Raw genomic sequence first — 72,089 nt, forward strand, 5'->3', positions numbered from 1 at the left:
TGTTTTGCAGTTGAAAGTGTGTTTTTGTTCTTTGTTTGTGTGGGAGAGAAAGAGAACAACAACTTGTGAATGAGAGAGGGAGGAGGAAGCGGCAGCACATGCAGGGTGAGAAGAAGAAGAAGAAGAAGAAGATGAAGAAGAAAACTCAGTGTGGGGGGAGGGAGATTATGCTCCCTGGAGACCCGGGCTCCTGTCCTACCCATAATGCATTACGTCTCGCTGTGATCTCTCACCTCAATTTTCAACCTCTAGAAACGGATCTGTTCCATTTGAATAATTCACTATCAATTTCTCTTCCCGTCGTCTTCCTCTCTTCACTCCTGTCTTCATCCTTTTCCTTCCTTGTGTCTGACTTTTTTTTTTTCTTTTTTTATGTGGCCTAAAATTATCTTAAAAAGATCACTGAAATGTCAGCCATAATTACGCATCATGCCACTCTCGCTCTCGCTCTCCTTGCAGAGGTCTGCACATAACTCATTCATGCAAGTGTAATTTTAGCTTTGTATGGATTTTCAGTATTTCCAGTATTTCTTGCCTCAGATAAGATACTGTCTTACTGACTTCTAGTGTCACATTTGTTAAGTTATTGCTTTTTTTTTACAATGACATGACTGGGAAAAAAAAGATATATAAATATTGGGATTTTTCTAACAAACCCAATCAACTATAATAATAATAATAATAATGTTTCTCATTTAAAACCAGCGAAGTTTTTATGTTATGGCTGGCAGAAAACTTCTTGCAGCTCAATGCTGAGAAGACAAAGGTTCTGCTTGTTGCTCCAGAGAAGGTTGATGCACTAACTTTGCTCTTAATTGTCTTTTTCTTTTCTTATTTTATGTTTTTTATTGTTCTGCTTCTCTCCTGATGACGGCTCACCTTGTTAGTGACCTGTCAATCAAAGGTAGCCACGCCCCAAATCATACGATTCTTTATCTTATATTTCTTCTAAAAGGGGCCATTATTTACACTATTAACATCAAAATGTCCTGAATATTTTTTACTAGCAATTGAAACCATAGTATTGTCCTAAAAGTTTTCTCATTTTGTATTGAAATGAATGGACCCAAATGCTCCTGCAGCTGCCATCAGCGCCCACTGTTTTTTGGGCGAATGCAGCTTAAGGCACTTCCTGGTTTGCCTCACTGCTCAGACCCGGAGGTTGCCGCCTGGGACGAACAGACGATCTCACATCACCCCTGTACTGAAATCTCTCCTCTGGCGCCCCATTGCATACAGGATCCAGGATTCTAAGACCTACAGAGCACTGCACAATCTGGCCCCGGCATATGTGACTGATCACCTTTACCCTTATCCCTCTGATTAAACACCTTACATTTATTGTCTGTCCCACGCACCCGCCTTAAGGCTCGGGGTGATCGAGCCTTTGAATCCATAGCTCCCAAACTTTGGAACGCTCTGTCTGCACCCTTACGGTCTCCGATGTCTGTGGATTCTTCCAAACGTCAGATTAAGAGATATCTGTTTAGACAGGCGTTTAGTTGACTTATGTACCTGGTCAACTAGACGTCTAGGTTTTAATTGTGTTTTTCTGTGTTTGTTGTTTTATGCCCTTGTAAAGCACTTTGTGACTTTTTGCCTGTGAAAAGCGCTTTATACATAAAATTTACTTCCTTACTTCTCATCAAAAAAATGCACGTATCCACTGTCAACAGAAGAAAGGACTTCAAACGCAGCTGTCGTTTCAGTGTCATTTCTCAAATGTGGCTCATAAAAAAGACAGGTCTGCGAGAGAAATTAGATTTCACCCTTATTAGGTAGTTTCACACAGCTATTAGATCTTCAAAAGCAAAGGGGCCTGGGAACAACGCACAGCTTTAATGCCATATCAGAGCCGTGTAATGAGACAGAGAGGGATGGTGGGAAAAAGTGAAGCAGACACTGATTTAACAGATTTTCTGGACACGCAGCGACGTGAACTCAGATAATACTCGAGCAGACGAAATCCATTATGTTTTAAATTGTAACCTGTGCGGTGTGTAATGCTTACAACGAAACACGGTCCCGCTGAGGTCTTTAGACATTCCTCCAGGAGCTTCATCCTGAGTCTCTGCAGCTCTGGACTGTCCCACTCCTCCGGGTCCGCGCCCCAGTACAGGTCCACCACCTGGAAGCATGAAAAAAAAAAGATAAATATTTGACTTCAACTACCCAGCAGAGGCTTGTGTTCCAGCTTTGTACAGTATTTATACCAACCTGGTCTCACAGGAATCCGTGGAATAGCCACGGAATCACTCAAATTTCCGTGAAACTGACACGGATTTGGCTACAATGCAAGTTAATGACAGTCATATCCCGTGGCTATTCCAACATACAAAGTGATTATGAACATTCACTGAGTGAATATTTAGAAAATAAAACATATATTTCTCGCTAGAAATGTGCTCAAAATCCATTTTTATGCAGAAACTAAGTCAAAATATTGATTTTTTTCACTAAAAATGAGAGAACTGTCCGCCATGTTTTTTGTTCTGACCGCCGGGACCTTGAAAGTCACGTGACTTGGAACAAACCAATAGGAACAAATATCCATGGAATAGCCACGGGATATGACATGACATGACATATGATATTGTAGCGAAATCCGTGTCAGTTTCACAGAAATTTGAGTGATTCCGTGGCTATTCCACGGATTTTGAGTTAAGTGAATCCGTGGCTATTTCACGGATTCCTGTGAGACCATGTTCATTTAAACCTGGATATTATACGCTATAAAGAATTTCTGTGACATTAAAATGTATTAAATAAATATGTGTTACTGTGTGTTCTAATAAGAGCAAAAAGACACATTTAATGTATTCAGCATGGCACATATTTAATAGAATCTTTCCAACACCTTTTAAATAAAGTCTTTTTGTTCACTCCATGTTATCTATTTGAACTATGGACTAGAATGAATAGCCCAAACACCTTCCTCTACTCATAAAAAAGCATGGAAATGAGAGATTTTCCTTTTAGAAAACAAGGTTATACGCTTTCTTTGACCATATAGATCATCATAATGCTGATATATTGGCTGATATAATTGCTTACTGGCACAGAAATATCAGTTCTATTAGCATCAGCTTATATGTTGCTTCTACAGGTACATCTCAATAAATTAGAATATCATAGAAAAGTGTATTTATGTCTGGAATTCAATTCAAAAAGTGGAAACATTTCCATATTAAACAAACATAAGCATGTTTAATATGTAAATGTTGGCCTCTGAAAAGTATGCCCATCTATATGACTCAATACTTGGTTGGGGCTATTTGACTTGAACTACTGGAAATGGACTTTTACATGATACACAATATATATATATATATATATATATATATATATATTTAATTTTCAGCAATTTGCTGAAAGTAACCATACCATATTGATGTTTATCTATTTATTTATTTATTTTATATTTATTCTTTTTTTTTTAGTTTATATTTCTACAATTGGTTGATATAATGCATTACGGTTCACAATTTTTTAAAATATTCTTTAATTAAAAAACAAAATAAAATAAAAAATTATATATATATATATATATATATATATATATATATATATATATATATATAAACTAACAATACACATAGTATAAATTCATTCCAGCTCAAAAGTTAACTATATCTGCCACAATATTTGTAATCTGTTAATTTTTCCCTTTTAAAATTGGTATTTATTCCAAAAAATCTCATATCAATCTGCCTTTAATTTTATGAACACATGTGCCAACAACAAAGAAAGTCCATTTTCCATTTTTTTTTAATAGACGAAATATAGTTTGTAGACCAGACACGCTCTCTCTATTGCAAGACAGTATGTTGTGTAGTGTGAACAGTGCATCGTTCTGCTGACTTTGAAATCTGTGTCGTGTGGACCAAGCATGAGAGAATTTGAGGAAAACCTAATGCCAAGTTCTGTATTTCATAAAGCACCAATGTCAGGGTTGGTAAACTTTAGCAGTGGTCAAATTCAAGCATTTTTCAAGGACTTTTTCAAGCTTTTCCAGTATCTTACACCGGTTGTAAATTGCATGTTTTAGATGAGTACTTACATACTAAAAGGGGGAGATTTGGTATTACAACAGCGATGGTGTTACACTTTTAGGAGGAACGGTCTTCATTTCAGATAGGCTACTCATTATTTTTCACATAGAACATGATTATCTATAGTCTATAGATGGATATAGTCAGATTGCAAGAAAAATACAGTCAGAATTTCAAGCATTTACAAGCACTTTATCCAAAATCGAACCTTGAAAATACAACATTTAAATTCAAGCATTTCAAACTACCGCACGAACCCTGCAATGTATAATTAACTAAAAGCTCAAATGGGGATCAGCAGACTTATACTCTAAAGTCTCAGCTGAACTAATGCCATTGCTGTTTTCAACACTTACTTACACACACACACACACACACACACACACACGCTTTGTGTCACTGAAAACCTCTACACAGCTGAGTATTGGAGGCCAGCAGGGAGTGGTGAAACACACACACACACCAGCCATAGAGGGGGGGGGTCTCCCCCTCAACACTTTTTGTCACACGATTTGGCAGTTCTGACTGTGAACACACCACAGGGAGAGGTGAGGAGATGCACCGTGCTGCTGCAGGTTTGGGCTTGTCACAAAAAAACCACCAACCTGGCAGTTTCCCTGGTCTCAGATGGCTTTGTGGCTCACAATAAGATCCATTATTCCTAATGGCCATTGCTGCTCTGGTTTCCAAAATAAACAATGTACATGGTGGGATATTTCTCCTTCTTCTTCTTCTTCTACTTCTCTCTTGTCGCTGCTGCTCTGTGTTTCTGATGGCGCTGGAGTAAAAAGTAGAGCAGGGGGATGAGGTGAAGCCAAAGTGATTCAGCAGCGAGGTCTGCTGACTCCCTTCATGCTCTGCTGCTCTCCAGACTAGCTAGCTCAAATGAGTTTAGCCCGGCACAATGACTGACACATCCGCAGTGTGGCAGGGAACAGCAGTGACTGGCAGCCCCGTATAAACCGGATGCCACTGAAATTGAGAGTGTGGGGCTTTTACTTTGACAGAGCGGGAGATATGTGCCTCTCTGGTTATTGGTGGGAGCAGCGGGAGGTGCTGGAGCTGCACCTCAGCTCATCTGCCTGATTGTTGTTGCTGCACCTGTGAGCAGCTGTGTTACTGTGGAAGCACACAGCTTTCAGATAGCTGCAGGTTTCTGCCACAGTCGGGGGGCTGCAACGAACAGATATCCTCGTTATCAATTATTTTAGTGGCTGCCTACCTTTTTGCTTTGCGAAGCCTTAAAACACAGGATTTCACAGGTTTGTTTCACACTTTGATTGGAGATTGAAGAAACGAGAAAAAGTCAGTTTGGTGTAGCAGAAAATACACTTTCTGTCACGTCCTATCCTGTAAACCATGTTAAAACCATTCAGACTTTCGCTGCAATCCCTTAACCCTCCTGTTATGTTGCGGGGCAAATTGACCCATTTCAAAGTTTAAAAATCTAAAAAAAAAAAATATATATATACATATTTTTACATATAGACTTTTGTGGAATCAAAGATAAAAACTGAGCGGACTTTGTGGACTTCTTCTGTGGAAAACTTTTATATATATATATGTATGTATATATATATTTATATATTGTTATTATATATATTTTGTTTTTATTGTTATTATTATTTTTTTTTATTTTTTTTTGGGGGGGGGTGAAACTTCTTCTGCTTGACTCAATATGTGTAATCAACATATAACATGAAATTGGTTCATTTCAGATATCAGTGTCAAATAAAACCATTGTATTTTAAATGTAGGTCTTTCCAATGTACATTAAAAAAAAGAAACATGCCTTTTTTTAATAAAAAACGAGTGAATTATCCTCTTTGAGCCATGACCTGTGAGAGATAAAGAACACCATTGCACTAATAATTGATTGAAATGGTTAGTGATAGAGTTATTAATGAAAACAAAAACAAACAGAAGGAGAAATCACCTAATCAACTGATTATCAGAAGTCATTTCCTGTCGATTGACTGAATAATTAATAGAATAATTGTTTTAGCACCAAATTGTATAAAAAGGAGAAAGGAAAAAAAAAGAAGAGAATTCTCACATTTGAGAAGTTAAAAGCCTCAATAAGCCATATATTGTTTAAAAAGTGGCTAAAATGATTGTCAGAATTGCTACTTATGTATTTTCTGTAGACGGACTAATTGTTTCAGCAGTAGAGAGATAAAAGACAGAAGACTGGATGAGGGATTTAAAAAAATGACAGCTAGGCTGATTAGGTGTAGTTATAAGCCTCCTTCCATTCTTCTGAACCACCAAAGGCTTTTACTTTGTAAAAAAAAAGCTCTCCCACTCACACACACACACACACACACACACACGTGATAAGCATCCCTCCCTGTTGTGGAAAACTCATTGCTTAGCACATCAGTCACTGTGTATCAGTGTCACTAATCTACTTCCAACTTCCAACGCACATGTGTGGGAGACTGCAATCGGCCCTGTGTTGACAAGGAGCGGAGGGAGGAGGGAGGGAGGGATGAAGTGAGATGAGCGCCCCCGATAACGATGGGTTTCTACCGGGTTCCAGCAGGTGATTGGGAGGATGCTTGGTAATTAAAAGCTAAATTAAGACATTAGTCATATCTACTCGCTGTGTGCATGCAGACGGGGCGGATACACTGATTAAATTTGCCCCATCACCCGCTGCGCTTCACTGGAGGGATGGATGAAGGAGAAAAAGGGGAGAATCAGTCAAGGAATGTTTATACAAAATGGGCAAGGACACATAAATGAAGTTAAGAGGAAAAGTGTTTGGATTGAACAGTGTTTCCCACAGGATTTTATCAGAGTCTGGGGTGTCCGGGGGGAGAACATTTTGTACATTTAGAAGTAAAATGCTTCAATCTCATGTACTTTGAGAGCTAAATGAGAGCAAAAACCTCACATAACATTATTCACAGTCGGGAGATACAGTACTATGTATACAGTACTATCTTTATTGTTATGCTCCTGTGACATTTTTAATTGTTTTCCACGAGGATATGCAGCAGCCAGCCAGTGTGGAGAAATAGCTGGCTGGGTTTTTTTTTTTATGATTTCCTTCATTCATTTTTTGATAAAATCCCTTTTTGTGTCGCTACTCTTCTAATGCACAACATGGGTGAAAAATGACCCATATCCATTTTTTAGTTATGTAGCTTGCGAAGCTAACTACTTAGCTAACTTCTTGTCTAAGTAGTTAGCTAAGTAGCATGCTAAGCTAACTACTTAGCTGACTTATTGGCTAAGTATCTTGCTAACCTAACTACTTATCTAGAAAGTAGTTAGCCATGTAATAATACAAAAACCTTTTTTTCTTCATAAAGTATGAGAGGCAAAATGGAAATAATGATCTGTTGTTGTCAAAAACAAGATATTTAAAGAATACTTGGAATATTCAATCATAAAATAAGTTGATATCAAAAGATAGAGCACAGAAACACACAGCAAGCATTAATACCATGGGAAATGAATGTTAATGCTAATGCTAATGTTGTGCATTAGAAGGGGTGTCAATATGTTGTGCATCAAAGGGTTAATTAATTATTGTAAAGGAGAATAAGAGTTCTTGTATGTTTTATTTAAGGCATCTTATTTTGACAGTCTTCTTGTGAATTATGTGGTGGATTCTGTGCTCTTATTTTGAAAGCTACATTTGTTTAGCGACAGGAAGTAATAGTAGCTTTTTGTGATTAAAACAACTTTAATTATTAGCTAATGTTAGCTCGTGGCTAACGACAACATTTTTTCCCCCATATATATCTTTATTGGGTTGTCGGGACATAATACATATTCAATCAGTAAGGGTACAATTCACCCATTTTCCCCCTTTTAGAACCCCCCACCCCGAACTAGAGAGTCACATTCACATAAAATAAGCAAAAAACAATAAATAGAAATGATAATGAGCAAATGTAATTCTCTCCCCCTCAAAGAAAAACAGGAGGGGCTAACAGTACGAACGGCATTTTTATTAGTATTTAGTTCGACTAGATGATGTGGGGACGGGACTGATACATTACAGACAGGTAGGTAGGTGTTGAGCTGGGCAGCTCGGTATATTCAGTGCGTGTGTGAATGAATGAGCGTCTGGGGCTCAGTTGGTAGAACGGTCGCCTACTGATCGGAAGGTTGGTGGTATGAATCAATGAATGAATGAATGAGCGTAATATGTAGTGTAAAGCACTTTGGATAAAATCGCTATATAAGTGCACTCCATTTACCAATGTGCGAGCATGTCTCAGAGGAGGACAGAGAGGTGGGTCGGGGTTTTGACTGACTGACGGGTGACAGACACTTTGGCAACACAACACAAAAAACATTATGTTATGAATAGTGTAGATATACTTTCAGTAGAAGGCTGATTGAAGGATTTTTAAGGAAGGATTCACAGTTATACGACTGGCTTTGGCTGGAACTGTTCCACAGTTTCCTTCACTCTCCTTCTCTTTTTCTCTTATGCCAGCTTCTCCTTCATCGTCGCTGCTCCTCTCTCTGATTGCTCCCCCACTCCCCCACTCCTCCTTTCTCTCTCTCTCTCTACCACTAAACTACGGTAGTGGGGGCGCCGTTTGCTTACGTAAGAGCCGAAGCAGCTTCTGCTAAGCAGCTTTCTAATGCATAAAGGCATTTGCCCATGGCGGGTCAAGTGCAGGAGAAGTCTTTTTTTTAATTTATTGAATGTTAGACTATTAGACTTTGGGATTATGCCAAAGATGCCCAGGAAGAAAGGGCATGAAATCAGGCGGGAAAAGGCGGAAAAACCCCACTGAGGGAAAGACTCTCAGGCAGAAAAACAACAGTAAAAATAGATACGGTGCCAACATAAATATATCTTAAGCTCTCTACTGCGGGCAATTTTATCAAGAAACATGTAGTAAATCTCTAAGAATGTTTGATGAATATAGCTTTCTTAGTGCTTGAGGAAAGTGCAGGTTTAAGCAGAAAATCCTTGGCCAAATATGACATTTCTGTAGTGATATAAAATACATTTAAACAGCACAGACAGATCTCAGGAAGGGAGGTTAAGCAGGTATCTAGACTTTAATGTTGATCTCTTACTGCCATGTTTCACTTTACTTATTTCAATAGCTTTGATAAGTGGTCAAATTTCATTTAGGGATTCTAATAGTTGATTCAGGTTGTCAATAATGAGTGCAGAGCAGAGAGGAAATTTCACATGCATGCCTTCGAGGAAATCTGACAAGCTCTGACACACAGGGGTAATTACGGCGCCGTGTTTCAGACGTTGCATCTCAACCGGAGCGAGTTAAGGTTAAAAGGCGGTCAAAGACATGAAGGTAATGAGATCACGTGACTTGTAGTGGCTATAACGAGGCACCAGCAGAGGAGCGAGCGGGCCCAGGGAGATACATTTTTTATGGCAGGAGGTGATTTGAGTGGGAGGGTGCCATTAGGGCTGGGCAATATATCGATGTAAAAAATATGTCGATATATTTTTAAATGTGATATGGCATTAGACTATTCTGCCCTCCCTGAACGTGTTGTCTCTAGTTTGGCAGATAGCAAACGTTCTCCAATGGGAGGCAAAGTTTCCTGTCTTTAAGGGTTTATTATCACTCCCAGTTGAAGTTGACTGTAAAACTGAAATACATACAACAAAGAAAATTAAAATATTACCCTCTCACATTATATGTAAACTTATCCTTATACATCTCTAAATATCAAAGGATGTTCAACACAGTTTTGCAACGGCACACACCGTTATAATAACAAGTGATAAAGTCTGCTAGCTTAATGCTAACGTATAATGCAAAACCCCATATAAAGGCTAACAAATTAGCATCGTCATAGCGGCGAAAACATAAAGAACCATCACCTTACACAAACAGAAGTGACAGCAACAAACCCTATTTTGTACATATATAATACTCACAGGCATATGTTCTCTTTACTCTTAAAACGATTGCCACTGATTTAAGGCTACAGATGACTACTTCTTCTGACTTTTTATCAACTTGCTCTACTCTTGTAGCAATACTGCCACCCTCAGGCGAAGACGTGCAAATCCATGGGGACAGCACATAGACCAGGGGTCTCAAACTCGCGGGCTGCGGGCCAATTGCGGCCCTTGTGGCCCTTGTGGCCCTTGTGGCGATATTTTGTGGCCCTCACCTTGATATGAAAGTTTAATGTGAGTTTCATATGAATGGCACTTTACCATGTTGTGTGGAAGGTCCCTTTAATTACTTTTTAATTCTGTGTATTTTTTGGGCATTTTGTATATTTTTTAAGTAATTTAGTTTTTTTCTGTCATTTTGTGTCTTTTTTTTTTAGTAATTTTGTATCTTTTTTTGGTCATTTCAATACTGCCTCCAGCGGCCCTCAGGTAATTTGAGTTTGATATGGAAATATTAAAATTTTGCACTGTGATTCTTGCTCGAGGCAAGCTGCGGCTTTTATTTAAGATATTTTGTTTAAATGTGCACTTTATGGAGCTTTGATTTAAAAAGAAAAAAAAGGTACTCCTGTTATACCGTATTTATGTTCACTTAAATAAACGGTTTCAATAAAACTACTTGTGACATGTCATATTTGACTTTGACTGAACATTTGCTCTCACTTTGTGATAAAAATATTGGTATATATATCGAAAATCAATATTCGGCCTAAATATATCGGGATATGACTTTTGGTCCATATCGCCCAGCCCTAGATGCCCCCCCCCCCACCCCCCCCGTCTCTATATCCACAGAATCAGAGGCAGATGTTTTTTTTCTAGTTGAATATCTTGGTCTCGTCTGCGTTATCCTTGATCCTTTAGGTTTGTGCAAGTTAGAATCGATGGTTCTGGAGAATCAGTAGCCTACCTGAGCTGTGTATTGATAAATCCATGGCGCTGTCCGTGGTGCTGAAGCAGCAGATGGATTTATAATGGAGTCCCTCCCTTCTGGCTGTTTCCTCTTTGATCTGTAATATTCTCTAAACTATACAGCTCATTGGGAGTTGATGTAGAGTGGTGGGGGCTCGTTCCTGCCACGCTTTGTTAGTTACAGGTGAATGAAACGTACCAGTCGCACAGTCATGGAAAAAATATTTAGACCATTGTTTTCTTCAATTTCTTGTTCATTTTAATGCCTGGTACAACTAAAGGTACATTTGTTTGGACAAATATAACGATAACAACAAAAATAGCTCATAAGAGTTTAATTTAAGAGCTGATATCTAGACATTTTCCATGGTTTTCTTCATAATTATTTTGGTTATCAGGAAAACCATGGAAATGTCTAGATATCAGCTCTTAAATTAAACTCTTATGAGCTATTTTTGTTGTTATTATTATATTTGTCCAATGAATGAACAAGAAATTGAAGAAAATGGGTGGTTTAATCATTTTTTTCCATGACTGTATATATAATATTAATATTAGGCATATTTGTGTCTTATTCACCCATCCAGACAATTGGGAGCTTCTCTCTGATTCCAGGCTTGTCTGAACAATTTATCTAGCCCCAAATGATGCTGTAGTGTGAGAGGTTTACAGAGCTAATCTAAATGTTATGGACAGGGTCTTCCGTATCGACTTAAACCTCCGTAGTGTGAAGAGGCAGCGGTGGAATATTGAGCAGAGAGCTTTAATAGTCAATGAAAATGAGCCGACTAGGAAGCGTCACTCACAAATGGATGCAAAATGTGTAAGCCATGCTCATTCAGTCTCCTCAGCCGTGACTTCATCCACAATTTATTTATCTTTTTTTTATTTATTGCAACCCAGACAACCCAGTTTGTGCATCTAACTGAATAACTATCTGCTTTTGTTTGGCCTTGAGACGGCTGTTGCCTTAGGGCCGGGACCTCACATGAAAACTGGACACTGACCCCATGGGTCGTTTGTACAGGCAAATATTAAGGGTGGTTTTTAACTCACTTTTTGTCTTCCCCACAACGTTATTCCTCTCTCCTACAGCGTCCATTACAAGTACATGCACATGGCTCCAAAACCAGGTCTACATAAATCGAGGGAGAAATGGGAGTCTGACTTGGGTGTGACAATGGGTACAGAGCTCTGGGCTGAATTGTGTCAAAAATGTCTAACTGCCACTCTTAATTCAAGATACAGGTTGACTTATTATAACTTTCTTCATCAAACCTATCTTACGCCGCAGAAATTACATAAATATAAACCTGAGATATCCAACCTGTGTTTTAGATGTAGTATGGAGGAGGGTTCATTCCTACACTGCACTTGGTTATGCACAAAACTTAACACATTCTGGCATGATTTCTCTGACATCATGACAAAACTCCTAGGACTACATTTCCCATTAGATCCTCAAACCTGCTTATTAGGAGATACTACAAATATTGATGCACGATTAAAAAAAGCTCAAAAGAGGTTTCTCTCACTGGCCTTGTGCGTTGCCAGGAAGTGCATCGCCATCACGTGGAAATCTGATTCCCAACTTTCTATAGGAAGATGGGTTTCAGAAATGAATAGCTGTGTTCCACTTGAAAAAATTACATATACACTCAGGAATGATTATAATACTTTTACAGAGATGTGGCAGCCCTATTTAGCATCTATGGACACATTGCCAGCTTCTATGGTGGACGGGTTGTAGTTTTTGCATTCTCTTTGTTGTCAGAGCTCACTCTTGTCTTCCTTGCCTCTCGACCGTTTTTTTTTATTTTTATTTTTTAATTTTTTAATTTTATTTATTTTTAAAATAATTTTATATCATTAATATTTAAATTTTTTAATTTTATTTATCTATTTTTTCTCTCTCCCTTTCCAGTTTGTGGGTGGGTTGGGGAAGGGGTTTGGAGTTGTGTGTTTGTGTTTTCATGTATATCTTGTTGAATTGAAAACTGAAAAATAAAATATTCTAAAAAAAAAAAGTCCATGCACACGGTAAATTATGCAAATTAGCTGATGACTTCATTTAGCAACTTCTAGCGACTTTTAGGACAGCTGATAGCTACTTTCCTTACTGAGGAGTAAGCAAAACTGGTTTAAACAATCATTTATAACCCCTTACCAGGACCTTTTTTCTCCCTAGACCTAGATCAGTGTTTGTAGTCTATAATTCAATGAAAGTGCAGCCTATTTCTTCACACCCGTATGTGTATGTATTAGTGGTCGACTGATACAGGTTTTTTAAGCCCGATGCAGATATCGATTATTTTGACATCAGTCTTAACTGATCCCCGATATGTGCTGCCGGGGCCAAATCTTGAAGCCGACATTGCCTTTTCTCCCTCCATTTACATGATAAAAATGACACAATGATAACAAATGTTACACAAGTCTCAATTTGACCCATTTAGGCCTATAACGCCTGGGAAAAATGCCTGTAAGTTTTTCTGGAAATTCAACGCCTACTAAATAATAGATTTTTCAGCCTCTGTAGCAGATAGAAATGAAATTCAAAAAGTATTTGAGAGCTTATAGCTGTTATATCTGAGCTCCCTTCGCTATAGTATTGACTAACAACCTATTGGAGATCTCTAAACGGCGAGTATGAGGTTCATGGTCTTGAATTGTCTGGTGTGTGTGTTCCTAAAATTAAAATATGAAACATCTGTCATTTCATCTGTGGTCTCCCATATTTTTTAAAGCAATTAAGATTTGAGAAAAATAACTCCTGCGAGTTAACGTCTCCACACCAGATGGAGTTTCTTGAGAGTTAAATGGGAGCAGACACAACCTGGAAGCTCCTCAAACCAATAAGTAAACCCACAAGGAAAAACTAATCACAACACTGTTGACCAATGCAGGTGTGTTGTGAAGAAGTAATCAAAGCCTCTACCGGCTGGTGCACACTGAGAATAAATCCACTTTTTTCTTGGCTGAAAATCCTTAAACATCCCTAAAGCATCTTTAAGAGTGCACACTCCTCTTCTGGTTTAGAGATCAGACCTTAAGCATTATAATGTACAAAAAGTTCAAGAAAAGACTTAAAATCCAATTGTTCCCATTTTCTCTGCGGCTAATACAACCTGTGGGACAATCAGTCTTTTTATAATTTGATTGTGCTGTCAGGATACCTGCCAGGCTTGATTAAAACTTTCTCTTCAAAATTCATGGGAACCAGTGTATATTAAGAGAAGAGTCAAAGTGTCAAGACAGCTTTTTCTTCTTCACACACTCATCTCTCAGCTGCCCTGTAGCCCGGACCCAAAAACTGTTATGTAATTTATACAGTTTTCAATCAATGAAGAAATTGAATATCCTGGGACATTCAGGCGTTTTTGCATTCATTTCAAGTACCAACACATTGAGATGATAAAGTGGAGTCAATGTGGAAGTGCCTGAGACCTGCATTCTTCAAGTGCAAAAATGACAAATATGGCTGAAAATGTCCATAGTGGTCCCAGAGGGTTAAATTTCCTGTTCACCTTCAATTTTGTAGATTCCCGGTTTATTCTCAAATACTGTTAATCACCATGGAGAGCCTCCAGCTTTGAAAATTCACAGAATTTTGCAGCCCTACATATGGTTCGCAAACTGGTGGGGGTATAGGATAAGATAAAATATTTATTTATTTATTTGTACCACGGTCTGGAAATTCAACATCATATGCTAGCTCCCACCGAAGGTATGCAGACCCTCCTCATGCTACTTTTGCTGGTCAGGCTAATGGCCGGAGTCACGTTCGCTACGTCCACTTCTTTAGTATAATCTGTTCTAATCATAGACTGTATATAAATAATGGACGTAGTCACCGTGACGTCACCCAGTGGTTTGTGGCCCGTTGGAAGCATCGAGTTCATCGTTATACTCGTCGCCATCTTGTGTTGCCATCTTGTTTCCGATACGGAGAGCAGACCATAATTGGACTATGGAGGAGCGAGAGGGATCTGATCACTGACTACAGCCTCTCTACACCTCAACCTGACTGAGAGAAGCCGCTGCTAATTCATATTAGCATTAATTGGAGCATTACCTGGGATGTTAGTTTTGGCTGTTAGTCCAACCAAACGCTCAACAAGACGTTTTAATGAACAAAATGTTCAAATAAACTGTCATTAAGTGAAAATACAGTGAAAGGGTCAAAGTTATGAGACCAAATCGGTAAACGTACTTTTCTTATATCTATATAACGTTTTATAACTTTACTGACACGTTGCCGTGGATACGCATTGATCTGCTTCTCTCCTGATGACAGCTCGCCTTGTTAGTGACCTGTCAATCAAAGGTAGCCCCGCCCCAAATCATACAACTCTTTATCTTCTATTTTCATCTAAATCTATAAACATCAAATTGTCTTGAAGAAGATTTTTACTAGTGATTGAGACCATAGTGTTGTCCTAAAAAAAATTCTGAGGTTATAAATCAAGTGGGAAGTTTTCTAATTTTGCACTGAAATGAATGGACAGATTTTTTTTGCAGACAAACTTAGCGCCCCCTGCTGGAATTTTTGGTAGAATGCAGATTAAGGCACTTCCTGGTTTGCCTCCATGCTCAGACCCGGAGGTTGCCGCCTGGTTCTAACCTAGCACAAACCTGACTCCACATACTGCAGTGGTGTAAGCACACTGCAGGCACACAGGGAAACAGTTGCGCTGAGCTCATTCATTTCTGTAATCACATTGTTTGCAGTGTATCTTTTGGGTAACACCACTCTTCTCCAGCCAAGGAGTTAACTGCACACCACAGTGCAACAAAGTGTCTCTTGCCACTGATCTAAGCACACTGAAGGACTCAAAGATGTCACAAGACGCCACTTGAAATGATTGGGAACTTCTCTGCATGTTACAATCACACTTAAATATTATTGATTTCACCTTGGATTATTTGTAATAAGTATCTATTGTTTTTTATTGATTCCAAGCAGCATTTTTATGTTTTTTCCCAGGCCTATCTGTCCATCAACAGTCACAGAAATATGCTCATATTTTCCGAGATATCCTGCTGACAACAGTCAAACTGACAGGGGTGAAAATAAAATCAACATGGTGACAGTAATGAGAATGAGTAGTTCTCCTGTGGGTTTTTACAAATACAGTGTAAGTGAAACCTTAGAGGCATTTCAGATTAGATTTTTGATTATCTGTGCAGATTGTCAGCATCATTCCTGTGGAGGTATTGGGCATGTTGATATGTTTCTGTAGAGAAAAAACAACAGTCGCAGAGCAGGACAGTGAATGGAGACGATGGCCGACTGCCAAGGAGCGAAAGAAACAGACTGGGAGAAGAATTAGAGGCACGAAATGAGAAAAAGGGCAGCCAGGTAAACAGATGGAATAGTGAGGAAAACGTCATGCTTTGAACGCTTTCTGCTTCACAAGTTCTTCATCTATATATAGTTAGACAAGCTCATAACGTGGAGAAAAAGATTAAATATCTCTCCCTCAACACCTTTTGTATCATCTCTCTTCTTGCTTTCTTGGAAAAGTAAGTAACTTCAATAAAAAGCTTTTTCTTCACCCACACTTAAGAATACATTTTTCTAAGTGGGTGACATATTCTAAGAGCAATGTGTCAACATGACAGGCCCTTCTTTAAAACTGAAGGCATAAAAGAGTACATGAATAGGTTTTTTTAATTTATTTGAATCATCATGAATCGTTGTCTCACCCCTCATCTCGCCTCTCATCTTGCTGCTTGTGTTGTGAGGTGATTTGTTTTGTAACAGGGTGATTTATGGGTGAGTGAAATGTGAGATTGGGTTAAGATAATGGGAAAGGGGGATTTCAAAGCTGGATGAGAAAACTGATAGTCGAGCATGTGTACCGCAATGAAAAAAACTGGACTGAGGAGCGACTCCATAGATACAACATGAAAACCAGCAAATTCATAAAATTCAGTGCCCCATCAGCGCTATTTTATAAGCTTCTGTACCTTGTACTGTTATAGTCAAGACCGCAACAACTGAGACCAAGATATTCCTGAGACCAGAGAGTACAGAGATCGAGACAAGACCAAGACTTTTAGATGTTGAGACTGAGACAAGAGACCATATATATCAAAGAAAAATCATAAAACACAAAATGTGAGTTTTCTTTTTATTTAAGTTTGCATTTAAATAAATGTGACAACAAAAACAATCTTTGCTCTTTTGTTTTTAGAGCAGCACAATGATTTGAAGTTATTTGCCTTTTTCACTCATCATCTCAGTAAGGCATGGACCAATAGCCAATCAGCAGTGGTCTTGACCGATCTCGTTAAAAAAACCTGAGTCCGCCCAGTCCAAGACCAAGACAAGACCGAGTAAAAATGCCCTCAATCCGAGACATGACTCAAAAAATGGTCTAGAGACTAGCCTCGAGACCAAGACCAATCTCGAGTACTTCAACTCAACTACCTTGTACTGCATATTTTGCCTGATCTGAGCTTGGCTTCCATGGGAGCACAGTGGTGCAGGCTTTCGTCCCTGTTTGTCACTCTGCATGAGGTTTTCATGACTTTGTGAGTGATTGCCTCCTAGCCACTGTTCCAGTTGCTCCCCTCATAGTGGAGAGAGAATGGAGGACCGTTTATTTGGGTTCAAATGAGCAGAAAGTTCCTCAGAAACCCTTTTTGACCAACACAAACCTAGCTCTAATGCTGGGATGATGCTGGTGCTGGTTCAACTTGCCAACCTTCTCAAGAAGGTTCCACAGAGCCACGTCATTACACCACTGTATACGTGTGGAAACGTCTCTGCTCTCCAAGAAACACTACCGCCAACTTCAAGCATAGTTAGAATAATGGTGGACTACATCGTCTCTCTACAAATGTTGCTCCTTGCTTTGGGAGCCTACATTTGCTTTTGAACTTCTGTCGAGGACCATACTGCTAAGAGACAGTTTGTCTTCTCCACGGACCAGTTTACTGTCTGAGAGCCGAAACGTGGGGATCTGGTTCAATATTAGGCTCTGAACCGGCCCTTGAACTGCCTTGGTCGAAAAAAGAGGTTGTGTAGTTGCAACTTTTCACAAAATTCTTAAACAGACCAGACGGACTGCTGCAGCAAAATGCATTCAATGGAAACAATGAGCTGCTCTACCAATAAACTTCAAATTTTGGGGAAAAAACAACCAAACTCATAAGTATGCGTCTTGGCTGCCAAAAAGGGGAATAAACCAGTTTGGTCACCAATGCAGAGCAAGAAATAACAAGACATAAATCACCCAGATCACAGCAGACAACAGACTGTCACGTATGCCATGTTGCTCAGGAGTCTGCCATACCACAAAAGGGAATAAAAACAATGTATTTAATACAATTGATCCAGTGTTGATAATAAAAGAAATCCAAATAAACCTCAGGACAATTAGGCACAATGCTAAATTGACTAAAGACTAGCATTGGCAGCAGTGTGATGTGCCTCTAATTAACAAGCAGCCATGGAAAAAAACTAAACCTTACCCTGCAGAGTACACTGTCTGCCTCATGGCAAAAACAATTTTCCCTTGAAATAATTCTAATGCAGTATATGTCTTACTACTGTCTCCAGTCAGCTGGTAGACCCCAGATAGTGTCATTACAACAGAACCCTATCTGAGGAAGTTAAATGTAATTTGGCCCCCTTGGCTGGGTCCAATTTCAGACGAGTTTTCTGAGACTGAGTAAAGGGGTGAAGACCAGCTGAGCTTTGATGAAATCCACTGATCAGTGTCTTTAGGTTGAAGGCTGGATACTTGGTCTCTACTGGCCAAACACCAACATTTATACAGATATATAAATATTAGGGCTGCAACTAATGGATTATTTTAATAATCGATTAATCTGTTGATTATTTTTTTGATTAATTGATGAATCGGATAAAAAAAATACAAAAAAAGCTTTAGTTTTCAACCCTTTATTCCAAAAACAGAACTGATAGTGCAAAAAAACTTTACAGGATTTGTTATAACACAACGAATCGATAATGAAATTCATTGCCAACACTTTAAATAATCAAATTTCATCGATTCGTTGTTGCAGCCCTAATAAATATACAGATGCATCTCAATACATTAGACCATCATGGAAAAGTCTATTTCCAGTAGTTCAAGTCAAATAGCCCCAACCAAGTATTGAGTCATATAGATGGACATACTTTTCAGGGGCCAACATTTCCATATTAAACATACTTTAAAATTGGTCTTTTGTAATTTTCTTTTTTTTTTTGAGACACTGAATTTTAGGGCTTCATTAAATGTGAGCCATAATCATTATAATTGGAATAAATTACATAAATTAAGACATGAAATGTTTCATTCTGTGTGTAATGGATCTATATAATGTGTTATATCCACTTTTTTTAATTGAATTACTGACATAAATAAACTTTCCTATGATATTCTAATTTATTCAGATGCACCTGTAGTACAGACGTGCTGAGACCTTGTCTGACCCTGAGCCTCTCTGTCTGTTTTGTGTAACTTATATTTAAAAAAGGCAGCATACAAATGAGTGATGAAAGCGAGGAAGAACACGGAGATAGAAATGGTAAAAAGGGATCACGGAGCCTGATCCCCCCCAACCGGCTGCACGCTGACTGAATGAGGCCGCAGCCGTCGGCCTCTGGGCTGGATTCCCGCGCCCTCTTCCTCCTTCTATCCCTCTCTCCATCTCCCGCCATCCCTCTCCATCCTCTTAAGGGAACGTTCTGGATAGAAACTGAGTCAAGTGATGAGGGACCGGGGAGAATTGGGTTTCATCAGCTTGGCATATGTGTGTCAGTGTGTGCCAGCGGATGTGTGTGTGAGAGACGGGGAGCGCCTGTGTGAAAGGGGAGGCGGGATCGCGCATAAATTCGAGCAAAAAATAGTCTACTCCGACTACAGGATACCATACGTAGAGAAAGTATATGACTTGAATGATTCATAGCCAGAATGTTACCTCACACAAACTGGTACAAATCATTACCAAGCGGCAGTAAACGGTGGTTTTAGCCAAGGTGCCAATTCTCACATTGCGTGGGTGTGGATGAAGAGTGGGGGGGTTGGGATAGAGGAGAAGGAGGAGGAGGAGGAGGAGGAGGTGGGGGGGGGGGGAGTAAGTGAGTCATAGTATAAACTCCCAGGCCTTCTGCATAATCATTTCAGCTCACGCTTCGTCACAGCGAGCTGAATCACCAGACAGACACGTGGCCACAGATACCCGAGCCAAAACGTCTCTGCCTGGCTCTACTTGCGTTATCTTGCACTTCTCTATCACACGCAGACATTTGACAGATTTGTTAGATCTTTCTCTCTGGTGACCGACCCTTTGACTTCATTTAATTGATGCTGGTAATAATAGTAATCTATGTTAATTCATGCGACTGTCTGTAGGTGCCAGATCATGTAACATGATGGCCATTAACCCATTTAGGCCTAAAACTCCTGGAAAAAATGCCTGTAAAACCTATTTTAAAATAGCCCCCTAAAACCTGCAAATTAAAAATGGTCCTGAATATGTACATGTGTTTCTTGTGGCTTCCTCACAATAAAGGCCACCTGTTAAGTGCAGTCCCTGAATTGGACCAAAAAAGGTCCTTAATTAACCCATTTAGGCCTAAAACACCTGGAAAAAATGCCTGTAAAATAACCCCCTAAAACCTGAAGTTTTTCTGGAAATTCAACAGAAGTGTCAACGCTTCCTACTAAATAATAGATTTTTCAGCCTCTGTAGCAGATAGAAATGAAATTCAAAAAGGTATTTGAGAGCTTATATGTTATATCTGAGCTCCCTCCACTATAGTCGTCTTCTGCCATGATTTCAGTTCTGGAAAAGTCTGAAAAATGTTGCATTGTGATACTCCCACATGTATTCTGATGCATTTCATTGGCCAAGGGACCGAAAATAGGTGGAAAAAACTACAAATACTACAAAACGACGTATCCGCTTTCCCGGCTTTAATGGTAGAATAACGCAACAGCGCCCTCGGTGTTAATGGTAGAAATGCGATAATGCTTTCCCAGCTTAAATGGGTTAAACACTGCAGTTCACTGTGGGGCATCGAGTCTGTGGAGAATGTGCTTATGTTGCTTTTCAGCTATTCACTGAAATGGTAAATTATTCCTCCCATTCAGTGGCTGGCTTGTGTCCTCACTAAACCATTATAAACAAGCGGAGAAAGTGCCCTAAACCTGCATTTTTTCTGACGACCAGCAGGGGGCGACTTCACTTCTTGCAAAAAGAAGTCAGATTGTATGAAAGTCAGCAGGAATTTATTACCTCAGTAAACATTATCAATAGTTTTCTTTCCATTTAGGAACTTCTGTATGCATTTTGAAGATTGAAGGAGAAAATATTGATGGAAACACCAACATTTGATGAAACTTTCTTGAGGTAGTTTTTGTCTTTTTCGAAAAAATCGTTAATGACCTAAACAGGAGATGGAAACACTTTTCCTGAATAAGTTCTGACACAGAGAACATTTAACTCACATGACTGATCAGCTGTTTCGGCTGTTGCCCAATTGAATCTAATTCCTGAAGACTTCTCTCTATTTTCTCTCTCTCTCTATTTTTGTTGTTTTCTCTCTTCTTCTTCTTCTTCTTCTTCTGCTGTTTACTGACAGATTAGCCTACAGTAATACATTACACTGCCATCTCCTGGTGAAAGTTTGTTAAAGCAGCTTTGTTTATTCGCTCTAGACCAGTGGATGGAAACGTCCCTTATTTGCATTTTGCAATGATTTGTTAAAAAGATTGATTATTTTGACAGTTCCCGCAATTGTGATATGATTCACGAAAATGATAATTTTTGCATTATTATTCTCTTTTTTCGCATCCAACTTCAGTATAAACCAGTGTAGAGACAGTTGACATTTAACTTCTGCACAGCAAACAAGAGAATATATGTGGTTTCTACCTTCACACCTGCTTGTAATTGCGACAGCACTGAAATTAAGTTAGTTTTTCCTACTAAAAGCATAAGTCTGAGTCTATAATCAACACCACTAAAGTCTGAACCCAACCCTGCAAAGGACTGGACAAGCCTTGTGAGTAAATGTGAGGTATTCTCAACACCATTGTATTAAATCCTGTTATAACACATACTTAAGAAGGGAAATGCTCCGAGGTGTTTATGATCCAAACGTTAACCATGAAATGAGAATTAGCTGCAGACGCCCTGCTGACTACAGCTTTACGAAACAATTCAGGGGTCACAAGTCTCCTCATCGGAAACAAATCTCCTCAAATCCTTCCAGGAACAATCTATGTCAGAAATCTCCCCCTGACTCGAGGGCTCTCCTGGATTTGTTAAACAAACAAACCTCTGATAGCAATCTTTCCGTGTACACTGGTGCTGATTTGCAATGCAAATGATCTCGATGAGTGGACACCGCGGGGAGAATGCTGCAATTCTCCGACAACAACAAAGGAAAAGGCCTTCGCATCATGCTGCCTTATCCACAACTAGATTTGTTCCAGCCTTCAGTGATGGGAGCTTTATCTCCGCTGGCCTTCTGTCTGCTTAAAGGGACAGGGACCCCTGCTCACCGCTCTGGGGTCCCTCCAGGCAAGTATGTGTAAGCCAGGGTGTAGATTTGGAGGCACTTAACAGTCAGTACTGGCAAACTACAGTTCTGGAAGTTACAGATCCCTTGAGCTCAAAGGACTGGAGATGGAAAAAATACAAATCAAAAGGTAGAACAAAGGGGGAATGCAGCCAGTTACCTGGAATTCAATCCCATAGTTCTCCCTGCAGAAGTCTCGTAGTTTGGGGTAGACGTGCTCTTTCAGTGCGTTCCTCTCCGCCTCTGTGTCTGCAGACAGAAGATAAAAGGAATACTTTAGTGTTTAACTGACAAAAAGCAAACTTTTCAAGAAATGCGGAAGAACATTCAAGAAATAGTAGAGGTGGGAAGCAGAGGCCCCACGATACGGTTTTATCCCGATACTTGAGTCACGATACGATATTATTGCCATTTTAAGCATTTTGCGATATGGTGAGTATTGCGACTGTGGCTCAGTTGGTTCGTCCAGTGATCGGAGAGTTGGTGGTTCCATCCCCGACCATTGCAGCTTTCATGTTGAAGTATCCTTGAGCAAGATACTGAACCCCAAATTGCTCCTGTTGTTGCACCAGTGTGCCCTGGTAGCCTCTGCCACCAGTATGAATGTGTAGTATGTGAATGGGTGAATAAGCATAGTGTGTAGTGTAAAGCACTTTGGATAAAAGCGATATATAAGTGCACTCCATTTACCATTTACAATATATTGCAATTAAACTGTTTAACTACATTTTTTGTCCACAAAATTAAGTTTGATCCAGAATTGTTTTGTCAAATAAGAGAAAATTCTCCAGTTTTTTTATTTTTATCTCACTTCAGTTTTTATTTCTCCACAATGAGCCCACAGACTGACCAACAAAGTATTCAGTCAAACTGAACTGAACTGATACATACTGTAACATGTATGGACGACAACAACTTTCCTCAACTTTAAGCTTCACTGCTCTGGATTGTTTTTGGATGAAACATAAAAAAAGCCAAACTCTGCAGCGTTATTTCGACAATTTCCTGACATGATATCCTTACATGGTGCCTATAGATTCCTTAGATCTTAGAGTTTCATGTGATACCAGTATCTCCAGTATATTCCTAAAAGGTAGCCCGCTACAGCCGCCGGAATACTAAATATCGATACTTGGCGGCCATGAATCGATATAATATTGCCATGCAAAATATCGCGATACTATGCTGTATCGATTTTTTCCCCCACCTCTAAGGAATAGTGCAGCATTTTGGGGTGTAATTTTCTTTTTCTTCTCATCTTGCCAAGTGTTAGATGAGAAGACGAGTATCGCTCTGTCAGGGGAGAATTAGCTTAGCTTAGCATGAAACAAAGACTAGAATGAGTGTCTCCCTCCAAAGTAAAAGCACCTCTAAAGTTGTATTTCTAAAAACCTTAAACTATTCCCTTTAAAAAGCAGGTCTTTTTTCCACAGTTCAACCTTTTTGTACATTCATTCCACAGAGGGTGTACCCTAATCGCACAACTGAGATAAAAGGTAAATAATGAGACCCATTAGTACATTACATGCTCTAAATATCAGCTTTTTCTTGGTAAACAAAGTTGATTGATGATCTCAGTTCGCATTGTAGAAAAAAATGAACAAAATCCTCAGGTTCAATCAAGTGATTCATAAGATTAAATTAGTCTCTCTCTTTTTTTTTTAATTAAATCGACTTTCTTTAATGAATAGAACTAATCAGTATTCATTATCACAGGTGCTTGTCTTCTTTTGTGAGCAACAAGCAGGAGAGCAAACAGTTTTTATGATTCAAGTGAACATTTTTGAAAGGGTAAATGACAACAAATATGAATTAATGCAGACAATTTGGTTCAATATTTATTGAGTTACTGGAAATGTTGAATCACACAAGTCTGAAACAATCCTGTGCATCTACCACTGGAATCTAATTCTCCAAATTGTACAATAGAAATAATGTTAGTTTAGCTTGTATCTGCAGCTGCAGACAGACTGAAACAGAAGGAATAGATATAGACATGATAAAATGTTAATATAGAACTCAAATGTTGAAATTATGAGTGAAGCTTCAAAGTCTTGTGTTAATTTGAATCTCAATTCAACAGACTTCTGGGTTGTAACTCATGACTAATGATTATTTGCATTTTTTTTATTCATCTGCTGATCAAAGTGACATCTTCAAATTGCTTGTTTTGTTTGAGGAACAGTTCCATCCCCTAAAATATTCAAGTAAGTACTATAGCTGACAAAAAAACGCAGTAAATTGTTACCCAAATGAAAGTTTTGGCATTTATGCTTAAAAAATTATGAAAACTATTAATACATTTTGAGAAATTATCTGTAGGTAAACAAATCCCATCTAATATAATTAATGGCAATAATAATGTTAGCCACATATCAATATATTAAACTGTAACTTGGAAGTGCCTTAAACTGCACTTTCTCAAATGGCCACTTGAGGCTCCAAAAGTGAGTCAACTCCCATAGAGCCCCATGTTAAAATCCCCAACTTTACAGCATAAATAAACATATTTACAGCCTGGTTAAAAAAAACCCACTTTGGTGTGTTTAGCTTACTTCTCTTTTCATGACTAGTGTTGTAAAGGGGTGGAAAATTTCCGGTAAATTTCCAGAACCTTTCCCTGGGAAATAAAGCTGGGGAATTTCGGAAATGTCAACAGATTTATGTCTAAGTAGAACTTAATCAAGTTTTATTTATTTTATTGAACAATCAATTCTTTCATTGAACAAAAAAAATGAGTTAAGCATTGTTCTATCTGCATGATGTGATTGAGGAATAGCAGATATTCAAGTGTACTTGCATGAAATTGCATTTTCTGAAAATTAAGTTTTAGTCAAGATTATGCTAAAATATATTTTCCCCAACTATATTTAAGTTCCCTGTTAAGGGCCAACCTTCAATTTTGTAAATTCCCTGTTTATTTCGATAAATTTCCCGTTAATTCCCATGAAAAGTTTCCTTTGCTTATCCATGCTGTATAACTTTGAAAACCCACAGAATTCTGCAGCCCCATTCATGACAACTGTACACACATAGATTTTAACTCACCAATTTAAATCATGTTAAAGCTTTAAGTTAAGCATGGCCCCATTGGGTGCTATCAAAGGTGGACAGCTGCACGCCTCAGCTCACCCCCTCTCCACCTCTTTGCCCATTTCTGGATTATCTGAGTTAGGAGGAAACATCCACCGCCAACACGATGACAGCCAGAGCCACCCGGCTTCATTTTGGCTCCTATGGGTGACGTCAAACAGACTATGTCCATATTTTCTATAGTCTATGCAACATCTTTAAATATGCAAGCCCTTCTTCCACCCATAAAAACCAGATTACCTAGAAGAGCCGGTGCTGACACACTCTGTTGAAGAATGGAGGATTATGCAGCATTACAAAGGCAGTGATCATATTGGACAGTCGGAGTGTCACAGAGTGAGTGCCCACGGCTTGTTGTTGTGTCCCACTTTCTTTCCTCCTGTCCTCTCGTTTCCACTGTCTTCCAAATGGTTACTGTAATTTATTTGGACAGGCCCAGTCTCTTTCTCCCTCTCTTTTTCTGAAGGGTGTGGATGGATGGTTAAAAACAGAACATGCCCGACAGAGAGAGAGAGAGAGAGGCCCTCCGTGTGACCAAGAAGCTTGACTTGTGCACATGTACACGTACGCGCCGGGAACACACGCGGCGGACGACGCACACAAACATCCCCTCGGTCGCTAACCGTGTCATACGCAGCGTGAGCAGAAGAGCCCGCAAATTTAGTCTGACGAATCTTTCTCTCATCTATCTTTAGTAAGGCTTTGGGCCGTGACCGTACATATATCCGCCCACAGCTGCCCAAGCAAAATGTCAAATCAAAACTGAACGGCTGTAATAGTATGCAAATGAAATAAATGGCAGTTGCTGCATCACTGGAGCTCTCATCTAATTCCATCAGAGATATTTTACAGTAAATGTATACTGTCTTATGGTGATATTGCATCCATAATATAATCTGCGTTTCTGGAACTTAAATTAAACCTGTTTTTGTTTAGAAGTGTTGAGACGCAGTATAATCTAGATCTGCATGTTGCTGCACTGTGCTTCGATGTGACCTGACAGACTAAACTGTGTTGTTTGTATTGTGCTGATAACGGCAAGACGCCTCTCTCTCTCTCTGTCTCTCTCTCTCTTTTTTTTGTGGGATGATGATGAGTTATGGCAGCCTGACGTTATGTGTGTGTCTGTTATGTACTCACCCACATATAAAGGAACAATGACTGGATGTTGAATTCCCCTCTTTCTCGCTGTGTGCGTGAGTCCCACCCTCCAATTTTCCAATCTGTTTATTTCAATAGTGTCCACCAATCTATCTATCTTTCTTTTCAGATGTGTCCTGTCAGCTCTTTCTTTTCTCTTTCTCTCTTTTCTTTTCTCTCGTCCTCCCTCGTCCTCTAGGGAACCCATGGGCGGTCAACTGAACAATGAGATGCAGTCTCATAATATGTAACATTTCAGAATTTAAATGACTAAAAAGACTGGAGTTGTTGAGTTGAGCACTTACATAATCCCAGAAATGTTGCAATTACATTCAAACTAGAGCTGCACGATTATGGCCAAAGTGATAATCACGATTATTTTGATCAATATTGTAATCACGATTATTTATCACGACTATTCATCATGTTAGGGAAAACATCTGTATTTTTATTGCACGACTTTTGAACAAACAATAGGAACAGTTTTTAATGTCCGGTGCTTGTTGTAAACAAACAGAGATCGCTAAGTGAGCACCTCCTGCAGCAGCAGCACATACACACTGTACTGCTACAGAGCTAACTGTTAGCCTGTTAGCAATTTGCAGACTGGACGCTCAGGGGTTAACATCACCTCTGGCTCTGCAGGTGGGAGAGACTGCTGCAGGAGGACTGTGCCACTTTAGAAGAGTAGGAAAGGAGTCTCCAAAAGTCTCCAATAACAGCAGAAAAAGTCGCTGGATTTGTTGCCAGTCGCTTTTTCTGAAAAATTGTCGCTAAGGACGTCTGAAGAGTCATTTAATTTAGCAACAAAGTTACTAAGTTGGCAACACTGCTTCTCCGGCTTTTACAAATGGCGCGTGTTGTTGTGGGGTCGAGTACTAAGTCACATCCTGCTTAGCACTCGCTCGTTATTTACTTAGGCAGGGACATGAAACCTTCACTATGGGTTCGCCCCCTGGTGGTTGGTGGACAACTGGTGTAGAAAGTGCTTGATTAAATATTCAGGAGAGCCCGTGGCGGCCAAAATCTTGATCACGATTAAAATGCGATTAATTGTGCAGCACTAATTCAAACCTTCAGAAATCTGTATTTTCATGCAAGATAACATTGGATTTAGTTAGTTAAGTCTGTCAGCCGCATCATATTACCTATACCACCCATTACCCAGTTGCTCAATGTTTTCTCACCAAAATAATGCTCACGGTTTTAACAACGCTGGAAACATTAGTCGTGTTTCCATCATTCCTATGTACAGAAGCCGAGAATGGCCATGGATTTTTTTTATTTTCATGCACTGTTATCTCGTGATAATAAATTAATTATTTAGTTATTTTGAAAAAACAAAGATAATTTTCTTGTGATAACGAATTAAATAAACGTAGGTTTTGAGGCTTATTTAGGCTGTTTTGAGGGAAGTGCTTGAAAAAATGCAGCATACTCAACATGTTTTACCTTATTAGTTAAGTACAAATGTCTGTAAAACATAATGGGATTGTGCATAGGTGCTGACTTGGGTTAAACAGTGTAGATATAAGGTCTGATGGAATCATATTGTGAAGAGACTGCGTTTTCCACATGGCTACTAAATATTTACGGGTGAGCGTGATCATGGTGTCTGCAGGCAGAATAAACCTGCCTAATGTGTATATGATGCACCTGGATGCAAGAATGGGATAAACACTGCCTACTGTATGTCCATGCACATAAAATTACACTTGGAGCTGGGAACGGGCTGTCAGCAGCTCACTTCACTACATGCAATGTAGTGAAGTTTAACTGCACTTACAATATATATACTATATATACGAAGCCTAACTGCAGTAACTACGCAAAAGGTAAAACTGAGAAAAACTGCTTTTAAGTTTTTTAACGTTTTTTAACTGGCCAGTCAAATTGGTTATATGTAGATAAGTGACATGACACTTATTTCTTCATGTATTGATGATGTAATTTTTATGCGAAAAAATCATGATGATCTATTTGACCTTTGACCTCAAAAACCTAGTTACTGCACTCTGGTTTTGCTGTAAAATGTTCTAATAGTAATGCAATTGAAAATAACCAAAATCATTATCAAGAAAACCATGGAAAATGTTGAGATATCAGCTCTTAAATTAAACTCTTATGAGCTATTTTTGTTGTTATCATTATATTTGTCCAAACAAATGTACTTTTAGTCATACCAGGCATTAAAATGAACAAGAAACTGAAAAAAAAGGGTGATCTAATCATTTTTTCCATGACTGTATGTATTGTATATCAATAATGAGTTAAACTAGTAAAAATGTGTCCACGATTAGGTCTTCATACTGCTTATTGTGTCCAACCAACAGTTTAAATCCAAAGATATTCAATTTACAGTGATAGAAATCCTCACAAAAAACTGCACCCAGGGATTGTTGTGTCATTTTTGCTTGATAAATAACTTAAACATCAACTAACATTTTGCAGCAGCGCTCAATAATAATCAAGCATCTTTGAATAACAGGCCAAATAGCTAAACCAAAACTCATTCCAACACTTTGCAGTTAGTTATAATGACAAAGCTTCAGCTGGTGCTTCATTCCCCTGGATTGCGGTCACTCTCCAGCTGCCCCCTCCAAGTCTCCATCAACAAGAATGTGACAAGGCAATCACTCTGCTCTCATCACGCTACACCAACTGACACTCCAGAGCCGCTTAGTATGCACAACTGCTTTAAGATCTCTGATTAAAGAAGAGAGAGAGAGCTCCACAAGACAAGTATCTTAGCAAATACAGAACAAAGTTGTGACACTGCGGTCATACATACTGACAGTGATGCTACAGTGTGTGTGTGTGTACCTGAAGTGTTTTAAAAAGGTGTCTGACTCCAGAAAAAGTGTCTCTGTTGGATAATTAGCAAAACACACTATTAATGTGTCAGGTCTTTGAGCACCACATTAGAATTCTTGCTTTGTTCAAGTGGTGTGGAGGCAGCACTCTTTTGAGATGGATATCTCAAAAACTACACAAAGACACAAAAGATCTTGGTGGTTAGGAGGTCTCAGACACAGGGGTTGGGTCTTTTTAACTCTATGGAGTCAGGGGCTGTTTGGAACTACCAAAAAAGACACAAAATTATTTAAAAAAGATACAAAATGAGCAAAAAAGACAAAATGACAGAAAATAAATAAATTACTTAAAAAAAGAAACAAAATGACCAAAAAAAGACACAGAATTACCAAAAAAGACGCAAAATTACTATAAAAAAGACACAAAATGACAAATAAAGTCACAAAATTATTTAAAAAAGAAACAAAATGACCAAAAAAAGACACAGAATTGCCAAAAAAGAAACAAAATTATTTTAAAAAGATACAAAATGACCAAAAAAAGACAAAATGACTGAAAAAAAAAAAAATTACTTAAAAAAGAAACAAAAAATACCAAAAAAAACACAGAATTACCAAAAAAGACGCAAAATTACTATAAAAAAGACACAAAATGACAAAAAAAGTCACAAAATGACAAAAAAGTCACAAAATTATTTAAAAAAGACACAAAATTACCAAAAAAAGTAATTAAAGGGACCTTCCACACACAACACAGTAAAGTGCCATTCATATAAAACTCACATTAAACTTTCATATCAAGGTGGGGGCCACAAAATATCGTCACGAGGGCCGCAATTGGCCCACGGGCCACGAGTTTGGAACCCATGTTTTAGACTAAACAATGAATTGATTAATGGAGGGAAATCAAACAATCAAACAATATTGAAAATAATCATTTGTTTTGATTCAGCCCCTAACCTGCAGCTCGTTATTCTCTTTTACGTGCGTATTTCACAATAAAACATAAATATCTTTAGAAAATATTCTTCCTCAGTATACGCAGTGCTCAAATACTTCAGTGTATCACACAAACTCGGTAAAGTGCAGATCTGAATCTAAACTGCACTGATGCAAACGCACAGTCAGTGAGCAAATCGATAGCGAATGACCTGGAAGATGCTACAGGCAGATTGTGGCTGTGCAAATCAGCCATCCATAAAGGCCAGATGTTGCTGCATTTCCTGAGCACAGGGAAGACCCTACAGGTTATCTGAATATCACTGAATCAGGAGGAAAGGAATCCACTGGAGGTTATTGTGCCACCATCCACACTTGATGGTGAGCATCGAGGGAAAACAACAATTTAAAGTGGCAATATGGGAGTGATAGGGGATTCCCTGTTTCTCTGCCTGCAACCTAAATTGCGTATGATTGAATAACCATGACAGTGGTTGCACAGGAAAACCAATGTTGGTCTACCCAACATAAAAAATGTACTGTAACAAGTTCATTGGGTAACATCTGTTCAAGCAGCTGTTGCCTTTAAAGCCACTAGTGGAGATTTTAAAGACTCATATAATCATATTCATGTCAGGAACACAATACACATTTTTCAGCCCAATTACAGTCCGCTACCACGGCAGTTTCCCAATGTCACGGACACAACGTAATACAGTTCTACAATGTTGTTTAGCAGAAGGTTTTATCCAAAGCGACGAACATTTGAGAGTTAACTCATTTTTTTAGTCATGTTGTGTCTTTTTGTGTCTTTTTTTTAGTCATTTTGTGTTTATTTTTAGTCCTTTAGTCCAACATAAAATGTGATTTTGAATCTTTTTTTACTTTCAAAACACTATCATGCTCAATAAATAATTTTAAATGTTGCAAATGTGAACAAAGGTTGCAAATAAAACAGATAAGAGGGTTACATCCAGTTCTATCATTTTATACTAAACATATTTGAGCTTGTCTCCAGTTTTACTTGGTATATCATCATCAAACTGAAACTGGCCTCATGGAGTTTACAGCCAGAACTTTAGAGGTAAATCAACAGTACGCTACGACTAGAAAAACAAATGCAGTCCATTTAATATATTTTAATTATAGTTGAAAATGTTCATTGTGTCTGAGGAAAGTGTTGATATTTGCGACGCCTCATCTTTTCCATTATACCTTCGCATTTTCTGCATTACGTTACCAACCCGCCAGGTTGCTAAAATGTCAAGATTTTGCTTTTTCTGTGCCTTTCTTTCCTCACATAAGCAGCTCTATTGATATAGTTGTGTTATAAAATGCAAAATGCCAAACTAACAGTTTTTGTAGAGAGATTTGGTTCAACGCTGTTTGTCACATCTAGTTTCTACTGCCACAGTCAGATCAGCACATTTTATTTTCTAATCCTCAGTGTTACTTTTCAATCTTGGAAAGTGTCTTCTTTTAGGGTGATACATCTCTGCATGCAAAACTTTATTTCTGTCAGTGTCCTTGATATTGTGCGATGGAGATAACTAAAAAGAATTAGTGCTATATCCCAAAGAGAATAAGTGTGGGAGATGTGTTAAATATTCATGTGATTTTTGAAGTGATTCATCACTATATATTTTTTATAATGAAGTTTATTCTGAGAATGGAGCATTGAAATCAGAGTTTGAGAGTTCACGAACAGACCATTGACTATATAGACTTGACACAAGGCCGATGTTTGTCATTTTAGACCAGCTTTTAAGAAAGATAATGCTAATGAGTGTCCAACGCACCATTCATTTCCATTTATATGAATGTTTTGCTACGTTTAGTCGTGACTGAGTGCCCTCCTGGTCATTTTTTGACCAGGCTGTAATTATGTGTATTTCTACTGTAAAGTTAAGCATTTTACCATAGAGGTCTATGGGGATTGACCAGACTTGTCTCCTCTCAAAAATGACCTCATAGGTTGTTTGTACAGACAGCAGAATATGACCAATATTAACATTTTAATTGGGACTGTCCTCCCCCGCCCTCTAGCAGGCGTAAAAAGGATTCAAAAGTAGAAAACATGAAAGTTGCACTCGGGCGGGTCGGAGGTGAGTTTGACTTTAACTGAACTTTAACACAAGAGAGTGGAGTTTGTGTTTTGTGAAAACAAAAATGAACGATGTGATTTAAACATTACTGATCTTTCGTGCCTCACGTTTTGTGCGTAACATTTTTACGTAACTATGTTGCTTCCGGTAGTCATGTTGTCCTCGTAACTACTTCTCTTATGGCATTTGCGTAAATTTATTTTTTTAATTTGTCATTAATAATAATGCCTTACCAGGACATTTTTTGCCCAAAACCTAGGTCAGTGGGTTTGTAGCCTAAATTCAACGAAACTGCAGCCTTTAAAAAAAAAAAAGTGAACCACACGTGCATGTTTAATGACACATGTGCTATTTTTAGAACTCTAAAAACTGTAACGCAAGCTCAAGTTCATATGCGTCATTATGGGTGGAATTGACAAACGATCTATTCTGTCGTTTAGATAAGAGATCCTGTTGGGATTGACTCACATTTGGAGCCAGCCCCAAGTGGCCACTTGAGGACCTCCAGTTTTTGTCACTTCTATGTTGGCTTCATTTTTTAGCCCCAAAAGTTGCTTCTTGGAATAAACATGCATTACTAGAAGCAAAAAAGATTAAACTGTTTTATTTACACTTAAAGCCTTCCCAAATTGTACAATAGTGACTTTAAAAATAGCCAAACATGGTGAAAGGTAACAAAAATACCTTTATATTCCAAGAAGAATTAAATATTCATAAGAGGTTGCCGGTTTTGATTTTGTCCATTTTCAATCTCAATTATCAGCATTAAGCGCCCGAACTCTCCCCAGCAGAACCCTTGAAGTGCACATGAAATAAAAGTCCCATTAACTATAAACCACTTGCAGACCACACCAGTTTTCTCGAGGTTAATTATGTTGCTTATAAGTGGGTAATCACTATGTAATTTTATTCAGGTGTATCTCGCGGGAAAGCTTGCTATCACCGCCATCGCTCCCTGATGAGATATTTTTACAGCGTGTTCCATGAAATGACTCAAACACCCGGGGAGCCAGACGAGTGTGTGAGGGCAACTGCTGAATTTGTCAGAACGATGTCCTGAGGGTGCAGAATTGCTCCACGGCACTCTGGGAAACTCAGAGAGAGGTCACTAAAAGCTGCTGCTGAACTAGTCATCCAGCTTTCAAACTCCCTTCAGGAGGAGAGCGGAGGCAAGGGGGGCGAGGACGACCGGAGAGCAGGGGAGGGGGGAATCAGCTCGATAGCACGCGTCATAAACTTCACATGCCTGCAGAACAGGGTCATTTTGTGTCTTTTTTGGGTCATTTTGTGTCTTTTGTGGGTCATTTTGTGTCTTTTTTTAGTCATTTTGTGTCTTTTTTGTGTCATTTTGTGTCTTTTTTGGTCATTTTGTGTCTTTTTTTATTCATTTTGTGTCTTTTTTGTGTCATTTTGTGTCTTTTTTGGTCATTTTGTGTCTTTTTTTATTCATTTTGTGTCTTTTTGGGGTCATTTTGTGTCTTTTTTGGGTCATTTTGTGTCTTTTTTGGTCAATTTGTGTCTTTTTTAGTCATTTTGAGTCTTTTTAGTCGTTTGTGTCTTTTTTGGTCATTTTGTGTCTTTTTTTAGTCACTTTGTGTCTTTTTTGGGGTCATTTTGTGTCTTTTTTTAGTCATTTTGTGTCATGCTTTGGCGCTTTTGCTGACTCCAGAGGGTTAAGACAGATGGTTTTGGATTTACTCCCACAAATGGAGTTCAGTCATTCCTCTTTCAGAATCGTTTCAGAAAGATCTCCAACACCACAAGCTCCAAGACGTTTTTTCTTATTTTTTGTTGTTGTAAAAAGTGCACTGCAAAAAGGTGTGTCTAAAAACAAGATAAAAAAACAAAATCTGAGGGAAATTATCTTGCTGCATGGACAGATAATTTCATTTGACAAGATTTCTTGAATTAATATTGTTTAATCTAGAAATCTAACCCTTTAATCTTAAAACATTTTTTTTTATCTTGGTAAGAAACAAATAATTTGCAGTGTGTGTTGTTTCTGAACTGTTCTGGCTTCTAAAAATCATTAACATTTAAAAAATGTAAGAAGTTGTGCCGAACTAGTCGGCGAGCTTTCAAACTCCCTTCAGGAGGAGAGCGGAGGCAAGGGGGGGGGGCGAGGACGACCGGAGAGCAGGGGAGGAGGAGAATCAGCTCGATAGCACGCGTCATAAACTTCACATGCCTGCAGAACAGGATCTGGCACTCACCAGCCCCTGAAAAAGCAATTTATTAAACAAAAGGCACCCTTGACACAGTATTTTTCACCCGTCATCTCTCCCTCCAACCCTCCCACTCTCCCCTTTGTTGTCTTTCACCAGACTCAATTAAAAAAAAGTGGATAATTAGGGACGGAGAGATATTCTTAAAGTGAAGCGACCATTCAATTACGGGAAATCTGAGCTGAAAACACAAACCGTAAAAGACAAATAGCGTAAGCTGAAACAACGGGAACATTGTGGGGTGAGATGTAATGTAATAAGTGGTCTCCGTGGTGACATACTATAGCTTTGATGATGGTGCGTTGGAGGGGGAGATGATTTTATGCATGGCATCCCTAAGGCCTCGTGCTTTTATCAACTTTAAACAGCTTAAGTGATAGCTTGCATACAAATAGCTGCGTGCTGCACACAGCCCATGCCAAAGCCCCCGAGGTGACTACGGCAAGGTAATGGAGTTGTCTTGATATGCTTATATGGATCTCCATGAACACACACACACACACACACACACACACACACATATTGACAGAGGAGACGGGCTGCGTAACGCACAAACACAAAAAAAAATAATGTCAGGCTTTTCTCTGGTTTCTTGCTGCCGTCTGTCTGGCTACTGGCAAGAACAGATAGCGGGGTCTTTAATTGATCGACTGCAGCCACACACACACACACACACGCACACGCACACACACACACACACACACACACACATGCACAAACACAGATTCATCCACCTGAGCCAAGAACTTGAGTGATTCATTAACATCATGGAAGGAGGATGTAAATCCACTCCAATTAGTTATTTGGCTCACATTCTGGCAAACACCCTGGAATGCTTATATACTCTATATCACAGCTTTGTGGAGCGACTTTTCTATCGGTGCATCTGCATCAACTTCTTCTGAGGACGCTGGGCCTCATTCACCAACATCTTCTCTATATTTTCTCTTGATTCAGGGTCCGCACGGGTGCTTGAAATCCTTAAAAATGCTTACATTTTAATGTTGTATTTTCAAGGTTTGAAAAGTGCTTGGATTTTGGATAAAGTGCTTGAAAATGCTTGAAATTCTTACTGTATTTCTCTTGCAATCGGACTATAGATAATCACATGTTCAATGAAAAAAGTAATAAATTGAATATTGAGATTAGCAAACTGTACTTTTGGTTGTTAAAAGTGTAAAATCATCGCTGTTGGTATGGTTGAGTGAAAATACCCCTTTTAGCATGTAAGTACTCATCTAAAACATGCAACTTACAACCGTTGTAAGGTCCTGGAAAAGCTTGAAAATGGACCTTGAAAGTCCTTGAAAAGTGCTTGAATTTGACCACTGAAAAAGTGTATGAACCCTGTAAATTTCTTAGGAAATGTCCTAAAAAGTCTCACAGGGAGCTTTCACAACCCAAGTCTGTTTGGTTCGTCTGAATCAGAGTGAAATTGATACTTTTGGTTTTCGGCTTTCAAAGTGCATAAATGTAAGCAGACCAGAAGTCAGAGGGTTGGAAATATAGTCCCAGTATAATTTCTTATTGGTTGGAAAGTTGTCGGTGGTCCGCACCAAAATATGACTGGAGCGTTCACAAGCGACCAAATGAACCGTAACAATGTTTTAACTGTACCAGAGTCTGAAACTGACTGAACTTTAAATTGTGAAGGCACCTTTGGATTCATGAAGGTGTTTTCACACTGTAGAATTGTTGGTATCTGTGTTTTTTTAAATGGGGAATTCCCTTGTACTAGTTGACCTAAACTAGCATAGCTAAGCACCAGGCAGCAACGTCCCGGTCTGAGCAGGGAGGTAAACCAGGAAGTTCCTTAAGCTGCATTCTACCAAAGATTCCAGCAGGGGGTGCTAAGTTTGGCTGCAAAAGATATCTGTCCATTAATTTTAATGCAGAATGAGAAAACTTCTCACTTGATTTATTGCCTCAGAAATTTTTTTTAGGACAACACTATGGTCTCAATCGCTAGTAAAAAATCTTCTTCAAGACAATTTGATGTTAATAGTGTAAATAATGGCCCCATTTAGAAACAAGAAGAAAGAAGAAAATGGAAGATAAAGAATCATATGATTTGTCTACCTTTGATTGACAGCTCACTAATAAGGCGAGCAGTCATCAGAAGAGAAGCAGAGCAATGCGTATCCACGGCAACGTGTCAATAAAGTTGTATATATAAGGATGTTTACCGGTTTGGTCTCCTAACTTTGACCCTTTCACTGTATTTTCACTTAATGACTTTTATTGCTGTTTATTTGAACGATTTGTTCATTAAAAATGTCTTGTTCAGCGTTTCGTTGGACTAATGGACACTCCAAGGAGTCGCTGCTCATTCTTCTGAGGTAAATAACGTACATTTAGTTTTTGTTTTCTGACAAAACTAACATCCCAGTTAATGCTCCAATTAATGCTAACATGAATTAGCAGCGGCTTCTCTCAGTCAGGTTGAGGTGTAGAGAGGCTGTAGTCAGTGATCAGATCCCTCTCCTCCTCCACAGTCCAGATATGGTCTGCTCTCCGTATCGGAAACAAGATGGCGACACAAGATGGTGACGAGTATAACGATGAACTCGATGCTTCCAACGGGCCACAAACCAACGGGTGACGTCACGGTGACTACGTCCATTATTTATATACGGTCTACGCTAAGCACCCAACCAATCCTCATAAAATAGCAAGAGACTAAACATATAAATTGGAGGCCTGCAGCTTACATTTATTTTATTATCAATGAATCGATTGTTTGGTCTAACAAATGTTAGAAAATAGTGAGAAATCTCTCAACAACATAAAAAGGCTAAAAGAACTACACACTATATTCTTTCGTGAATGACAGAATAGACAACTGCACAAAATAGGTCTGTTGAGTGTGCAACCCCGGCACGTTCAATGCATTTGGAGAAGAATCCACTCCAGGTGTATCAGCCAACATTATCTTAATATATTGCATAGAAGGCAGCTGTATAGACTTTAATGCCACTGTCTCTCTCTTTATTTCTCTCTGCCTTGCACACACAGAAAGTGCACACTTAGGCTGTTCATTTATTCATCTCCTTGCCTCAGGTTAGTTATGCAAAAAGTCCAGGCTAAAACTCAAACCCTGGACTAATCTGTAGGTCAACTGACCACTGCAGCTCTAAGAAAAAGTCAGGAAAGAGCAAATGAAGCGAATTGAGTAAATTAGGTCAAGAATGCCAAATCAAAGGTCTAAAGATGATGGAAAACTGGCCTCTTTATGTAGAAAAAAACCTTCAATAGTTGTTCTGCAGGGAATTTAACGCCAAATGCTTTTATATTGCACACTTTATACCTTTACATACTTGCTGTACAGCATACCTTTTATATAAATATCTTCTGTTTATTGTTCTATATTCATCTGTTCTAAACTCCTTATACTAGACTTGTGACAACTACATTTCCCCACTGAAGGGTTAAATAAAGTCTTATCTTATCTTATATGAAGTAGCATCAGTAATGGATATAAAATAATACACACAGAAAAAAGCCTGTGATGTAACTCCGCTGGAAGTTGTACTGAGGCTGTTTTTTCTGCAAAGGTGGTCATTTTAAAAGCCTTCTCCCCTCTTTCTTCAGCTGTACTATCCAATTAAGGCAAAGCACCAAAATATTCTTTTAAACACACTTTGAACCTATACAGAGGCTCTGCAGGTATCAATAAGTTAAATTTATGACTTTTTAAAGATGTGGATTTGTTATAGCGTCCTCAAAAATCTAAATATTTAACCCTCCTGTTATGTTGCGGGTCAAATTGACCCATTTTTAAAGTTTAAAAATCCCCCCAAAAATAGTTAAAAGTATTTTTGGGGATGAAACTTCTTCTGCTTGGCTTAATAAGTTTAATCAACATATAAAATGAAAATTGTTCATTTCACATATTTGCATGTTTATGTTAATACATTTTTAAGACCTTTCAAAATCATATTTAAGACATTTTATGAAATTTTAAGAGAATTTTAGACATTTTAAGGCCCTATATATATTTATATATAAATATAAATGATTGGATTTTAGACTTTTTCAGACTTTTTAAGACCACATGCTATAAGAAACCTGATAAATCTCTAATTATTGGATGGCATAATTGACGTGAATTTAAGCGTTAGTGTAGTTATTTGAGTTAAAGCTTTGAATAATGATTTGAAACATAAATAAATGATAGAAATACTAATGTAATTTAAATCCTTTCATTCCATTTTATTTATATAGCCCAAAATCATTAGTGAAAACTCTCTTCACGCCTCAACGCCTCTGAGGAACGGCTGGACAATGAGAAATGTCCTTCTTGGGAATGATTGGTCAAATTGAGTGTGATGGCCCTTTACAGGCGGCACTAACAAACACAACAGAGGTCCCTGAGGCTGAACACAGCAGTGGGTATTAACCGCAGTTGTCCATGGCTTTTGATTAAGGGCATTAGGGTTAGTACATTCAGCAGAGCCAACACTTTAACCAGCGAGCGCATAAAACTGTTGGCACTATAGATCAAAGCACAGAGGTCCCCCAGTCACACAGACACAATAAAGAGTGCAGCTATACTGTTGTGATGGTCAGATTACCACTGCGGAGAGAACTGCTCAGACTTCTAGTGTCCCGTATTACAAATGTTGAAATGACACTGTTCTAGTATCTAGTACAGGTTCATCTCAATACATTAGAATATGATGGAAAAGTCCATTTCCAGTAGTTCAAGTCAAATAGCCCCAACCAAGTACTGAGTGGACATACTTTTCAGAGGCCAACATTTCCATATTGAACATACTTTTTAAAATTGGTCTTTTGTAATATTACCATTTTGACACACTGAATTTTAGATCTTCATTAAATGTAAGCCATAATCATTATAATTAGAAGAAATTAAATAAATTAAGGCATGAAATGTTTCATTCCGTGTGTAATGGATCTACATTATGGGTCTCAAACTCGTGGCATGCGGGCCAATTGCGGCCCTTGTGATGATATTTTGTGGCCCTCACCTTGATATGAAAGTTTAATGTGAGTTTTATATTAATGGCACTTTACCGTGTTGTGTGTGGAAGGTCCCTTTAATTACTTTTTTGGTAATTTTTTTGTTTTTTTTAAATAATTTTGTGTCTTTTTTTAAATAATTTTGTGTCTTTTTTGGTCATTGTGTGGGGTTTTTTTGGGTAATTTTGTGTCTTTTTTTGGTAATTTTGTGTTTTTTAAAAATAATTTTGTGTCTTTTTTTAATAATTTTGTGTCTTTTTTGAGTAGTTTTGTGTCTTTTTTAAGTAATTTAGTTTTTTTCTGTAATTTTGTGTCTTTTTCTGGTCATTTTGATACAGCCTCCAGCGGCCCCCTGGTAATTTGAGTTTGAGACCCCTGATCTACATAATGTGTTATTTCCACCTTTTGAATTGAATTACTGACATAAATAAACTTTTCTATGATATTCAAATGTTTTGAGACGCACCTGTATAATGTTTTATGGGGAGTTGCAAAACCTTTATACCGCTTGATTCAGTACTTATACATCTAGTTTGGAGAGAAATGCGAGGAAACAAGTCTTTTCTGTTCCTACTTAACAACTAATTAAATTTCAAGGCCACAGCTTCCCATTCACGAACCTAAATAGACTATAACTCCACTATACGTACAGCAGGAAGCCTCTAGTGGGATTTAACCAAAGGTGGAACAAGTATTCAGGTCTCTTACTGAAGTAAAAGTACTAATACCACACTGTGAAATGACTCCACTACAAGTTAAAGTCCTGCATTCAAAACTTACTGAAGTAAAAGTACAAAGTATCAGCATCAAAATGTACTTAAAGTACTCGTTATGAACTGGTGTATTTTGTCTGAGCGATTTGTGATTGTTTGTTTTCTGCTTGTTTGTTGTTTATATTATATATATATGTTATTATTATTATTATTAATAATTTTTTTTAACAGTTCTCGTTATGAAGAACGCCCCCTCTCAAATATTTGTATGCTCTAAAATATATTATTACATTATTTAATTCTACATTGTTTCATTTATGTAAGCAGCGTTTTAATTTAGTAAAGATAGGGCTCATTTTAACTACTTAATATTTTGTTATAAGGTTTAATTGGAACGAAACGGAAAAATCACTAAATTAATCATGTTTTTTTGTAAAAGTTTGACCTGAAAATGAACTAAAATCATCAGCTAAATACAGTGGAGTAAAAAGTACAATACTTGTCTCAAAATGTAGTAGAGTAGAAGTATAAAGTTACATAAAATGGAAGTACAAGTACTTGAAAATTGTACTTAAGTACAGTACTTGAGTTACTTAGTTACTTTTTCACTGCAATATACAAGTGCTGCACCGCTATAGAAACAACACAACCATGGCTAGAAGCAGGGAGAAACCATAAAAAAGATTTTTAAAACCCCTCAAGGTTTATTTCTTTGATCATTTATTTAACATGATTGGAATAAAATGGAATCTATACACACATATTCATACTTCACATGCTATATATGTAAAATGATTTGCATTTTACAAGCTCTCTCTGGCTCTCTCATCAGTGTAAACAGCCTGCAGTTCAGTTGAAGTTTTGATTAATTTTTGGAACGTAACAATCGGTCTCAGCCAAGTCATTCGTGGCTTCTCCGTTGCGCTGAGGGAGGCAAAATTAAATGTTTTTTACAGGATCTGGCTAGAGCGAACGGTTCATTTTTGGCAAATTTTTAAACGAGACAAGTAGAATAAAGTGATTTTGATTAAATAACACTATTTTAAGCTTGGATTTGGTTTTTTTTTTCCTTTCCTGATGGAAGCATGATTCTTTTGATGATTGTCTGAAATTTAAAAATCCAACAATATTTTCTGTTATTACAGTTTCTGGCTGGGATAAATTGAATTATTATGGCTATTTTTTTTAAAGATAACATGCTTTTCCACCCTCTGGCTAGTTTTGGGTTCAGAGTGATGGAGGGAAATATCAGAAAGGTGATGTTGAAACACAGAGTCACACACTCTTATTGTAGCTTGGAGGGTACCACTAAAACATGTGCTACATCCATTTACTAGGTCCTGTTGTTGATTGATGTCCGATTTGACAACATTATGCATGTACAGTAAGGTGAATGCTATTAAATAAGTGCATGGACAGCCCCCTCTAGTGAACATGGAGACACAGGTTCTGCAGCAGGAGTGAGGGCAGCCCTGTGTCAGTTATGAGTAACAGTATTCATTTATGTGCATGTTAACACAGAAGGCAGGATTTGCTGCATCACAAAAGTTTGCAAGTAAAGAAAAGTGACACTGCGATGGCGTGAACTCGTCTCCAAAACAAAACAAATGCAAAGAACACCTTATTGCCGAAGTGATTTGACCAAAGCAGCGGGAGCAGCAGTAACTCTGCAGCAGTCTTTGTGCTCCTCTATGGCTTCATTACCAGAATGTGGCATATTGGAATAACCAGCAACCTCGCTTCACTGGAAACAGCAGCTCATAATTAGCTCTTTTCACAGCTCAGGCTGAGATGTGTGTCTTTCCATTTGTGCCGACGGTGTGAAAAGAACTACTTGGAATAGCCCCCTCATCGTTTTTCCATCCACGTGTAGATCGGAGCGTTAAATTCGTGCTGTGACGGGATGCTCGGGATGACTGAGTCAGCTACAGGTGGCTGAAGTGCCAGACTTTCCACCATCTACATAATGATGAGTTCAATTCTTTTTTTGCAAGCAAATGACAGCGATATATCAACAAAAGCAGCCTCCTTTAATTCTGCCGTGCCCTCCTTCTATCTCTCTCTCCTTCTCTCATAGCCTACTCTACTTCCCTTGCCTTGTTTACTCCACTTTTACTGAGCCTATTTTTACCCTCTTGCCCAGAGGGCATATTCAAATACAGAGCTGCAACTGGGTGTCTCCCTCACGACCCAACTGTCTCGCACTCTGCTCACACCATGCACTCTATGTCGAGAGCAATCTGTTGTTTCACTGTGGTATTGGAATAAATGAGGCGCCAATTTGTTTTTTCGTCAACTTGTCATAGGGGCCCCTGATGCAGCCTAATTTAAAATACTTTCCACTTCTATTAGGGTAAGAGATCTTTATATGTTGCAGCTAAATGACACTTTAATGTGAGAATCCTAATTTTTCCCCCCCTTCAAAACGGGCCCAAATCAACGCCAGATCACATGCTTGGAAAGTGGCCGGATTTCATACTTTGATGCAATAAAAATCTACTTTACTGTACCTGGATTAAACTGTTAACTGCAATTTGTTTTTTGCTATTCCCCAAGAGGTGTCAACAGATTTAAACATCCTCTGAACCATGTTAATACCACTAGAGTTCAGCTAAAAAGCCTGAGAAGTCTGGATGAAAACGGGTAATATATGTCCATATTTGTAAAAATGAGTCATACAAACTGTGTGTGTGTAACGTGAGGGTCTGCAGGCTTGAAGAGAGTGTGTAAGGACAGGAGGGGGGAGGGGAGGGGGGAGTCACACTGGCTCTTACCGTCGGGGTTGGCACAGATGAACACCCGGACGCTGCGGCCGGTGGGGACGTGGTGCGGCAGGGCGTTGATGTTGCCGCTGATGGCCGCCTTGCGCAGCGCCGACTCCCGCGGGCAGGGCTGCCTGCTCCCCACTCCCGACGGCCACATGGGGGGCGACTTCCAGCGTGGCTGCACACACACACACACACACACACACGCACGCACACATAAAAAAACACGCACAGAAATGTTGGGGGCATGTTAGCGCGGCCAGGGGCGCACACGCGGGCACATGGACAGGCGTGCATGCTTGCGCGCAGATTCCCCTGATCCATCCACACACACATGGGGCGTCAATTATGGCAAAGGCATGGAGCGGAATCTAATAGCTTTTTAATTTGCTGCTAACTTTGGACACATTTGCTGGCATTGACTTCATTCCTCGGGACATAGTGATGCCAAACACATTTTAATGTTTGCTCCAGAATGCTCCTCTGGTCATTTTGACTATAAAAAGAGCAATCAGTTTGATTTTTCTTGCATAAAATACAGATTTATTTATTTTTGGGGGGATATTTAAGCGTGATAATACCTTGCCACTCGCATAACCCCCCATGCCACACACACACATACACACGCCACTTAAGTTAGGATGAATCTGCCAAATCTTCTCCAAACACAGGAATGAGATTGAATGTGTTTGCTGTTGCATTCATGTGGTAAGGATATAATAATAATAGGATATTACGCACAGCCTACTACCGTCATGGTGCATGCGTAATTTGAATACATGTCCTTGGACGCATTCATGAATTTTCATGCCACTGTGGGACAAAACAGACAAACAGAACGAGACGAGACAAAACTCGAGCAAAAGGCAAGCATCAGTCGTATTCCCACCCCAGAGAAGATGCTTGTAAAGGCGAATAACCGCTAACAATGGTTATTCCGCCAGGGGCAGGTGTCAAGTCGCTGGTTTTCCGGAGTTGGTCTATCCTGAAATCTTTGTTTCAAAGCCGGAAAACCTCAAAAAAAGACAACAAAAAGCGGGGGGAAAGTTGCGTAGTCCACTACAGAACACTACATTAAAATCCTCAACTAAAAATCACAGAGGCACCGCATCCACAGAGAGGACTTGACTACTAGTGATGCTGGAGACAGGCACAACAACAGGACACTTCTTGTTGCTCACATTCATTCGCTTCATTTCGTGGCTTCCGAAAATATCCAAGCGTCGAGGACGGTAAAAGGAAGGTAAAAACGCCCATCAGAGTTTCTGTGGCCGAGAGACGACGCCGGGAGACGGTAAAACGGACGCCGTGTGTCGGAGTGCTCCCCTTGGCATCCTGCTGTCTCTCCGAGCCGACTGAGCTCTGAGAGACGGAGCGCTGTGAAGCCTGGCAAAATAAAAGCACCTCTACCGGCGGGTACTTTCAAAATAAAAGTTGTTTTTGCATTTATTTCGCTTCAAACTCCACCTAAAAGATACAATAGCTTTAAAGTGAAAACGAAAACTATTATTCCAGGCAAATCCGTATTTCGCGCATAAAACAACTGGGCAGTTTTCATTCAAAGTGTGTTTTTATCGCTCCGTATACTCACTTAGCTTGTCCCAGAAATTAGCTCTTTTACACTGAAGGGTGCAAATGTAATTCCGGTCGTGCTGCAGCTTTTTCAGTTTGATTTGATGGAGGTGACAGAGGAGCTCTGGATGCTCTTTATGTCTTTCTCTCTATCTCTCTGCTCTCCGGTGGACAGACCAGTGCTCACCCAGTTCCCATTAAAATTGCACTCCCGGACCGCGGAGTCAGCAGTGTGGCGTCGTGCAGGGGCGGTGTTAGGGTCAGTGGAGACCCGGGGCTCACCCCTACACCTTTGACTCTGGGGGCTATAGTGTACATGTATGCAAACTATGATTATTATCATTATTCATCTTATTGTTATTACACTCTCACATAGGCCTACACTCCCTGGCCACCTTTTGGTTCACCTGTGCCACAATTTATTTAGATTATACAAAAAATAGGCCTACATATCGTCACCCTGTTAAAATAATCGCCTAACTCATTTTTTTCAAGTTTTGCAGGAAACACAAAAAACTTCACCAAAAGTGTAACATATGACATTTATTGATCATTTCACTCAAAAAGGATGTAACAAAGGATGGTTATTGGCATAGTAATAACACTGTGTGTAAAGTATGTAACTTAAGAGAAATAAATGACTTAGGCAATTTTTTTGAACATGCCTTTGTGACTTGAGCAAGATATGGTAACACTTTATTTTGAAGGTGTCAACATAAGAGTCACACAAGCCTGTCATAAACATGACATGACAAGTATCATGAGCATTAATGTTACTTCAAAGTGTCATTAATGTTCATGACACATCCCATGTCATGTTTATGACACGCTCATGTCACTCTTATGTAGACACCTTCAAAATAAAGTGTTACCATATCTTACTTAAGTCACAAAGGCATGTTCAAAAAACTGCCTAAGTCACATTTTATTTTGACTTAGGCATAATAAATCTGCTAAAGTCGCACACTTGACATAGGCCATTATCTTAAAGGGGTAAAATCACATGATCTGATCAACTGAGGATGTAGGCGATTTTATCATAAGTGGCCGGCGTCATGAGGAGATGATTTAGGCAAAAAAACAAAACAGTTTTGACAAAAAATGACTTGGACGATTATTTTTTTTTAACAGTGTGACGATATAGAAAATGTAGTTCATGTGACATGTGCACACTTAATTCCCTGCATTCTGGTGATTTTTAAGCACCAATTTGTGCCTTTTCTGCATCAAATTATTCATTTATTTATTCATTCATTGTTGCATCGATGAGTCGCATTCTAGCAGTGTGTCAAAAAGTCCCCTTCTACATTTGTTATGCTGAAATATTAGATTATAGAAAGATAATGTTAAGTGTGTTGTTGACACTGTACTAGAGGTGTCGTTTCAACTATATGTTTAATGTTGAGGTTGTAGCAAGAGCATGAGTTTGTTATCTGCGAGGACACATAACACTTAATTTCCTGCATGCTGGTGAATATTTAAGTCACCAGTTTGTGCCTTTTCTGCATCCATTTGTTCATTCATTTATTCACTGTTGCATCAATGAGTCGCCTTCTTCTTGCAGTTTGTCAAAATAAAAGTCCTCTGCTAGTTTCATCATTGGTGTGCCTAATTAATTTAACCTAAACTGTTTTAATCGCATTGAGACAGATTAGGTATAGTCTTTATGAACATTTATTTACATTTATTGTAAATGAAGAGTGAAACTTAAATGAGACAACACTTGCATGGGAGCAAATTACAATCCAACAGATGTTTGTAGATTCCCTGTTTTTCCCCTGATGGTCTGAATAACTCACAAGAGTTGTTACTAGTTGTTTTTTAGAAATAAAGTTGAGGGTCTAAAAAGTAAAGTCCAGTGAGAAAATCTGTAAGTTGGGAATGTGTGTGAGCCTGTGTGTGCTACTACAGTATATGTGTGTGTTAGGTGCAGTGTAAGTAAGTGGGTGGAGATACAGTCATGGAAAAAAATATTAGACCACGCTTGTTTTGATCAATTTCTTGTTCATTTTAATGCCTGGTACAAAAATAGCTAATAGGAGTTTAATTTAAGAGCTGATATCTAGGCATTTTCCATGGTTTTCTTAATAATGATTTTGGTTATTATCAAGAAAACCATGGAAAATGGCTAGATATCAGCTCTTAAATAAAACTCTTATGAGCTTTTTTTGTGATAATTTATTTGTTCAAACAAATGTACCTTTAGTTGAACCAGGCATTAAAATGAACAAGAAACTGAAAGAAAAATGATCTAATATTTCTTTCCATGACTCTCTATGTGCCCTCCAATAAATTGAGCTTTTTTGACATATTTTGACTTGTGATTAAGGAAAAAAGACCTGTGGTTACAGCCATATAACCATGCCCTTAACACAGTTCTGATGTGGTAAATTATGCTAAGTAACAGTCAGTGACGTTATTGACTTTACGTTTACTTTTCAACTAGTAGTTTACATGTCATATCAACTTTACTTAAACGCATAGAAGTGATTTTTATTCACTTTCCTGTTTGTTTTCACCAAAATGAATTAGCCTAACCGTCATTTTCCCTTTTATCATACTTTGAGACGTTAGCTAAAATGACAGCTAGCATGAATATAGCGTTAGCGCTGCGTTAACTTCTTAAAACAGCACTTGTCTGTTGGCAGGTGGAGGTAGGGTTAAGGTTAGAACAAAAAATAGTTTCAGCCAAGTCTCAACAAATTAAGTTAAGGTTGTGTTTTAGCATTATGCTAAAAGCAGAACATTTTCACAAGATAGAAGATGTTAGCTTTTAAAGAAGGCCTCATTCGTGCATTTTGGCCTTAGAGTTTGAAAATAACTTTGATTCAAAACTGTTTTGGGGTTAATTATTGTTCCTGCTTGGCAATTTTCCTGTTAGCTTCATAGCTAATTTCTAAGGTGTTGTTACAACCCACTTCTCCATGAGAGTTTATGAGAAGAGAAACTTGCTTACTTTTATTTATGTAGTGTGTTACTTTTTTTGAGTAACGGTAACCTGACTGCCCTTTGCGGCGGATGGAGGAGAAACAGCAGCCTGGAGGAGGAGGAGGAGGAGGACGTGAAGGTGGGGGGTGGGGAGTTTGAATTAATTGCTTTATCGATAAATGTACCTCTGCTCTGCAGCCTCTGGTTATTCGCACTGGAAGTTTAAGTGCATTGGATTTGTACTAAACGGAATTGATTACTATGCTGTTCTTGTGAGGGGAAACGCTGAACCATATATTTCCCCCCACCTCTCAGTCTCAGTGTTTAGCGGGCAGCAGCAAGCATTTCTCCGAATCTGATGAAGAGTGAGTCTGTCGCCTGAACCTTAAGTTCACCCTCTGCACTAATGCTTTTAAGTTATGATTGTATAAAAGAAGCATCAAGCCTATAGATGCATAAAGACCTTGGCTAATATTTCACATCAGCTTCTCAGCATCTTGCTCATGAAAATAAGCTTTTAACATCACTCTCAGATGCATACATTAATTATTTTTTTTACAGCCACATCTCTCATCTTTTCACATATGCAGATCTTAAAGGACAGAAAAACTTTTAATGATCAAAACATTTTAAATAATAATGGAATATAGAATGACAGAAAATACTTCTGGAGGGACTTCGTTTTTCAAGTAAGCCACAATTTATCTCATCATTTCAAATCAATATTCGGCATAAATGACCACTGATTACTGCAAAAAGCTACAAATCTTGCTGCTATTTCACATTTCATTCAGCACATTGAGGCAGCTGCTGCACCCAATGCACAAAAACATTAAAATATAAGTTATCTAACTCGTTCTTGGCATACTTTTAAGTCTAGAGGACACATTACCATGGCTACAAAATGCCAAATTTAACACAGTATTTACGTAAGATAGAAATAATGAGGTGCTAGATGACTTACTGTTCTGCTGCAGGTCTCGAGGATGATTCTAGGGCTCTGCAGGCTCGCGCCGACCCATTTAAGGCAGCCTGCAGGGCCACCGGCTCACACCAGAACAAAATTCAAGACTCCGGAAAAGCTCAAGTGGAGCACCGGGGACGGGAGTCTTGTTCCCAACAGTGTTATGACCTTTCTTTACTTGATTGTTCCGCTGCCGCTCATAATCCCCAGTCAGTTAATCATGAGTGCACCTGCACTGGATTAATGCACAGCGCTCTTTCCGAAGGATGCAGCTTCTTGGCGTGATGTGATGTCGCGGGTGTAAAGTTTTTGGATGTGCATGCCGTGTACGAGTAGGGGGCTGCGAGTAAAATTTCTGGCCCCTGTGAAAGCAGCTCTGTGGGCCTTAAAACAGTAAAAATGTATAATCTCTAGCATGTTCCACTGCCCCTGTACAGCCCCTTAAATCATTTAGCATCTGTCCCTAGTTTGGTGCCCCTAAGCGAGGGTAAATACCTCTGGGTGGGTGTTTGAGCATGTGTGTGCATTCAAGCATGTTTACAGTAATTGCAAGTTGTTGGGTTTATTGGCATATATGCATGTGTATGTGCTCGTGTTCCTGTCCCCCAAAAACCTGGACCATTCCAAGCAAATGTGAATCACCATGCTGACAAGATGCGACGTGTCACCTGGGAGACACACAGACACAGAGGACAGACACTAGCTGCTCACTTGGCAAACGTCCACATGCACACTCATACACACATTTTTATGCACACAAACACATCGACTTCACAAATGGCTGGTGATGGATGTTTTTTTTCTGCAAAACAGCTGGAAAGGAATGGAGGGAGTAGTCAGGGAAGACAGTTGGGACTGTCTATTTCTGTGTGCTGCCCATCGGCACCACTACATTAGCTCCTTAATTAGAATACCCAATCTGAACTGGATTTTTCTAGTTAGATCAAGGGCACATGGCCATCATTTTTCTGTCATTGATAGGAACTGTTAACTTGGGCAAAGGTCCAATTATATGACTCATGCTTAACAGTAATCACAAAGAACAGCTGAGTCTGATGGGAGTGTTGCTAGTTTTGTTGGTCATAAACCAAACTTTTTGGAAAATTGAGAGTTTGACCTTATGGTGGCATTAGAGAAAATGTCAGTGGACCGCCAACATCATTAGGTCTGATCCATTGAAGTCTTGGTATCCATCAGCTATAGGTCTGACAACTGTTAAGCCTCCTGGCCAATATTTCTAGGGTTCCAATGTAACCCACAGATATCCAGGCCATTGTTTACTGTCTGATGAGCAACTTGAGACTCTGATTGGTTTCACAAGTAGCCAGTTTAGCTTAGTTAACTAAAAAAAGCTAAACCATTGTCAGATGGTAGCCAATTGATTCTGACGTGATTGGTCAATACTACTCAGATTACAAAATGAAACCAGGAGGCTTCTGATACCAAAATATGGAACCATTACCTACAGTGTAGCTTTGCATTCATAACTAGATATCAGTTCTATAGATCAGCTATTCTCAACCTTGCGGTCCCAATCCCAATTGGGGTCGCGAGATGATTTCTGGGGGTCGCCAAATCATTTTGGAAGTCAGCTCTGTCTCCACTGTGTTAAAGTGTTCACGTGTTTTAGTCTTTTTGGTCATTTAATGTCTTTTTTTGGTAATTTTGTGTCTTCTTTTGGTAATTTTGTGTCTTTTTTTTGGGTAATTTTGTGTCTTTTAAAAAAAATCATTTTGTGGTCAATTTGTGTCTTTTTTGGTCATTTTGCTTCCTTGTTTTGGTAATTTTGTGTCTTTTTTTGGCCATTTTGTGTCTTCTTTTGGTCATTTTGTTTCCTTGATTTGGTCATTTTGTTTCCTTTTTTGGTCATTTTGTGTCTTTTTTTGGTCATTTTGTGTCTTCTTTTGGTCATTTTGTGTCTTTTTATGGTAATTTTTTGGTCAATTTGAGTCCTTTTTTGCTTCATTTTATGTGATTTTTTTGGTCATGTTGTGTCTTTTTTGATCTTCAGTGTCATTTTGTGGTGAATTTGATTCTTTTTTGGGTAATTTTGTGTCTTTTCTGACAAATCCCAAAGTAGCAAGTTATCTCTGGCTTGAAGCTGACTGTTACACACTCAGGAGGTCAGAATGGACCTTTAAACTTGTAGCAAAGGACTTAGATTAAAAGTAACAATAAAATATAAAAAAATATATATATATATATAATGCACAGACAGAGAGATATTTTAGTTGTTGTCTGCTTAATTATATGTCCAAAATTCATCGTGTCAACTGAGTTTGTATGATCTGAACTGTAAGATTCTGTTCAGTGAGCGGGGGTCGCGGACAACATGCATGTTAAATTGGGGGTCACGACTCAAAAAGGTTGAGAACTACTGCTAAAGATGACATCCTCTAGGTACCATGAATGTCTGTAAAATCCAATGCAGTACTTGTTGAGCGATCTCAGTGCAAAGTGGTGGACCGACTGACCAACTGATGGTCAGCAGACAGCCAACAAACAGCTTGTTTAAAAACATTAATGAGGTGTAAACTATATCTTGTGCTCAAGCCCTATTGATAGGGTATGGAATAACAAAGGTTTATTCAAATTTAAATCTTTACTTTCATTGATTTATTATCCGTAACTCCAACTCGGGACGCAGAGCCAATCCCAGTTGACAATGGATGAGCGGTGCCCGCCAGACTGTCGCCGGAGACTAACCTCTAACCCGACTCATGCTTACATTCACACAGGCAATTTATTGCAATATAGAGTCTCCATCTTTGTATTGTGGGAGGAGGACCTGGAGAAAACCAGCACAAGGAGAACATGCAGACTCCACACAGAAGGGCCCCAAGCCGGATTCTATCTACAGCATCTTTAATTTGCACATGTATTATTTTTAGGTAGTTTTAAAAGCCCCGAGAGAAAGGAGAGTAAAAGAAGTGTGGAATATCCAGGGATGCTACTATGTGCTTTAAATGTGCTACTGGTGATTGCAGATCATTTGAATGCCATTCATTAATAGAAACTCTTGTATTATAGATATTACTGCAACCCTTCTGATCTTCTTCCGGCTCGTCCTTGAACCCAAACCGGCTCCTGGGACATCACTCTAGTGTGGCCATGCTCTCTGACCCCACTTCATTTCATTCCTCTGGTGTTCATTTCCATAGAGCATTGAGTGAATTAGTATTAGCTGGTACATCACTGATTGCCTGTGAAACCACAGTTCCTTTCCAACTAGCGCTACCTCGACACCTTCACATGCTCATCTTGTTTGCCTCGAAAGAAAGAGCCCTTTTTAATAATTTCATTTACATGTTAAGGTTTGTGTATGAATAATTAGGTAATTTTCTGATTCCCTGACTTCCATTTCAAGCTTGCAGAAGGAGCAGATGCTGCTTACCAATTTATTTATGCAAAGTAGATTAACTTTGGCACCTTGCAAATCACTGGGTTTATTCATGAGTGAAAAGTCTACACAATCGATTAATGAGAATAGCTCTCATCGCTTTGATTGTGTCGTGCTCAAATGATTCGGCCACTTTGAGGGCTGGGTATTTTTCTATGAACGCATCTGTCCTCCTCCACATTTCCTCCAGACAATGTTTACGTTCACACATCCGATAACTCATAACAAAACCCAGGAGATACCCTGGCTATAACTGAATAAAAAGCCGGCAGCGCGGGCTTAGGAGGACTCAGACATAATCCTTCTATTAGCCAAGACAGGATTCCAATCAGAGCCCTACAACAACAGTTTCCCTCGCTCCTCCACTCTTTCAGCAGAAAAACACGGGATTAAGAGGTGACAGGAGACCTCCTGCCCCCCATATGGGATCAGTGCAAACACCGACCTGACACCATGAGTCACAAGTCAAGACACATCTTTGTTTTGATATTTGTAGTGAAAACGGTTGACAAAAAAACAGCCTTGTAGAGCCTGATAATGTAATAAATTCCCAATAATGTAATAACCCCGATAATTTAATAAAAATCTGCATCCAGTCCATTGAAAATGTAATAAAACCTGATAATGTAATAACTGGGCTGCTGATACAGAAACCTCCCCGTGGTGCAGCCTGGGAAACGCTGACTGGTACAATCTGATATCACTATCTGATTACTATCACCAGTAGGCCAATATCTGTATACTTACCTGAGCAATCTATTGAATGACGACACCAAAGATGCCGCAGAGACATTTTCGCCCCTTGGGGCCCGCGCTGTCAATCGCCTCAATCAACATTGAAGGCTTCTTCAGACGCAAGGCAGACATACTAGCGACAGTGGTGAAACGCTTCGACATAGTGTGCATGCAGGAAACCCACATTGGCCCTGATCAACACCAACCCGCATTGCCTGGAATGAAGCTAAGAATATTCCAACATGACCAACAACAGCAGGAAGGCGTGGGCCACGATTCGTCACCTTGGTGCAGACCATACCACACCTCCCACTCTTACAACAGTCACAGCAAACTCGGTTGCAGCACAGCTGGTGTTAAACGGGCGCAGCCAAACTTGCCGCAGACCCACAGGAGAATACCGCCGGACAGCGGTACCAGACCACCCACAACCAGCAAGTGCCCTTACCAAGCCCTTCGACCCAGAAGAACTTGAAGCAGCACTGTGCTCGCTGAAACCCGGGAAAGCATCAGGAATCGATGATGTACTGGCAGAAATGATACAGCATCTGGGACCAAAAGCAAAGATCTGGCTCCTAGAAATGCTGAACTCATGCATGGCAAAGAAAATCATCCCACCCGTATGGAGAAAAGCCAAGACTGTTGCAATCCCCAAACCCGGAAAAGACCCATCATCACCAAAGAGCTACAGACCGATTTCCCTCCTCTGCATAACCTACAAGCTCTACGAGAGGCTGTTACTCCAACGCCTAACACCACTTATAGACTCCAAGCTCACCAAAGATCAAGCTGGGTTCCGCCCTGGCTGCTCCTGTGCTGGGCAGCTACTGAACCTCACCCAACACATTGAGGATGGTTTTGAGCGGAAACTCATCACCGGAGCAGCCTTCATAGACCTCACCGCTGCCTATGACACTGTCCAGCACCGTGCCATGATCAGGAAACTTTTGTACATGACTGGCGACCTCGACCTCTGCCAAGTCATAAAAAGTCTCCTTAACAACAGGCGCTTCTTCGTCCAACTAAACGATAAAAAGAGCAAATGGAAAGCCCAAAAGAACGGCCTACCACAAGGCAGCGTACTGGCCCCTCTCCTCTTCAACATCTACACCAATGACCAACCACTCCCCCCACAATGCCACCGTTTCATCTATGCTGATGGCCTCTGCATCACCACCCAACAAGAGAGTTTTCACAAAATTGAATCCGTCCTGGAAAATGCCCTCCAAGAGATGTCCACCTACTACAATAACAACCACCTGAAACCCAACCCATCCAAAACCCAGCTATGCAGTTTCCACCTGAAAAACCGAGACGCAGGAAAAGAACTGAGCGTCTCATGGGATGGTCACAAACTCCTGAACCATCCTCACCCTATGTACCTTGGAGTCACACTCGACAGGACACTCTCTTTCAAAACCCACCTTCAGAACACCAAAGCCAAGGTCAACACCCGCAATAACATCCTGCGCAAACTGGTCAACTCAAAATGGGGCGCTGATCCACCAACCATCCGTACAACAGCCCTAGCCCTGTGCTTCTCCACAGCTGAGTATGCCTGCTCAAGCTGGAACCGCTCCCACCACACCAAACTGGTAGACACAGCCCTCAACGACACCTGCCGCATCATCACGGGCTGTATAAAGACAACGCCAGTCCCGTGCCTCTATGCACTTGCCGGCATTGCCCCCCCTCACATCAGACGTTCCATCGTCGCCCAAGATGAGCGGAGATCACAGGAGTCCGAGATGAGGCACCCCCTATACGGACACACAGCACCCCCATCCATACTGAAATCCAGGGCCAGTTTCCTACACACAGTCCCTCCTCTCCAGTCCACCAAGGAAACGGCACGGACCAACATCTGGAGGGTTGAATGGCACCAACTCCACACCCAAGCCCAAGAATGGATGGAGAGAGGAATAACTCCCACTGAATGCCTCGCCAGCGGACACAACCTCCCATGGCCGACCTGGAAGACCCTCAACAGACTGCGGGTGGAGCAGGGGAGGTGCAAAGCACTGCTGAACACATGGAACTACCACACAGAGGACACGTGTGGCTGTGGAGCAGTACAAACAATGTCCCACCTGCTGGAATGTGGCGACGCCCCCCAGTGCAGCCCCCAGGACCTGGCTGAACCGACTCCATCAGCTGTGTCCTGCGCCAGATACTGGCAAAAAGACATCTGAGATTGTAAAGATTGTGTGACTCGAAGAAGATGTAATAACTTCCCGATAATGTAATAAAGTGCATTTCACAATAATGTAATACACTTTTTACCAATAATGTAATAAAGTATAACACCAAGCACCTTTAGATTTCAAGAAGCTGTTGAATGTATTTGTGCGTCATGGATACCTCATTTGTGAAAAATGGATGAACGGGTCAAAAGTTAATAAACATTCAACTTTGACCTGTTGGTGGCGCTAGAGCTCTTGAGCTAGAGTTGCCTACACAGTATCACCACTTGAACCCAAGTAATGGGTGGTCTGCTGTTAAATTATTACAATATTGGGGAAATATTACATTATCAGGACTGGCGAAATGAAGGCTAACCTGATAATGTAATAACCTCCCATTAATGTTATACTTTATTACATTATTGGTAAAAAAAAAAAAAGTGTATTACATTATTGGGAAATGCACTTTATTACATTATTGGGAAGTTATTACATTATCAGGTTTTATTACATTTTCAATGGACTTAAGTACAGATTTTTATTACATTATCGGGAATTTCTTACAGTATCAGGTTCTACAAGCCTCAGTGTTCTACCAGCTGGATAATAATCTAATATACACTGTAAAAAAAATTCTGTTGCTTTTACAGAAAAAAATGGCAGCTGTGGTTACCAGAATAATTCTGCAAAAAATACAGTACAAATGTAAACAACTCTACAGAACAACTTGTAAATTTTACTCGTATTCAATCTAGAATAAATAATAACTGAATGTTTATTTACTGGTGTTCAATGCACAATAAGCAAAATCTGCATTTAAATTTTGCATAAATAATTAGTATAAAAGCAGCATCATCCTGTTAAATTAGCAGTAAAGGACGGTAATCTACGACTTTAAAATGTTTTTTTTTAATTACTACAGTTTTAGGATGTAAAATTTACAAGTTTTTCTGTAAAGATGTTGACATTTGTACTGTGTTTTTTACAGAAATATTCTGGTAACCACAGCTGCAAGTTTTTTTCTGTAAAAACAACAGGACATTTTTACAGTGTAGGGAATATTATATATTAAAAAAATACATTTTCACTAATAAACATTGCTTTTTGTCTCAATGAGCAAAGAAATAAGATTTTCTTTTTACAATTGTATTATATTTTACAAATGTATTTTAGTACTATTTACTGAATTAGTCATATTTTTCAAATAACTGGTATTAAAGTTTGTTTATATGAAGAACATGGGCCTATCTTGAGTCAGTGAGTCAATTTGAAGGGAAGAATCTAACAATTTGCCGTCCAACAAACATTTATTTAACATGTATTTATCGTACAAAAATGCAACAACAACAAACAAACAAAAAAACAACAACAATTGGCTGAGGTTGATGGAAATTACATTATTTGTGTTTGTATTTAGTAAACCAAAGTAATGGACAAAAAGAAAATGGAAGAGAAAGAAAGAAAGAAAGATCTTAAATTTGCTTTACAACATTACACTTAAATAATAATTTTTACACTGTAAAGTTTCTCAATGTAAATTTACAGTAATAAACTGTATTTACAACTGTATTTTAGAAAGATTACTTGAAATTCATTGCAATATACACTACACTAAACCTACGATGTAAATTTACAATGAAATCTTTACAGTATTTTACTGTATTGATGTCCTACAGTGCCATAATGTATATTGCAATGCAAACATAATGCGATTACAGCGCTTCTAGAGCCATCATTTACAGATTGACTGTAAATTTACACTGAAAGGTTTTACAGTCGACTGCAAATATTCAGTAATTTACTTACAAAAATGTAAACAGTATTGTGTTTTTTACAAGCAATTTACAAGAAAAAAGAATACACTGCAAATGTATTTCTACCAATACAGTAAAATACAGTAAATACTATAAAAAATAAATACAGTAGCTGCTGCCAGTTAATGACTGTAAAAATACACTGAAAAGTTTTACAATCTATGACATTAATGCAGCAGAATAGTGTTCAGAATTCACTGTAAATTAACATTTAAGGTGTCGAGTGTAGTAGCAACAGTCTCAGTGTATGCTGCTGATGAATTCCTGACATGGACACTCGCTCACTCATGTGAAGTCACTCTGACAAGATTATCAGCCAAATATCTGAAGCCAAACTATGGAATATTCAAGAATTCAAGCCAGATTCAAACAGACTTTTACACAACATGTACAAATCTCCTCCTACTCCTCTCGCTAACTTCCCTTGGAGTGTGAATCCTCCACCACAACAAGCACCAGCCAAGACGCTGCAGTTATATTTGGTCACTGGGAGTGTGAGATGCATTGAAGCTACCCATGCATTACCTAAGGCCTAGGTGAGGACCACAGCTATTTATGGCCACGTCAACCATGGCACTTTTCACCGCTCGCCAATTAGCGGTTTTGTTTGTGCTCCCACTGTGACCTTTAGTGCGTAATTGATTCGGATCTATGTTTTCACTTCTTTTTTTTCTCAAGTGGGTGAAAGTGTAATGATTGCGATGCAGCCTTAACCACACAAGCACAAAACACAAACATGCATATGCTTGGTGTGTACTGAACATGCACATATATTTACACAAGCAGAAACGCACACATGGGCAGAGTAGATGTATGTATGTGTGTGTGTGTATGGACAAACAAAGACACCTGCAGTGAGGAAAGTGTTTAATACAATGGTTATGTTTAGCTTTTGTAGACTATTTTAAATGATGAATCAACACTTGAGATATATGTGGTGTCAGTTGGATCAACATACAGTTGAAGTCAGCTGGTAATGGTGCGTTCTATTGCACTCGGAACTCGGAAAGATCCGACCTCCAACGTTGTATCCGGATACAATACTCATTTTCAAAAGTATCGAGTATCTGAAGCTTGTTATCATAGTTGCAGTTTCTTTTTGCATAACATTTTTTTATAATTAATATTCAACCTGTGGTTCTGTTAATTTAGCATTTGTGTTAATAAAAGTGTAGGATTACTTTGTAGTGGTATTTGCACTCCCACTCTGTTAATTAAAGAGTTTGTGTGAGTGTAGTGGGGCCGGAAAAGCACAGTAAAAGTGTAAAAAATATTATAGTTTTTCCCATATTTAAAATACATTAGTCTATCAGGTGTAATACTGCACTTTTTTTTTATTATATCCAGGAAATTGATAAGATCTAATTATATTTTTGTCTCTTAAGTATTTGCAGACCACATTTCCACCCTATATGTGGACCCAGAGAGGACACAACCATTTAACTGTATGTTGTACCAGGCAGCTGATGTACTTTCCCAGAATCATTTTTAAATGCTCAAAAGACATCCAAACAAACATCAATTTGCTATGGCCGGCCATTTTTTCCGAGGTTGAGCAATGAAACGCATTTACCTCGGAAGTCGGAATTTCCAACTCGGATCTTTCCGAGTCCTGTAATCGAACGCAGCATAACGCTCAGCTCTTAGTGGGATTATTTGATCGCTTACAAATCTCCATTTCCACTCAATCTGTCAATAATGTGCTAGTCATGAGTACTAACCAATCCAATAGAGGGCAAGTAAACTATTGTATTTATGTAGGCCGACCTGGAAGTAGCATCGAAATGGGCTCTTTTGAGAATTCGTCTATGGGATTTTTGCATTGGATTTTAGATCATTGCAGAAAAAAAACTAGGTGGCTGACACACGTTTCTGATGCTGACACATTTTGTTCAGCAGGTTCATCTTTATAAATGAACACCGCTTTTATGATGTTTGAAGCGTTAATTCAGCTGACAGAAGTAAAAGCTAACGTTATGCTACCGTTAGCTTCAGCCGATTTCCGACAAGCTAACTAGCGTTTTTGACAAGCTAGCCAAACTATGGCCAAACAAATTGTTTATTAACCTAATCTACAATCTACAAGAGTTTGCAAGAGCACTAAAACACACGACTAGAGGCTGTGAGGCGGACTGGTGAGAGAGTTCCTGTCAGTGTCCGGCGTGATGACCTTTAATGTCCCCGACAACCGCTGTAGTCTCATTTAGCCACTTGCTAGCAACCGGGTTACTTACTGACGTATTTTATGTCATACAACAAAACACTAACATATCTTCAGCTAGTATGAACCACAGACCTTATTTCAGGCATCTAAACCAGCATTCCTGTATATATTGCAATATGATTCACTGAATTACTGCTTAAGCACTTCTGGATAGATTCATTTCGTTGCTTTGTACTTGTGACATGTGCAATGACAATAAAGTTGAATCTAATCTAAAAAAAATCTAATAATTCAAAGTCCTCATTGAGTTTGAGAGGTTAGACCCTGGGGTGCTAAAATTGGCAATAAATCAATTTCATCAGTTAATTTGAATTCATGGTTTAGATTGTAAGCGCCGGAGCTCTTAAAGCCCCGGTTCTTTTGTTCTAGACTTGGTTTTTACAAAAGACTCAAAACAAACTGGGATCATCAGTCTGAGTGCCAACAAGTTCCTCAATTCACAGTTATCTTCTGGGTGTGGTCCCCACCCAGACAATAGGTTGGACTTTTTCGCAATTGGTCAATTTAGGATGGTGACGGCAGTAGCCAACCCAAACCAGTCACCTTGTGGCTTAATCTTTTCAAAACTATGGTGTCATGTATGTTTCTTAGTTCCCTGTTTTGAGGCCTATATGTATGTTTCTTAGCTGCACCCTGACCTAGTTCTGACTGGTTTTCAGGAAAGGTTCAGTAAGAGGGCATGATGTTGTCTCTTAACCTACAGCCAAATAGAAGAAGTGCTCTCTTTAACCCATAGCCAAATAGAAGAAGTGAGCCTTTCTCATTATGAGGGCAGGATGTGCCCCCTTGACCTGCAGTTTGTAGTGGAATTACTACCTCTCTTGAGTGAGAAAATAAATCAAAGAGCACGCAGATGTTCCTTTTAGTTTTCTTTATTATCAGACATCAAAATGAACCTGCCTAGGTACAGTGGAGGAGAACACTTTGTCCATCTTAAGGGCTGCCGCAAAAAGATGTCCTGTCTTCAATAAAGCCCTGAGTTCTCTCTCCTTTTTCTGTCTGTGTCAGGGCATTTAAACAATTCTGTAAACCACTATTGTTACATCCCACACCTCCAACATATGGGGCATGTTTTCCGTGAACGCGCATGCTGCTAGGTCTACGTACCCAATACACTTGGCTTATTCAATGCACACTTATTAAGCAACACAATCCACGTTTTTAACTTGACTCCTTGTTTAAGCAATTCATACATTTTAATAGGCACATTTAACCCCATGTCCCTTAGCTCTAGGTGAAACTGCGTGGCCCACACAGCACCAGCAAAACAAAGACCTGACAAAGGACAACAAGTATGGTTAAAAGATATTCAATAAATATGATAAATATATCCGTACCAATGTGCAAAACACTGTTAAAATGTATTGTGCAAATCTCCAATAAAGTGCTGTTGCTCCTCTTAAAGTGTCTGTGCAATTATTAAAGTGCATATGTAGTCTAAAGTGCGTGGTGCCATGGGTGCAAGCCAGGTGACGATGTGCTCTAACAGAAAATATACCACAAGTTCAATTGGGGAACTAAACTTTAAATGTTCGTCAAGCACTCTTCTGCAGTCACTGAGGTTTTTTAACAAATAATAGTTTTAACACTCCAGTTACTATTATATCGTAATATTAGTGATATTATTATATATATCTTTTTTAAACTCATTTTTCACCTTGATTAAAATCTTTGTTCAGCCTGTTTTGCAACACTTGAAAAATGAAAAGCATTTAAATAGTTTTAAATTCTTATGTATTTACCAATGCAAGAGATCCTCATGTCAAAGACATTTTCTATTTTAAAATGTGTGACTCTTATTCCCAGAGATAAAAAAAGAAGAAGTTATCAATGAAGATGAAATGAATGTATGTTGAGATGGCTTTGCTGCTAAAAACAAGTACTTGACAGTCGTACAACTCTATATTTCTGCATTGAGATTTTGTATACTGAGATTTTTCTGTCACTATTAACCTGTTTGCAGAACATTGGAGCTGTAACTGCATGGGATCCATGACAACAGCACTAATTGGTCTGGTTCTCTGTAGTTCTTCTTCTTCTGGTCTGTACTCCAGTGAGCTGGCTGAAGCCTGTTTGTTTGTGAGAGTGTGGCAGGTAGAGGAGAAGACCAGCTCCAACTCTATTTCCTCATGAGATCAAACTTTACCAAGATGTTATCCAGGATGCACAGGCTGCAGCATGTTCTCAGGAATGGATTCGTAAGATTTCTTATGAAAACTTTGCAAAGTGTAGATTCTATATCCTATGAAATAATGGTTGCTGTTTTGAACACATTGGTAATATTGACATACAGACTTGAGGTTGAGCAAAAAAGACACTTGTTTAACCCTTATGACCTTTTCGGGCATTTTTGTACATTTTTCTCTTCTTTTGTTTTCATTTGTTGATCATTTTGGCTGTTACAGCTTGAGGCATTAATTTTTCTAGGAACATTTCTTTTTAGTAAAATTTTTGAAATCCATTGTCATTAACCCTTACATGTTTTTTATACTCCATTGGTGCATTTACTACCCTCTCGTGACCAGGCCATGCACACAACAACTGCTATAAAACACCATACATTAATATATTTTTTTAAAATTATTTTTCCTAAATCTCTTAAACAACTTCAGACTTGTTCAAAACTACAAAACAAATTTTTTCCATAATTTCTTCCAAAAAAAGAATTATTTTCCATATAATAAATAGTACATCTAAATCAAATCTCTTAAACAACTTCAGACTTGTTCAAAACTACCAAACATTTAAGGTCACGAGAGGGAGTGTCTGGCACTACATAAAAAATACTAATGCAATCAAATTAATTTTGTTGCTAATCTTTGACATATATCCAAGACTCTAATCACCACCAAAACCCCAGCTCTCTACTATTTATAAAATGGAAAATAATTCATTTTTTCAGTTTTTTTGGACGTTTTTTGCCCTAAACCTGGTTTTGTAGCCTAAATTCAACAAATACACAGCCTTTTCCAGCATTTACTTACATTTATTTACAATTTAAACTGTCTTTCATAATGCCTTACCAGCAAGTATTTTGCCCTAAAAATTAGAGCAGTGGTTTTGTAGCCTAATTTTTTATTTTATTTTTACAACCGCGAACCTTACAAGTATGTATAATGATGTTAGTGGTGCTCTGCTCTGTACCACCAACGGCTCATATAGGTGGTACTGACAGGTGACCTTTTTCTGTCGTTCAAGTTGGAGATCTTGTTGGAAATCATGTTGGTAACATTGAGAAACAGACTTTAGGTTAAGCAAAAAGCTTTGGAAAAAATAATATGATTTTAAGTCTTTAAACCTCTGAAGTCCAGGAGATTTTGGTTCAAATTTGTCAACTTCCTATGCATTCGTTTCTGTCTCTGTTTAGCATCTTTCAGTCTGTCCTTACAGCACATGCATGGCTCCTTTGTCTCAACTCAAATTTGGCTATCAGTCAGATTTTTTCTTTTATTTTAATTAACGAAGTATAAAGCTGCCAGGAACCCAAAATACAAACAAAAGACACAGGTGTCTATGGAAATGTACCTTTTTTTTTTTTTTTTTTTTTTTTTAACCATTTATACACACAAAACAGCAGAAAAAATGATAAATCATAAAACTAGAAAACAGTCTATTTGCATGTAAATTAAAAATAGTAATAGTTTTCATTGTAGAAAGAAAATTCACAATTTAAAAATGATCTAGAAACATAAATGGCACACTGTGAAAGCTCCTATGATTGCACTTTCAACTGGCACTCTAAGCTTGTCTACATATCATATATAAATAAAGTTATTACTGTAAATAAAACGTGTATTTTCAATAAATAGATGGACTCCAGAGGGTTGGATGCTGTTACATCAGTGACTTAAAACATGAGTAAAGACGTTTCCAATGGGACATGAACGCCAGTCTCCTGGATCAAAGCTCTGGGATTGTGCAATCCACCTCACACCTCCCAGTCCCCCTTAATGCCTCCGCAGTCTGTATGCAATATAAATGGACAAAACTTTGTAGGATAACTATGAAATTCAGTGCATTACTTTTCGTAGGAATCCCTATGAGCCATTCACGAGAGCCTGCAGGCTGCTGTCTTTCCTCCACCTCCTATTTCCTGATCAGTCTGAAAAAGCTCAGGTGTGTGAGTGTGTGTGTGTGGACCTCCTCTTGTTCAAAAACCAGCGAGGAAGTGGCAAACTGACTTAAACACAACATAAGAGTGCGTGAGGCAACCACCAGGAAATGTAGCATGAATAATGTAAAATGTAGTAGCTGTTTCTCTCTTCACAATTTAAACTGTCAGGCTGCCAAGTGTACGGAGGGAAGTAATGGCCACATACCTGCCAGTGCATGAAAACAAATCGCTCTGCTCGGCCTTTTATTAACCTTTCTTTAACTAGCAGCAGAAAAAAACCTGTATTTGCTTAAATTCAGTCCCGCCTATATAAAAACACATGTATCCAATTCCATGTTTCCTGTCATGTTGTCCTCTTCAGCCGCTGAGTGAAAATACCTTTGTCGTGTGTTGAATTATTTATGTGCTAAATAGCGGGAGAAAAACGGCTGCTTTAACATGTCATATTCAGTAAGTGCAGACTTGCATACATCTGCTTTAGGAAACGCAGTCACGCAATAGAGAAGTATTGCAAAGTGGCATTAGTATGGAGACACATGGAAGGATGTTGCCACAAAAGAAAGAGTAATTAGGAGCAGCTCGAAGGGGGTTAAATTATACACAGAGAAAAGGACAGATGGGAGGCGACAATTCAAACAGCGAAAGACAAATCATCCATAATATAGAAGGATAGAAGGATCCATATCTTTACAACTTTTCTGTTATGTTCACTGAGCACATCCTGTCACATGCCTCATGGTTTCAAAGAATTAATCTTGTGGAAACGGATCCCCTGATGTTCCCGCCATCCTGCCGACAAAGACGACAGAGAAAACAGCTTGTCGGACTTGAGAGGTGGAAGGAATAGTGTGGTGATAATGTTAACTCCGCAGCAGCACGTGGTTGGGCTTAATTCAGCTTACTTGGATACCTTACAGAGCAGAACTGTGACAGCAGCATGGCCTTAACCTATTGTCGCATTAATCTAAAGATGATAGGTAGCCTGCTAATTCTCCGGTCTTGTCTCGTGGGATTAATATGATGTCAGGATGGGAAATATGACCCTCCATCTGGTGATAATTAGTCATGTCAGCTGCTGGAAGTATGACTTTAGGAAGAAAAGTCTGTGTCTCACATTTAACCTTTTGACAATGACATAAAACATCAACAAACAATGTTAGCATCAGGAATGCCATACATCTAGAAAAGTCAGCACTTGCACTAATGTTTTGGTAAGCTGTCTGAATATGACTTGGATATACAAATTTTTTTAGACCACCTGTGTTTTCTTCATTTTATTGCTAATTTTAATTCCTGGTACAACTAAAGGTACATTTGTTTGGACAAATATAATGATAACAACAAAAATTGCTCATAAGAGTTTAATTTAAGAGCTGATATCTAGCCGTTTTCTGTGGTTTTCTTGATAATAACCAAAATCATTATCAAGAAAACCATGGAAAATGGCTAGATATCAGCTGTCATCATTATATTTGTCCAAACAAATGTACCTTTAGTTGTACCAGACATTAAAAGGAACTGCAAACAAGGTCAATTTTAACTTTTTTTATTCAGAATTTTTAATCTGTGAAGGTTTTTATATTTGTAAACCTACCCTTGAGCTGGTAAAAATCAATGACGTCATCACGATGTAAAGTCTATGAGCTGAGCAAAAAATCGTAGGCGGGGCCAGCAGGCGAAACTCCTCTGCACATGTTCAATGGGCAACATTACGTTAAAGTAACCCACAAATTAAAAACTTTTGATGAGCAACTCTCATTGGACTGAATGGGCGCTATTTTTGGGTACAGTATTTAGTTCTCCCCCAAAAAGTGGCAGGATTTGCTAACATATTTAATGTCATAAAATACAGATGTCATACATCTCTTCACATTATTTCAGGAATCTCACCACCAACACATTCAAAATCCTCATTAAGTTTGAGAGGTTAGACCCCAGGGCACTAAAATGCTAACTTACTTCCAGGTTTAAGAACTCATTCCTGTGGTATCCTATTGTTCATCTGATGTGGCTCAGACAAAATAAAATATTTACCGTAAGCTAAACATTCAACTAATGTTAGCTAATGTAGCTTGGCTAACTTTCTAACTTACAGCTATAGCTACAGTTAGGTTGAGAATTCAATCGTAGGGTAACGCCACTGCAAACCGTCCTAAAAATGGTGGGTACGGTATCTAGTTCTTATAACACATCCATCGTCTTTACCAACAGCATAAAATCAGGCGCAGGTGACAGGTGTCCGATTCTACCGTTCAGTTAGTAAAATTGAATCCACACCTTCCAGAATCAATCATTTTAGACAGCCCTAGTAGAAAATTAAACATGCTAGCATTGCTAACATTTAACACAATCTAAATATAAAAACTGTGATCACTAATGAGTCGCTAAGCAGTTTATGGCTGGAAACGGGGTTGATGAGTGCAGTGAAAATGAACAAATGTCATTTTTTGGTGTAAAATCAAAACGGGGACAGCTGTTTAGCTTTGTTTTTAGCTGAAAGCTGCTAAAATGCTACGTCAATTACACATAGTCATTTATGCCATTGTCGAGATAGAAATATTCATGAGTTCAGCTTTAAAATGGGTTGCATCACCATCCTGCTGTGTATGAACATTTCTTCCCTGTTCTTGTGTGTTTAAACATGTGTTGTGGAGGTTGATTTACGCTGATTCATGTTAAATGCATGTAGCATGCTGTAGTGCCATTAGTGCCAAGTCTATGTGATTTACTGGCGAATCCTACCATCATTGCTTGAGCTCAAAAGAACTACATTTTTACTGAATGTTTTAAAAGAGTTGCAGAAAGAAAGTAAGGTGCTTTAAACTGTGATGTACAGCGTATCAATGGCATCTGGGGATGTAGTATTTCTGCAGCGACAGGTCTTGTATCTCCGCCATATGTTTGTCCTGGTAGCGTGACGGATGTGGCAACAGAAGCCTTCAACATTCATGCATTTGAGAGGATACCCAATCCCCTCTGCGCTCGCAAATTATTCTGTGTGTGTGCTTTAAAACTATGTGTGTACAGGTGGATGTAGCTTACTAATAAACTGAGGAAAAAACAGGAGGGGGGCTGAAAAGAGAAAGCCACTTGAGTCCATCATGCTTGAAATCCCCCGTCATTTATCATCCGTTAGTAAGACAGTTTGTTTTTGTCTCTTTTTTTTCCCAGTCCTGCTGTCTTTTAGTTAAAAACACAGTATTTATAGTTATACATTACTTTTTGGATCTGAATCTCCACTTGGGAATTGATTAAATAATATCAGTTGCAGTTTTGTCAGAACAAATCAACTTTTTTCTTTATAAAAAGCCTTTTAGGAACAATAGAGGGTTGCTCTGAATACATTTTTTTTGTTTGTTAATTAAAAATCTCCATATTTCTAATCGCCACAATTGTAATTATTATTTTTCCAGATAGATGAGTAGATATGTGATGATAGCAATGAAAGAGATCAGCTTGCTTTATTATGAGATGGCTGCGAGAGGCAACCAGATAATATAAATTCAACTCACGGCCAATCACATGGGGGTGATGGATGTGGTCCTGTGTGTGTGTGTGTGTGTGTTCATAATTCCATTCTCCCCGTCTGCAAACATCACGGCTCCACAATCCGCTGGTTGAAGAGCCTGAACAGATGAAGCATCTGAATTACATGCAACCTGCAGCAATTCAAATGAGTGTCAAAGGTCACAGTAACAGGAATCACAGTGTGTATCAATCGCTGCCAGACATGCAAAGAGCTTTACAATAATTCATGACGAATTCGGAATATACATTTTATTTTGTATAATTCTCAGGCTGTGCTATGAAATTCTCTCACATCTTTGAACAGGTGTCTGTATGTTAATCTGTGAGAATCAAACAGCAGCATGAAATCCACTGAATCCTAATACATTATATTTTCTCCCACTTAATAGTCAGATTAAATATAGTTATTGTATTTAGATTTTTGTCACCAAAACACATTGTTTGTATCCACAAGGTCCAACAAACATTCTGAAAGCATTTCTTAGGACGGATGGGTATTTAAAGTAATTTCCATATTTGTGTACACTCAAAAAATAAAAATAAAATTCATCATGAAGTATTGTGGGATATTGGAGTTGTGGTCTTTATTTTTTAGCAACCACCATAGAGAGCAAACAAAATTTTGTATTTTTGTCAGCTGACCCAGAAGTTAGCATCGCCATGGGGTCTATTGAGAATTCGTCTATGGTATTGTTTGCATTGTAGAAAAAAAAACTCTGTGGCAAACGCATGTTTCTACGGAGCCCCTAAAGGGACATGGTGAAAATAAAAAAAAAACGTTGGTATCTCGTGAGCACGAGATGCATATTGCATGTGCGCATGGTGTCTGTAAGAACACCCTCTGCATTTCAGCTTGTTTCTGTATGAAAATGACATTACAGGAGTTAGTTCGGTTATATTTTGACCTGGGGCTTCATTATAAGGTGCTGCTTTACTTGAAAAAAAACGACAGTTGTTTTTCCAAGATAACGATATAATTAATTTGAGATCTTGAGAAAACAAAACAATAGTGTAGTCCAGACGCGTAGCCAGTAATGTGATGTATTTGTACCCCGGCCCGTGTGGGATGAGCCTCTCCACACCCTGGGACTCTGCGTTGTGTTGTTTATGATGATGGAGGGGGGAGGAGGGACCAGTCGGACACGGGTGGTCGTTATATTGCGGCTCGGACCGCGTCATGCTTTATTTCTCACAACGGCTGGCAGCTCAACCTTAAACAGTACAAGTAAACACTGGCGTGACAGAAAGTCGAAAGGCTTGTGTTGTGTTTCCCAAGTGCTCTCCCAACAGAGCTCTATAAAGGCTGTACACAATACAACAGTAAAGACAAAACATGCGTATCGGCTCTATCGCACGGCACAGTAAATCATTTTATTGCACAAAGTGCCGACTACAGATGTACCCAATCAGTAGGCTCGATAAAGTGTTAACGTACAGCATAACATAGACCTGCATCAGACGGAAAATTATCACATTAACGGCGATTGTTGTTTCAGTACCACGGACAGCTCATGTGTAACAGAAACTGCGCAGATCTACGGCAACCAGTTAGTGTGGAAACCAGTAAGGACACAACCCAAGCCTTTCGACTTTCTGTTGTCTCACGCCAGTGTTTACTTGTACTGTTTAAGGTTGAGCTGCCAGCTATTGTGAGAAATAAAGCACGACGCGGTCCGAGCCGCAATATAACGACCACCCGTGTCCGACTGGTCCCTCCTCCCCCCTCCATCATCATAAACAACACAACGCAGAGTCCCAGGGTGTGGAGAGGCTCATCCCACACGGGCCGGGTTACAAATACATTACATTACTGGCTACGCGTCTGGACTACACTATTGTTTTGTTTTCTCAAGATCTCAAATTAATTATATCGTTATCTTGGGAAAACAACTGTCGTTTTTTTTCAAGTAAAGCAGCAATGTCCTTATAATGAAGCCCCAGGTCAAAATATAGCCGAACTAACTCCTGTAATGTCATTTTCATACAGAAACAAGCTGAAATGCAGAGGGTGTTCTTACAGACACCATGCGCGCATGCAATATGCATCTTGTGCTCACGAGAAATGTTTCTCGTGATCACGAGATACCAAAGTTTTTTTTTTATTTTCACCATGTCCCTTTAGGGGCTCCGTATGTTTCTGATGCGTTTTGTTCAGCAGGATAATCTTCACAAATGAACAACAACGTTATGCTATAGTGAACTTCACCACAGTCACATGACTTGAACGTCACTACCGTTATGTTTCAGACGCTCTCCGACAAGCTAACCAGCGGTTTTGACAAGCTAGCGAAACCATAGCCTAATAAATTGTTTATTAACATAATTTTCAATCTACAACAGTTTGCAAGAGCACTGAAAAACAGGACTAGAGGCTGTGAGGCGGACTAGTGAGAGAGTCCGTGTCCGGTGATGACGTTTAATGTCCCTGACAACCACTGTAGTCTCGTTTAGCCACTTGATAGCAACCACCTTTTTAAGGACACGTAAAAACTCCCCTGGAGTGGAGGATTTGGTAACGTATTTTATGTTGTACAGCAAAACATGAACATCTCTCCAGCTTGTGTTAACCACAGACCTTATTTCAGTCATCTAACCACCAACACATTCAAAATCCTCATTGAGGTTGAGAGGTTAGACCCCAGGGTGCTAACATGCTAACTTACTTACAGGTATAAGAACTCATTCCTGTGATGCCCTATTGGTCATCTGATGTGACTCAGACCAAATAAAATGTTTACTGTAAGCTAAACATTTTCAACTAATGCAGCTTCAAATAACGTTAGCTAATGTTGCTATGCTAACTTTCTAACTTACCATTAGCTGAGTTGATTACCCATACAGCTAGCTAAAGTTAGATGGCAAATTCAGTCATGGGGTGACGCCATTGTGAACAGTCCTAAAAACGGTGACAGTGTGGACAGCGCTAACATTGTAACAGTGCGTCAAAAAAGCAAAGGAGCTCTGATTAAAACTCACAGAGGGAGCATGACTTCATTCTCTGGTCAGGACGCCATAACTCCACTATATCTTCACATAGTGAAAAGCTGTGGGATGCTATATTAATATTCTGAATGTCGTGTAAAGCCCCTTTAATGACCACCAAAACAGAAATATTAAAGGCACAATGTGTAACACCTGGCTCCAAACGAAAAAGGGGCAACATTTTAGGTGTGGGTGATTATTAAAGCCTGTGAATGAATGTTTAATATGTTTGCTAATTAAAATGATGACTTTTCCAGATAGATGGATGTGGTGCTAGCGGTGAAAGAGATCAGCTTGCTTTATTATGAGATTGCTGTAAGGCAACATAATATGAACTGAATGAACGCGGTTTGTGGTTAACCAAGCCTTTTTGTGTGTACTGTGTCACTAACAAGCGGCTGTACGGTCAACGTGACTGACAAGATGTTGGAGCTTATTTACTTCTCCATCCTTTCATTTTGGACTGAGGGCAGTCTGGAAAACACAGTCACTCACCTAACTGGCATCTTTTGAGGTAAGACCGGATGGTTAGCATGCTAATATCAGTAGATGTCTCTGCAATACAATACAACACAGTCTCTTCTTCACATTCTGTTCATAATGTTAGTTATTTTATGAATGTTTTGGGGCATTTTCACTGTTCTCACTGTTTACTTCCAGGAGTTTTCCAACATGGAAGTATTGACCAATTCGAGAGCAACTTCATTGAGCATTTTACAAATTTTAGTCAACTTAGTCCACAATATGCAACAATTTGGTCCCTGATTGTCATCAGAGCATACAAACTAAAGGTGTGAATACACCCTTAAACTAAAATTTTGTAAATATATCTCACACATTTAAAATATGCAAAGAACCACGTGACACACTGTTGAGTAGGGATATGTTGTACAGCTATATTTTTCAGCAATTTACGTTAATATTGTTCTTAATAGAGTTAATTTATTTGTGAAAAATAACCTATAATGGTCCTTTTATTTAGAATCCTACACTTACTTTTTTAAAAGTCACCAGTGCACCTTACAGTGAGGGAAAATAAGGTAGTTAACTAGTCTGTTTGGCACATTTCAAACAAAAAAGAGACTACTTTTCCACTTTTTGTACAATAAAAGTACCATTTCAGCACTATCAGGCTCCATAGGTCTAATGCCTTGGGCTGCAGTGTGTGAACGCCTAAAGCTTCGAGCTCAGGTGTGCAGCTCTCTGTTGCCTTAGTACACAAAGCCTTCATGTCAATCACTCTCTTCATTTACTGAGAGCGGTAAACACAAGGAATGACGACTGGAGGGGATAGAGAGAGATTAAAAAATGAGTATGAAAGCGAGCGTGCTTTGATGTAGCCGCACTTCAAAGATATCCTCGCCTCTAGGGTGCGTGTCCCTCCACTGTACCTCGGCTCATGCTCAAAACTGACAGGAAGTCTTCCCTCCCTCCCTCCCTCTTTTTTTTTCTTTTGCTTGTTCTCCTCTCTTCTGCCTTTTTACCCCAGCAAAGCTTCGACAAATTTCCCTTCTTCTCAGCATGTGAAACATCTGACAGCTTCAGCAGAATGGCAGAAATGCATGTGAAGTATGTCGGAGAGGATTGGGCTCTGATCCCCGGTCCTCCCCTGCTGATCCCGGCTGGTTCTGCTCATCCGATTTAGTTCCCTCTGTACTACTCTGTAATTCACACAACGACCTCTCGGGTTAGACACAAAACCTTAGTACCGGAAGGGTCTGAACTGCACCTTTAGTTATGACAGTGTACAGTGTACGAGTAACTTCATTTGTGTCGATATCTTTGGTGTAGATACATGTTTGTGGCCAAATTTAGGTACTTATTTAGGTAATTTAAGTTGCTCCGGCATTCCCCCCGCGGTGCAATCTAAAAGTGACTCACAAATGCAAAGTCTCTTGATTAATAATCCAGATGCCTGCCATAGTGCAGATGATATGTGTGGATGTGTGCGTTGCATAGAATAATGCATACTATCCTGTGGTCGTAAATGATCAAAAGCACGTTTGATTTTTTCCCGATGAAAGGGATGCAGTGACAACTTTCCTTCCTGGAACGGTAAAAATTCCCAACAGTAGAGGCATGCGGGCTTTGATCGGTTACACTGCACTCTAACAACTGCTAAATAATGGAGGTGTACATTCCCACAGCTCATAAAACTGATATTTCCATGTGCTTCAAATTTTCATGTCTCTTGTGTCTTTTCCCATTGGACACATACCCATTGGTATCATCCCAATGACCAGACTGGTGTTCCCTCAAAAACGTCAATATAAGGCGACAAAATAGGACTCACGTAGTAATGATTGACTGTGATGTAGAGTTTAAATCTTATATGGATATCACAGCTGGGAAGGGAGGTGGTTCATGTCCTGTGTGAAAACAAAACTGAATTACTTTTTATGTAACCTCCATGGCTCACATTTGTGAATTACTTTTTTTTTTA

General features: G+C 39.0%; 1 protein-coding gene across 1 annotated transcript; it reads right to left on the reverse strand.

The window, feature by feature from the left end:
• Positions 1-1,537: 1,537 nt before the first annotated feature.
• LOC131990210 (NACHT and WD repeat domain-containing protein 2) lies at positions 1,538-44,555 on the reverse strand. The gene is made up of 4 exons (XM_059355615.1): positions 44,384-44,555; positions 43,212-43,380; positions 22,587-22,675; positions 1,538-2,128 (listed from the first exon to the last, which is right to left on the reverse strand). Exons 1-4 carry the CDS (start codon positions 44,396-44,398, stop codon positions 1,850-1,852), a joined length of 552 nt encoding a protein of 183 aa, XP_059211598.1. The 5' UTR covers positions 44,399-44,555; the 3' UTR covers positions 1,538-1,849.
• Positions 44,556-72,089: the final 27,534 nt, after the last annotated feature.

The sequence above is a fragment of the Centropristis striata genome, chromosome 17 (genome assembly GCF_030273125.1).
Source record: "Centropristis striata isolate RG_2023a ecotype Rhode Island chromosome 17, C.striata_1.0, whole genome shotgun sequence".
Classification (NCBI taxonomy): domain Eukaryota; kingdom Metazoa; phylum Chordata; class Actinopteri; order Perciformes; family Serranidae; genus Centropristis; species Centropristis striata.

Bases quoted from the DNA above. Each gene is read 5' to 3' on its own strand.
- LOC131990210 (XM_059355615.1), bottom strand. The intron at 22,676-43,211 runs GTAAGAGCCAGT...TTCTGTCTGCAG, and splicing joins CATCTGTGCCAACCCCGACG to ACACAGAGGCGGAGAGGAAC. The intron at 2,129-22,586 runs GTAACTGGCTGC...TCATGCTTCCAG, and splicing joins ACTATGGGATTGAATTCCAG to GTGGTGGACCTGTACTGGGG.